Source organism: Micromys minutus (genome assembly GCF_963924665.1).
Source record: "Micromys minutus genome assembly, chromosome: 1".
Lineage (NCBI taxonomy): Eukaryota > Metazoa > Chordata > Mammalia > Rodentia > Muridae > Micromys > Micromys minutus.
In genome coordinates, this window is record NC_137969.1 from 93,246,960 (window position 1) to 93,307,907 (window position 60,948).

Sequence of the window (60,948 nt, forward strand, 5' to 3'; positions counted from 1 at the left end):
GCAACCTAAAACAGCAGAGATCTGGGGACACAGGCCTGGAGAGATCGCGCTGTGAGGAATTAAAGCACAGAGAAGGTAGGCAGAGCTCCCGGAGAAGGTTCCCCTTTAGCAAACAGTAGGACAGGCCTCTGGCAAAGGAACTCAGGATCCGCCCTGAAAGACTAAACACACAGGTCCACAGTAAGGCACAGGCCCTTGTCAGTGGGAACTGGGGTCTGCCCGAGAAAGGCAGTGCTTGAAGTTCAACTCTACAGACCCTCTTACACCTGATCCAGAGGAGAACCAGATGCATAGGCCCAGGAAGAGCATACTGGGAGTCCTCAGAGAGCATAAAGTACTCTGCTATCTAAAAAATGGTCTGTTTTGGACTAGAGAAAGAGCCACGTCCCTGCCAGTAGTACTTAGTACCTGTGAGCAGATGGCTGAGCTCCCAGAACAGCCTCACGAGAGCTCCCACACCTGAGCCCACAAAGACAGACCTGAATCACTGCCACTAGGATGCACTGTTTGCCCACAAAAAGCTGAACTCTCAGAAGCAATTTTCTTCTTGAGCCCACGGCCCCTCAGAGCCACAAGAGACATAGGTGCCAGTCACTGACCATAAGACCACATGTTATCACAGATAACAAGATGGCAAGAGGAAAACGAAAGAACTTAAGCAGTGGAAACCAAGGGAATCTTTCAACATCAGATCCCAGCTCTCCCACCACAGCAAGCAGTGGATTGCCAAACACTCCACAAAAAGAAGACACAGACTTGAAATCATACCTCACAATGATGATGGAGATCTTCAAGAAGTACACAAATAACTCCCTTAAAAAGCACAGGAAGACATACCTAAATAAATAGAAGCTTTTAAAGAGGAAACAAGAAAATCACTCGAAGATCTCAAAGAACTACAGGAAAACAACCAAAGAGATGAAGGAATTGCAACCTTAGTCAAAACACCAAGTGTTCAAAACAAAAAAGGAATACTAAAAGCAGTAAGGAAAAAAAGAGATGAAACATATAAAGGCCGACCAATCAGAATGACACCCGACTTCTCAACAGAGAGAATGAAAGTTAGAAGATCCTGGACAGACAGCATACAGACCCTAAGAGAACACAAATGTCAGCACAGGCTGCTATATCCAGCAAAACACTCAATCACCTTAGATGGAGAGACCAAGATATTCAAGGAGGAAACTAAATTTACATAATATCTGAAAATAAATCCAGGCCTACAAAGAATAATTAATGGAAACCCCAATACAAGGAGGGAAACTACATCCTAGAAAAAGCAAGAAAATAACCAATCAAGAAAACCAAAAGAAGAAAAACACACAGACATAATTCTACCTCTAAGAGCAAAAATAGCAGGAAACAGCAATCACTATTCCTTAATATCTGTTAACATAAATGGATTCAGTTCCCTAATAAAGAGACATAGACTATCAGACTGGATACATAAACAGAATCCAGCATTCTGCTGCATACAGAAAACTCATCTTGGAGACAACAACAGATACTATCTCAGAATAAAAGGCTGGGAAAAATCATTCCAAGCAAACAGCCCAAAGAACTAAACTGTAGTAGCCTTTTTAATATTGAATAAAGTAGATTTTCAATCAAAAGTTATTGAAAAGATAGCAAGGACACTTTTTACTCATTACACGGAAAATTTATCAGAATGAATTCTCAATCCTTAACATATATGCTCCAAATGCAAGAGCACCCATATTCATAAAAGAAACCCTACTAACGCTCAAAACATACAATGCACAACACACAATAATAGTGGGAGACTTCAATACCCAGCTATCATTAATGGACAGATCATGGAAGCAGAAACTGAACAAGGACACAGTGAAACTAGCAGAGGTTATGAACCAATTGGAATTAACAAACATCTACAGAACATTTCATCCTAAAACAAAAGAATACATATTTTTCTCAGCACCTCACAGCACCTTTTCCAAAACTGACCATGTAGTTGGTTACAAAATAAGCCTCAATAGATATAAGAAGATTGAAGTACTCCCATGCATCATATCCGATCACCATGAGTAAGGCTGGTCTTTAATAACAACAAAGACAAAAAAAAAAAAAAAACAAAAACAAAAACAAAAACAAAAACAAAACAAAAAAAAAAACACCCCAAAAAACCCACATACATGGAAACTGAACAATACTCTACTCAACAATAGCATGGGTAAAGAAGAAATAAAAAAATTAAGGATTTTCTAGAATTTAATAAAAATGAAAGCACAACATACCCAAACCTATGGGATGCAATGAAAGCAGTACTGAGAAGAAAACTCATAGCTCTGAGTGCCTCCAAAATGCAACTGGAGAGAGCATACACTAGCAACTTGACAGCACAGCTAAAAGCTCTAGAACAAAAAGAAGTAGATACACCCAAGAGGAGCATAAGGCAGGAAATAATCAAACTCAGAGCTGAAATCAACCATACAGAGACAAAAAGAACCATTCAAAGAATCAACAAAACCAAAAGCTGTTTTTTTTTTTTTTTTTCTGAGAAAAATCAACAAGATTGACAAATGCTTGGCCACACTAACTAGAGGGCAAAGAGAGAGTATCCAAATTAACAAAATCAGAAAAGAAAGCGGAGACATAACAACAGAAACTGAGGAAATTCAAGGAATCACCATATACTATTACAAAAGCTTATACTCAACAAAACTGGAAAATCTTGAGGAAATGGAAAAATTTCTAGACAGATACCAAAGTTAAATGAGAATCAGATAAATCATCTAAATAGTCTCATAACACCTAAAGGAACAGAAGCAGTTATCAAAAGCCTCCCAACCAAAAAGGGCCCAGAACCAGATGGGTTTAGTGCAGAATTCTATCAGACTTTTATCGAAGACCTAATACCTATACTTTCCAAACTATTCCACAAAATATGAAAAGAAGAAATCCTACCTAACTCGTTCTTCAAAGTCACAATTATGCTGGCCAGAACTTCCAGTACTATATTGAATAGGTAGGGGGGCAGTGGAATAACCAATACCCAAGAAACAATTCACAGACATTATGAAGCTCAAAAAGAAGTAAGTCCAAAATGGAAATGCCTCAGTTTTTCTTAGAAAAGAGAACAAAACTCTCATGGGAGGAAATGCAAGGTCAAATACAGGGACAGGGATTGAAGAAAAGATTACACTTAAGATGCCTCACCTGGGGATCCACTACATATGAAGTCACCAAATCCAAGCACTATAGCTGATCCCAAAAAGTACTTACTAGCAGGAACCAGATAGAGATGCCCCCTCAGGGACTATGCTAGAATCATATAGATACAGCTGAGCATGCTTGCAGCTAACCATCGGTCTGAACTCGGGGATCCCAATGAGGTTGCTAAAGAAAGGACCTAAGGAGCTTAAGGGTTACAACCTCATTGGAAGATAACAACATTATCAACCAACCAAACCTTTCAAAATTCCCATGGAGTAAAACACCAACCTTTGTGTGCACTTTGAGAGACCTATTGATCCAGTTGTGTATATAGCTGAAGACAGCAGTGTCTGGCATCAATGTGAGAAGAGGCTTTTGTTCCAGAGAGGGCACGTTTCTCCAATGTAGGGGAATGACAAGGCAATGGGGTGGAAAGGGGGATCAGAAGGGAATGCACCTTTGTGAAGGCAACTGGAGGGGGAGAGGGAATGGGAGCGGGCTGGTAAACAGATAACATGTCAAATGTAAATACAGTGTATCTAATAAAAAAATGGTCCCAGGAAATAAACTGGAGTTAAAATCCTAATATCCAATAATATGGACTTCCAACCAAAATTATCAAGAGTGATGAGGAAGAACACTTCATACTCATCAAAGGGAAAATCCACCCAGAGAAAGTCTCTATTCTCAACATCTATGCACCAAATGCAAGGCCACCCACATTCATAAAAGAAAGTTTACTAAGCTCAAAACACATCTTAAACACAACAATAGAAAGAGATTTCAACACCCACTCTGAACAATAAACAGGTCATTAAAGCGAAACAGAACAGAGGCACAGTGAACCTAAGAGAAGTTACAAACCAAATGGATTTAATCAATATCAACAGAACATTTCACCCTACAACCTGAAAACAGCTACAGTGTACTCACAAAAAATAAATGAATAAAACTTTAAAAAATCCATTAACATAATCAACTATATCAACAAACTCAAAGGAAAAAAAATAATGTGATCATCTCTTTAGATGCAGAAAAAGCATTTGTTAAAATACAACAACCCTTTATGTTAAAGGTACTGGAGAGATCAGGAACTCAGGGCCCATAGCTAAACATAACAAAAGCAACTCATGGCAAACCAACAGCCAGTATCATCTGAAATGGAGAGATACTCGATGCAGTCCCATTGAAATCAGGGACAAGAATGTCCACTCCCTACCTATTTATCCAATGCAGTACTGGAACTGCTAGCTAGAACAATAACACAACAAAAAGAGACCCAGGGGATACAGACTGGCAAAGAAGAAATAAAGGTATCACTATTTGCAGATGATATGACATCATACATGAGCAACGACAAAAATTCTGCCAGAGAAATTTTCCAGTTGATAAAAAACTACTGAAATGTGTTTGGATATAAATTTAACGGAAATAAATCAGTTGCCTTCCTTTGTACAAATGATGAACAAGTGGAGAAAGAAATTAGGGAACCAACTCCCTCGACAATAGCCACAAATAACATAAAATACCTTGGGCCAACACTAACCAAACAAGTGAAATGTGTGTACGACAATAACTGCACGTCTCAAGAAAGAAAATGAAGAAGATCTCAGGAAATGGAGAGATTCCCCATGGTCATGGATTGTCGGAATTCGTATAGTAAAAATATTTATACTATCAAAGGAGAGCTACAGATTCAATGCAAAATTCCAAAAAATTCATCAAAGAAATTAAAAAAGCATTTCACAAATTCATCTGAAAAGGCAAAAAAAAAAAAAAAAAAAAAAAAAAAAAACAAAAAAAAACAAAAAAAAAACCTCAAGAAAATAGAAAAAAATCCTAAGCTTTTTTTAAAAAAATTTTTTTAGCATCATGTGCTTGAGGCGTTGCCTTCCACTGCCGCCCTGAGTCACTGCCTGAGCAGCTCTGGTAGCGCCAGCTATGTGTCGGAGCCTCCTGGAACGATATTTGGAGTTCTTACAAGATGGCAGACATCGACAACAAAGAACAGTTTGAACTTGATCAAGATTTGGAAGATGTTGAAGAAGAAGAAGAAATGGGTAAAGAAACAAAAATAAAAGCATGTCAGCTAACTGTTCAGATGATGCAGAATCCTCAGATTCTTGCAGCTCTTCAGGAAAGACTTGATGGTCTGGTAGACACACCAACAGGATACATTGAAAGCTTGCCTAAGGTAGTCAAAAGACAAGTGAATGCTCTCAAGAATCTGCAAGTTAAGTGTGCACAGATAGAAGCCAAATTCTATGAGGAAGTTCATGATCTCGAAAGTATGCTGTTCTCTATCAGCCTTTATTTGATAAGTGATTTGAGATCATTAATGCAATTTATGAACCCACAGAAGGAGAATGTGAATGGAAACCAGGTGAGGAAGATGAAATTTCGGAGGAGCTGAAAGAAAAGGTCAAGATTGAAGATGAGAAAAAGGATGAAGAGAAAGAAGACCCTAAAGGAATTCCGGAATTTTGGTTGACAGTTTTTAAGAATGTTGATTTGCTCAGTGATATGGTTCAGGAACACGATGAACCGATTCTGAAGCACTTGAAAGATATTAAAATGAAGTTTTCGGATGCTGGCCAGCCTATGAGTTTTATCCTAGAAATTCACATTGAACCCAATGAACATTTCACAAATGAAGTGTTAACAAAGACTTACAGGATGAGGTCAGAACCGGATGATTCTGAGCCCTTTTCTTTTGATGGACCAGAAATTATGGGTTGTACAGGGTGCCAGATAGATAGGAAAAAAGGAAAGAATGGTGCTTTGAAAACCATTAAGGAGAAGCAGAAACACAAGGGACGTGGGACAGTTCGTTCTGTGACTAAAACAGTTTCCAATGATTCTTTCTTTAATTTTTTTTTGCTCCTCCTGAAGTTTCTGAGAATGGAGACCTGGATGATGATGCTGAGGCGATCCTGGCTGCAGACTTTGAAATTGGCCACTTTTTACGTGAACGTATAATCCCAAGATCAGTGTTATATTTCATCGGAGAAGCTATTGAGGATGACGATGATGATTATGATGAAGAAGGTGAAGAAGCTGACAAGGAAGGGGAAAAAGGAGATGAGGAAAACAATCCAGACTATGACCCAAAGAAGGACCAAAACCCAGCCGAGTGCAAGCAGCAGTGAGCAGCCAGGCCTTGAGGACGGCTGCCCTGCAATAGCCTAACATGACTCAGTTACTTACAGCCTGGTGGTTTCGTGTTTTCTTGGTAGAATCAGCAAGTTTTTAAGGGAAAGGAAATTGATATTTTAAAGACCAGTTTGTTCTACCGAGCATCCCAAGTCTAGCTCTGTCAGATACATTAATGCATACATCCTCTAATGCATGTTCATTTCTTACTGCAGTTTGGTTCTTCTGGATTATTTTCATCATGTAGCTATGAAGTACAACTATGAAAACCAACTGCTGAACATACTCGGAGAAGCTGTTTCTTTCCTAAAGAACCAAAGTTGTTTTCAGCTGGTAGAACAGGTTGAGGTCTGCCCGCATCGGCTGTGCTTTCCGCTATGTTTAGACGAATGCACAAGGCACAACATCATTTGAGAAAGGAAAACTGTGGTTAAGAATTTCCAGTAAGATCAAACTTAATAACTGAGATTATTAAGGTCTTTTGATGTGTTTGATGATATAACAAAAGTCAACTCATGCTTATAAAGCAAGGTGAACAAACCCTAGGTTCTCTTCAGATGTTAATTGATAGTATTTAATGTACTGTGAAAATTAACCTCCATTAATTAAATAGTTTCTTTGTGGTAGGGCCTACCTTCTGCTTTCCTGGAAAAGATGAATATACATCATTTGAACCTATTTTGAGTTTTTCTGTTGTTTGTTTGCCTTATTTTGTTTTTATAGCCTAGAATAAAAATATGACACAGTTTTAGCTCTTTCGGGATGCTGTCTCAGTTTGTACTGATTGAGGCTATTGTAGAGGGTTAGTTGGAATTCAGGGGTGCCTAGTTTTCTATATTGAACAACATTAGAGGAGGCAATACGCATGTGCTTTTAAAAAAGTGATGTGCTATTGTTTGAACAGAAAGGTAAAATTGCACTTGTTACAACTGAATACCTTTTGACTCTATTCTGTCCTCAGTGTTGAGGATGAGGAGTGTCATGAGCCCTGCTGTTTACTGTGCAGCACTAAGGTGGGTGGTACTGTTGGTTCAACTACCTCAGCTCTGTTAAGGCATATTGGGGCAAATCTCACAAACTCTTAAGTCTTACAAAATGCTCAAAAAATTGGGCCTCAAAAATTTCAAAATATTGAAAAGTGTGATATTCAGCATTATATTCACACCAAGCTTTGATGACTAAACTGGAGAATGAAGTTTAAACACTTCTATCTACCTCTGTGCATGTGGCTCCTATTTTAGTGGGGATGAATTAAAGTAGTATATGCTTTTAAGAGATCGAAGGGTTTGGGGTTTTTCGAGTTAGCTTTTTACTCCCCTTCAGATATTTCAAGTGACCACATTGTAATAAATCCCAAGGTGGTAATGAGGCAGGGGAGGGTGGCATTACGTTTTAGACCATTAGAGCCACATTTAAAATACCTCAGGCTAATTATTGTTCACTTTGAGGGAAGGAATAGTTCTTGACAGGGTATATTGATTAGAATTGTACTTGGAGAAAAGTTCCTGCTGTTATTAAAATTGACATTGAGGAAAAATTCTTTTTGAAGGTGATAGTTCTTTTTGTGAGATTTTAGTATTAAGCTCTTAGAATGTGAACACATTATATAGTGAAATCTTCCTGAGAATTTTTAACTACTAGAAATCCTTAACCAATTAATTATATTTTCTTTATCTTGAAAATGCTTTGGTTGCTCTTTCTTAGATGGTTTGTGCTATTTTCTGCAATCATAGTTCATTTAAACACAGCCTATTTTCTTGAACTTTGAAGTTTGTAACCTAAAGATAGAATAATCTCATTTTTAGTGACTTACAGACTAGCGCAGTCTTCCCTTCCTTCTTTAGGAGTAGCTGTTGCCAAAGTGAAGAGGTAGCTGGCTCTTGTATAATGGGAAAGTGCTGTGTGGAGCTTCAGGGATCAGTGTTTATTATGACATCTGTCAGTCCCCAAATGGTTCTATTCTCCTCTAAAAGTCTGAAATACGTAATCTGAAATTCTTAATAAAAAAAAAGTCTTAAAAATAAAAGAACGGCTGGGATCAGGATACATTGGGGAGTTAAAACAAATAAGGGATTAGGCAGTGTTTCTTTAAAAAATAAAATGTAAAAAGTATTGCCAACAATGGACTTTTGGGGAAAATGAATCGCACTGCAACAATTCATAGAGAAATCAACTGTTTAGAGTTAATATGTATTCCCAGGGAGGAAATTAACCAGGACACAACAAAAATATTAAATAAGAGAAAGAAATATCTGTAACAATAACACTCATCCAGCTCTGGCTAATGCTGAAAGAAGAATCAGGTCACAAGAGATTTTGAACTCCACATATGATGTCATCCTATGTCTAAAAAACTGATAGCCTAGGTGATACTGAGAACAATTTAAAGATGGTGTGGAGACTACTTGGATTAGCCATTGGTTGGGAGGTTCACATAGAAAACACATTTCATCAGTTATTCAACTGTGCTAATACCATGACGAGCAGGCCACTGCTCAGTGACACAGTCCTAAGTGGAGGGTCTCAGAGGATTCAATAGACAGAAAAGTAGAAGGTAGAAAGTATAAATGTTAGGGTAGTTGGGTAGAAGAGAAGGCTTATGCTAAGGCAGCTTCTGAAGGATACCAGCTTGTGCACTTCTACAGAGGGGAAATGGGAAGAATTGGGAGACTTCCATGAGGTCAGCAAAACTACCATATAATGGGACAAACTAAAGAGGCATCTAATCAAACAATGCTGCTCACTGAGTACAGGGTAATCTCATCAACACTGGTGACCATGCCTACTGATATCAGCCTCCACATGTGGTAAGAAATGTTGGAATCTCTGGATCAGAAATTCCCCTTTCTAAAGGACTTGGCCCCAGGCCATTAACAGTCCCTACAAGTATATAGCTCCTTCTAGAAAAGAGCTCCTTTTTTGTTTTGTTTTGTTTTTAATAAATACTTAGGGAAAGCCCCTAGGATATTATAGTCTCAGGCTATTATAGACTTTGCCAAGCATGTGGCTGGGTTTGAGAAGGAGCTATGTGATTCTCTAATCAGGAAGGCCTCAGAGAAAGCCTTGATTGATCAGGCCAGTCCTCACCACCACAGAGATTTCCCCTTTCAAACAATTTCCCTCACTGCCTTGCCCATGTAGCAGAACTATGCTGTTCTCAAGAACAAAAACTGTCCTTTAGGGACACCAGTCCTTAGTGGTGGTTGTGACTTGGAAATACTCCACTGAGTAGACTTTCAAAATACTGACCTTGATCTGGGGATGGGTCTAGTGCCTGTTAGTTAATCAGGGTTGTCTCCTTTGTTTTGATCTGGAGCAATGTTTCCCCAGATTTCTGGTGAAGAACCATGTGTATCCTAGCTTCCCAATCTCTGAGATTCCTGGTTACCAGGCTACTTACCTGTGGGTGTTGGAGAGGCAGTCCCTCCCTCAGATAAATTCTACTTGTGCATTGTTGCTTTAAACTCTCCAACCAAAACAAGCCCGTGCAAAGCAAACACAACTCAATTAATATGAATAAAAGCTGCACACGTCCTTTGGGAAGATCAAACATTGCACTACTCTATTCCCCAGATATAAGTTATATCCCTTATAACTTATGGTTTCTCCAAGCCCCGAGCTTCAGCTACATTTTCCTTCCACCTCCTTTTACTTCATTCTCCTCTTCCCTCTCCTCTCTCTATCTCCCTAAACCTTTTCAGCTCCACATTCCCTTCCTCTGCCCAATCACCTTCTTTAGCCTTTACTTTACAAGTTAAAATGAAGATAAGATTCCAATGAAGTCACCTGAGTTTGAGAAATGCTCCTCATCCTAGGCAGCCCCTCTTGGGAAGCAGAATTATCATCAAAATACAAAGAGCCCCAGAGCGATCCTCAGTGTATCTTACTATTTCCTAAGCATTGGACAATCCTTTATATCACAGATTCTACTCTTCTCATCACAACTTACATTTGGAGTGGACCCATCCAAGAGATTAGGTTTTTTTTTTTTTAGGTTTATTTTTACTTATGTATTTTATGTATATAGGTACTTGGTCTGTATGTCCATCTGTACACCAGAAGACAGCAGCAGATTGTAAGCCGCCATGTGGGTGCTGGGAATTGAACTCAGGACCTTTGGAAGAGCAGCAAGTGCTCTGAACCACCGAGCCATCTCTCCAGCCCCTAAAATGTTTTTTTTTTTTTTTTTTAGGTTTATTTTTACTTAGAGATTAGGTTTATATCCTCCACAAAATTAACTCCAAATGAAAGTTAAACGGCAAGAGCACATGTTCTAGAAGACACTAAGAAACTAGATCTCCGAATGTGGCATGCAACCAAGAATGTTCCTACACGAAATCCCCTGCCCCAAACGCTTTGTGCAGATGCAACTATCATAATAAAGTTATTCGTTTGCAACCCATGAAAATATCTATTGGCTAGGACCACAAGGAACCTCACTGGTGGATGCTAGTTTCTGCCACCACCTGACTTCATGATCTTCAGTTCAGTTAGAAAAACTTAGGGTCAGGGGTTACATGCTCACCATGATGAGACTTAGTAGCTCTCAGCTGGTACTCCTACAAGGCACTCAGCAGCAGAGGATAAAACACTTCACACCAAGATTCAAACCTTCTTAACAAGGGAGCTGAACCTGCAGAAATCAACAAAGCACCTGTAAGAACTCTCCTCAACATCTAATTGGTAGGTCTTTCTGGAAGCCCTGATTGGCCAGTGATTTTGAGTGACATGGACACCTCCCTCAGTGAAGACTGTGCTGAAGGCACACTGCAGCATAAGGTTTCCTGGCTCAGCATTCTAGTCCAGAAACTGATCCTTTTCAGATCTGCAAGATTTCTGTTTCTGTATCACTTTTGCATGTCCTCCAATAGTCTCCCTTTCTGTCTTCTAGCACTAAGTGAAATTTCATCTCCCTCCTTCTCCTCTTCCTCTTATTCAGGCTGCTGCTTCTCTTCCTATTCCTCCTCTTTTTCTAGTTGTTCTTGTTTTCTTTAAAATTTTTCTTTTTCTTCTTCCTCTTCTTTTCTACCTCCTCATCCTCCCCAACCGCCTTCTCTTCCTCTATTGCTAAAGCTCACAGAATAAACATGGACAGGTTTTACTGTTCATTATTCACGTTGGAGCAGAGTGAGCTATGTGATCCATCAGCAGAAGGGTTGCAAGGATACTAATAAGAGATTTTAGCATACAAAATATATTTGTTTCTGTGATTTCACCTTGACAGCTGGAGAACTGTAGCCAATATTCATTTTCTACATAATGTAAGGGTCTGAAATCTCTGAAGGAAATCCTAAGACTTGCTAATATGCAAAACAAAGATTGCTTACTGTCCTAGTCAAGGTTTCTATTCCTGCACAAAACATCATGACCAAGAAGCAAGTTGAGGAAGAAAGGGTTTATTCAGCTTACACTTCCATATTGCTGCTTATCACCAGAGGAAGTCAGATCTGGAACTCAAGCAGGTCAGGAAGCAGGAGCTGATGCAGAGGTCATGGAAGGATGTTGCTTATTGGCTTGCTTCCCATGGCTTCCTCAGCCTGCTTTCTTATAGAACCCAGGTCTACCAGCCCAGGGATGGCACCACCCACATTGGGATGGGCCCTCTCCCCTTGATCACTAGTTGAGAAAATGACTGACAGCTGAATCTCATGAAGGCATTTCCCCAAATGAGGCTCTTTTTTCTGTGATTAACTCCAGCTTGTGTCAAGTTGACACAAAACCAGCCAGTACACTTACTGCCCAGAAACAATCACCATATATGTGTCATAGCAACTTCTGACAAATGAACAAAAGCATTTTTGTAGGGAATCTAGGGTTATCTTTTTTTTTTTTGTATCCCTGGGCAGGTCTCTGGAGGTTGGGTTTATGATCTTGTTCCAGATTTTATGTTCTGTTCCTAGAGCTGGTATCCCATGACTCATGGTCTATTTCTGAAGCTGGTGTTTTATGGCTGTTTTTACAACAGGCCTGGTCCCTTAAATGGAGACAAATGGGTTCATTAAATGGAGATGTGTGGGGTTTATCTTTTCCTTTCAATATTAGACATATACCGGAATTACAAAGAAGGAGCCTCTACTGCTAGAAAAAGAAAATGTTCTAAAAAAAAAAAAAAAAAAGAAAGAATTGATATCTTCAATGTTTTTTTATAGATGCTGGCTCCCACCATAAACTGTTGCCCTGATAAAAGAGTTTTACTGTCAACTAAAAAGCTTCACAATAAAGAAGTTTTTTGATTTTTAAGATTTTTATTTATTTATTAAATAAGTACCTTGTAGCTATCTTCTGACACACCACAAGAGGGCATCAGATCACAATAAAGATGGTTGTGAGCCACCATGTGGTTGCTGAAATTTGAACTCAGGACTTCTGGAGAAGCAGTCAGGGTTCTTAACCACTGATCCCTCTCTCCAGTCCATGAAGATGGATTATCCCATGTTAAATATTCCAAATAATCAAAGCCCTCACAGTGTCCACCTGTTTCAGTATTGGGTAATTAACTACAGTTATTTGACCTGAAAAACATCATACCTCGTCCCGAATACTCTGTCTGAATGCTGTTACATCTGTGAAGAAGAATACTTAACATTTATTTTATGCATTAGTGTTTTCCTGACACTAGTTTAGTGCAGTTTCTTCTGTGGTCAGAAGAGGACATTAGGATTGCAGTTTTAACAGCAGGTTTAATGCTCATGGTTTTAGGGGATGCAACCTTTGTCCCCAGTTACAACCTGCAATAGTCATAACTACACCATCTCTGTCTTACTGTATTTTCATTTGAAATTGATTTTTTTAGACTTTATTTTAAAAAACAAAGATAAAAAAAATTTTAAACATTTTTGCATAAATGTATATAAATACAACTGTGTCAGAACTTGGCTTTTTTTTTTCTTTTTTGTTTTTACAATGAGTAAAAAGTACATGTAATAGAGGGTGTAACCCGGAATTTGTCAATGTGTTCTTGGTGTGTAAGGATTGAGCATGACTTTTTTTTTTTGTTTTCTTTTTTTCTTGGACTTCACACAGTCTGTGAGTTGTTTCTGGGGCAGTGCAAGCCTCTGGGGTTAGCATCCCACTATCAGTGACTGCATATTATGTCTGTTCTTTTGTGACTGGGTTATCTCACTCAGGATGATATTCTCTAGATGCAGCCATTTTCTTAAGAATTTGGTTAAGTCATTGTTTCTGGTGGCTGAGTAGTACTCCATTGTGTAAATGTACCACAATTTTTGTATCCATTCATCTACTGAAGAACATCTGGGTTCTTTCCAGCTTCTGGCTATTATAAATAGAGCTGCTATGAACATTGTGGTGCATGTATCTTTGCTGTATATTAAAGTGTCTCTGGGGTATATGCCCAGAAGTGGAATAGCTGGGTCTTCAGGTAGTACTATGTCCAATTTTCTGTGGTATCGCCAGACTGATTTCCAGAGTGGTTGTATCAGTTTACAACCCCACCAACAGTGGAGAAGTGTTCCTCTTTCTCTGCAACCTTGCCAGCATCTGCAGTCATCTGAGTTTTGGATCTTGGCCAATCTGACTGGTGTGAGGTGGAATCTCAGGGTTGTTTTGATTTGCATTTCCCTGATGGCTAAGGATGTCGAGCACTTCCTCAGATGTTTCTCAGCCATTCGATATTTCTCAATTGAGAACGTTTTGTTTAGCTCTGTACCCCATTTTTTAATAGGGTTGTTTGATTCTCTGGTGTCTAGCTTTTTGAGTTCTTTGTATACCTTGGATATTAGGCCTTTATGTGATGTGTAGTTGGTAAAGATCTATTCCCATTCTGTTGGCTGCCGTTTTGTTTTCTTGACAATGTCCTTAACCTTACAGAAACTTTGCAATCTCATTAAAGCCCATTTGTTAATCTTTGACCTTAGAGCTTGAGCCATTGGTGATTTGTACAGAAAATTTTCTCCTGTGCCTATGTGTTCTAAGGTTTTCCCTACTTTCTCATCTAATGGTTTCAGTGCATCTGGTTTAATGTGAAGATCTTTGATCCACTTACACTTGAGCTTTGTACAAGGAGATAAGAAAGGGTCTATTTTCATTCTTTTGCATGCTGAGTGCCAGTTGGACCAGCACCATTTGTTGAATAGGCTGTCCTTTTTCCATGGAATGTTTACGGCTCCTTTGTCAAAAATCAGGTGACCATATACATGAGGGCTCATTTCTGGATCTTCACGTGCCTATTTCTGTACCAGTACCATGCAGTTTTCAGCACAATTGCCTTGTAATATAGCTTGAGGTCAGAGATAGTGATTCCCGCAGATGTTTTCTTGTTGTTGAGGATGGATTTCACTATTCTAGGTCTTTTGTTATTCCATATGAAATTGCACATTGATCTTTCCAATTACATGAAGAACTGGGTTGGAATTTTGATGGTGATTGCATTGAATCTGTAGATTGCGTTTGGTAGAATGGCCATTTTTAAAATGTTGATATTTCCAATCCATGACCATGGTAGATCTTTACATTTTCTGAGATCCTCCTCAATTTCCTTCTTTAGAGGTTTGAAGTTCTTGTCGTACAGGTCCTTCACTTGCTTAGTTAGAGTCACACCAAGGTATTTCATAGTTTGTGTGACGATTGTGAAGGGTACCTTTTCCCTAATTTCTTTCTCCACATGTTTGTCCTTTGAGTATAAAAAGGCTAATGGTTTGTTTGAGTTAATTTTGTATCCAGCCACTTTGCTGAACTTGTTTATCAGCTGTAGGAGTTCTCTGGTGGAATTTTTGGGGTCACTTAAGTACACTATCATGTCATCTGCAAAGAGTGATGTTTTTACCTCTTCCTTTCCAATTTGTATCCCCTTAATCTCCTTTTGCTGTCTATTTGCTTCAGCCAGGACTTCCAGTACTATGTTGAATAGGTAGGGGGAGAGTGGGCAGCCTTGTCGAGTCCCTGATTTTAGTGGGATTGCTTCAAGTTTCCCACCATTAAGTTTGATGTTGGCTGTTGGTTTGTTGTATATTGCTTTTATTATGTTTAGGTATGGGACTTGGATTCCTGTTCTTTCCAGGACTTTTAACATGAAGGGGTGTTGAATTTTGTCAAATGCTTTTGCAGCATCTAGTGAGATGACCATGTGATTTTGTTGAGTTTGTTTATATGGTGGATTACATTGATGGATTTCCTTATATTAAACCATCCCTGCATCCCAGGGATGAAGCCTACTTGGTCATGGTGAATGATCGTTTTGATGTGTTCTTGGATTCAGTTTTCAAGTATTTTGTTGAGTATTTTTGCATCAATGTTCATAAGTGAGATTGGTCTGAAGTTCTTTTTCCTTGTAGGGTCTTTGTGTGGTTTAGGAACGAGGGTTATTGTAGCCTCAAAAAATGAGTTAGGTAGTATTCCATCTGATTCTATCTTGTGGAATAGTTTGGAGAGTATTGGTGTTATGTCTGCAATAAATGTCTGATAAAATTCTGCACTGAACCCACCTGGACCTGGGCTTTTTTTGGTTGGAATGCTTTTGATGACTTCTATTTCTTTAGGTGTTATGGGATTATTTAGATGGTTTACTTGGTCCTGGTTTAACTTTAGGGTCTTGCATCTGTCTAGGAATTCATCCATTTCTTCCAGATTTTCCAACTTTGTGGAGTATAGGTTTTTGTAGTAGGATCTTATGATTTCTTGAATTTCCTCAGTTTCAGTTGTTATGTCACCACTTTCCTTTCTGGTTTTGTTAATTTGTTTACTCTCTCTTTGCCCTCTAGTTAGTATGGCTAGGGGTTTATCAATCTTGTTGATTTTCTCAAAGAACCAGTTCTTGGTTTTGTTGATTTTTTTAATGGTTCTTTTTGTTTCTATTTGGTCTATTTCTGCCCTAGTTTTGATTATTTCTTGCCATCTACTCTTCTTGGGTGTATCTGCTTCTTTTTGTTCTAGGGCTTTTAGCTGTGCTGTCAAGTTGCTGATGTATGCTCTCTCCAGTTTCTTTTTGGAAGCACTTAGGGCTGTAACTTTTCCTCTCAGTACTGCTTTCATTGCATCCCATAGGTTTGGGTATGTTGTTTTTTCGTTTTATTGAATTCTAGAAAATCCTTAATTTCTTTCTTTATTTCTTCTTTGATCTTGCTATTGTTTAACAGAGCGTTGTCTAGTTTCCATGTGTATGTGTGCTTTTTGTTGTCTTTGTTGTTGTTAAAAACCATCCGTAGACATGGTGTTCTGAAAGAATGCATGGGAGTATTTCAATCTTCTTATATCGATTGAAGCTCGTTCTGTGTCCAATTATGTGGTCAATTTTCGAGAAGGTGCCATGGGGTGCTGAGAAGAAGGTGTATTCTTTTACTTTAGGATGATATGTTCTGTAGATATCTATTAATTCAAAGTCTCTGCTAGTTTTACAGTGTCCTTGTTCAGTTTCTGTTTCCATGATCTGTCCATTGGAGAGAGTGGGGTATTAAAGTCTCCCACTATTATTGTGTGGGGTGAAATGTATTTTTTGACTTTAACTAGGGTTTCTTTTATGAATGTGGGTGCTTTTTTATTTGGAGCCTATATGTTAAGGATTGAGAGTTCCTCCTGAGAGATTTCCCCGGTAATGAGTAAAAAGTGTCCTTCCTTATCTTTTTTGATAACTTTTGGTTGGAAATTTACTTTATTCGATATTAGAATAGCCTCTCCAGCTTGCTTCTTGGCGCTGTTTTCTTGGAAGTTTTTTCCCCACCCTTTTACTCTGAGAAAGTGTCTGTCTTTGTCTCTGAGATGAGTTTCCTGTATGCAGCAAAATGCTGGATTTTGTTTACATATCCTGTCTGATAGCCTATGTATCTTTATTGGGGAGTTAAGTCCATTTATGTTAATAGATATGAAGGAATAGTGGTTTCTGTTTCCTGCTATTATTGCCTTTGTAGGTTGAGTTGTGTCTGTGTCTTTTTCTTCTTTTGGTTTTCTTGCTTAGGAGTTTTCTTGTTTTTACTAGGATGTAGTTCCCCTCATTGTATTGGGTTTTCCACCTATAATTCGTTGTAGTGCTGGGTTTGTGGTCAGATATTGTGTAAATTTAGATTTGTCTTGAAATATCTTCATCTCTCCATCGATGGTGATTGATAGTTTTGCTGGGTATAGCAGCTTGGGCTGGCACTGGTGCTCTCTTAGGGTGTGCATGATGTCTGTCCTAGCTCTTCTAGCTTTCATAGTCTCTGTTGAGAAATCGGGTGTGATTCTGATTGGTCTGCCTTTATATGTTACCTGACCTTTTTCCCTTACTTCTTTTAGTATTCTTTCTTTGCTTTGGGCACTTGGTGTTTTGACTATTATGTGTCGGGAGGTATTTCTTTTCTGGTCCAACCTATTTGGAGTTCTGAAGGCTTCTTCTATGCTCGTGGTCATCTCATTCTTAAGGGTAGGGAAGTTTTCTTCTACGATTTTGTTGAAGATATTTACTGTGCCTCTTAGTGGATATTCTTCTACCTCTTCTATTCCTATTATCCTTAGGTTCAGTCTTCTCATTGTGTCCTGGATCTCCTGGACATTTTGGGTTAGGAGCTTTTTGTTTTTTGCATCTTCTCTGGCTGTTTTGTCTATGTTTACCATGTTGTCTTCTGCCCCCGGAGTTTCTCTCTTCCATCTTTTGTAGTCTATTGGAAATGCTTGCTTCTGTGACTCCTGATTTCTTTTTTAGGTGTTCTACCTCTAGGGTTATCTCTTTTAGTGTTTTCTTTATTGTGTCAATTTCTGTTTTAAATTCCCTCTTCCATTCCTTCATCTCTTTGGTTCTGTTTTCCTCTAGTTCTTTGAGTTCTTTGAGTGTTTTTCTTGCTTCCTCTTTAAAAGCTTCTGATTCTTTTTGCTTTTCCTCCCGTTCTTGTTTAAGTATCTCTATCAGCGTCTCTAGGTATGATTTCAGGTCTGCGTCTTCTTTTTCTGGAGTGTTTGGCAATCCAATGTTTGCTGTTATGGGAGAGCTGGGTTCTGGTGTTACCAGGTTGTCTTGGTTTCCTTGGGATACACTCTTTCGCTTTCCTCTTGCCATCTTGTTGTCAGTGATATGATCTTGCCTTTCCCTTGTATCTGGTCTGTGTCCCTGGATCTTCACTGGTCCAGGTGGCAGATGGGCTGAGCCCTGTTCTTTGCCCCAAAGTTGCCGGGTAGAAACCGAGGTTTTAATGCTGTGTTCCTGGTCCCTGGATCAGGCAGGGCAGGGGTGTGCTTTCCGTGCGCACTTGGCAGAGATCTCTCTGCTCCCTGGCTGCCCAGATCCCCTCCTCACCAGTCTTTAAACCTTTAGGAGCTGCTGGTCCGGGTGGCAGATGGGCACAGCCCTGTTCTGCACCTCAAAGTCGCCGGGTGGAAGCAGAGGTTCCAATGCTGTGTTCCTGGTCCTTGGATTAGTCAGGGTAGGGGCGCTCTTTCCGTGCGCACTCGGCAGAGATCTCTCTGCTCCCTGGCTGCCCAGATCCCCTACTCACCAGTCTTTAAAACTTTAGGAACTGGTGGTCCGGGTGGCAGATGGGACGAGCCCTGTTCTGCCTTAAATTGATTTTTAAAGATTTAAAATATACCACTTTCTTCAGCCTTTAACTGTCTTACATTTCTCTAATATATAATCACTCATGACAAATGAGGTAGGAGGTTTGGTAAAAACATACTAGCCTAGTAAGCTGAGTGCATTTTCATAGATGTATGCAAAATATGTATTTAAAAGCTTGAATGTACAACTAAAGTGCTAGATGCTCAGAAATCTCCTTCATCTTTGCTCACTTACCTAGATGGTCCTCCTTTCTTGAGCTGCTCAAAAGCACTGTGGGCTCCTTTGCTCTTTTTCCTCAAATCCTGTTTCATCTGTGGTCTGTAGTCCTTACACCTCTGCCTCCATGGTGCTATTCTAAGCCAAGAGATAGAAATAGATTTTAAAGAAAGTGCTCACCAGGAGAGTTCTCAGATGTCTAATTGTTCTAAAACAAGGCTCTATCTTCCTCACTACACACTTGGCAGGCCGAAGAAGGTCAGTATAAGGGGGTGGTGGTGGAGGATCCAAGCCAGTTCAGAAAGGAGCCAAATCTTTTCACTTTTACTGAGGAGCAACTCAAAAGCCATTCAGTTGACTTTGCCTGAAGTCATCCAACAAAGAGCACAAGACCCTCCCAAGCAATTAGCTTTGCAATAGGCAGCAACTTTCTATTCTTTAGCATTCTCTTCTCCTGAGGCTTTGGTTTTTAGTGGCACACCACACTACCACTCTTCAGGAGACACTTAGGTGTATCTGAACAAAACTATTAGTTACAAAACTAGGTTAGGGGCCTTGGGACAATCCCCAGTGACCACAATATTAGACCAAATAATCAGGGGTTTGCTAGTGCAGCATCTTCCACTGCCCTTGTTATACTGCTGTGTGTAGAGAAAATTACAAAAATAAAAGGCCCAAATACATTCAAGTCTTTATCAAAAGCCATAAGGAATCTCATCCAAAATGAATTAGAATATCAACAATGTTAACTATGGTTATATATGTTTAGGAGAAAAATAGACTCACAATTCCCAGAAAAAAAATAACTCAACAAGACCCCTAAGCTGTTATATTTCTGCACCTCCACTTATTCCTGATCATTCTCACAGACAGAGAGGTCCCATTCTCTAGAGCTCTCTCTGAAAACAGAAGTGAGCAGAAAGGTGGGCTATGGCTTTATAACCACTCCTGGACCCTAGGGGTCACAGTCAAACCCAACCATTCTGATGCCCACACAGAAAACAAAGTTGAAGAATAATTTAATGTCTGCTTCCTGTCACATGAATTATGGCACAGATGTAGAATCTGCCCTATCCACAGCACAACACCATGAGAGATCTAATACCTGCGTATCACAGAAACTCTCTTTGAACCATGGAAGTGAATTTGCCTGAATCATGCCAACTTTCTGCTAGTAGCATAAACTTGTAAGAATTCTAATCAGGAAAGGCCAGCAGAGGAAAAGCACCTCCATTCACCAGTTCCCAAACTATTGTTGAAATATATACAATGAAACGGACCTGTGGAATAAAACATTTAGAACGTCTACAAACCAACGTTTCCCTACATGTCCTCATACTGCACATCAAAAGCCTCTGTGTGCACACTGGGTAGTGAGAGTATCAGCCCCACAGCTTACCATGGCAATAACTGCAGAGCCTACCCCTGAGGAGTCCACTCAGGGAAGAAAGAAAGCCAACTGCCTCTACCCAGATCAACACAGGTACCAAGAGAACAGTATGGCTCACAGTTCACGCTACTTCCAGCAGGTTAGACTCTGATGCTCCACCAACGTGCATGCTCTTCCTGGTCTGGAGTCAGTTGTCCCTATACTGGCCATGGCAGTAATGTGGTCTCCCTCAGAGTTACAAATGACTGTGTCTGAGGAAAATCCTAGAAGAAACTGCATGCTATCTCCCACTGGTGCTTCTGACGGCTAGGCCTGCACATTTCCCTCATTAGCTTGGACCACACACCTAGGACTCAGGAACTTAGCTTTCTACTTACTTAGCTTTATCAGTAAACCTATTGGAGGTTTACCGATAAATAAATCAGGTCTTCTGAGATCCACACTTCCATATGATGCTGTCAGTGAAGTCAGTTCTTACAAAGGTTCCTCTTTATTTGTCTTTACCCCCAAAAGGACAGAGACCTCAGAACACACCTGTGCACTGGTCTTTTTCCCTTCCCATTGACCAGTCATGGTACATCCCAGAGGGTGTTGCAGGACAGTCTTTCAAGAACTGGGTGGAATAGTCAAGATTGAGTGCTCACAGAACTTCTCAATTATATAGCATAAGTCAAGCCTGAGGTGCAGATGGTACTGCTATGAATAGGGACAAATGAAGCAATTGAAAATATCAGTGACTGGGAAGCATTAAAGAATATATACAAGATATTAGGCCGTTTGTCCTTACAAATGATAATTTAAAAGTATGCCAATAATACTCTTTTGGGTAAAATGTATATACCAACATCACATAGGTATATTTACTATGAAATATAGAGCAGGCCATTTTATCGCAGAGGCAATGGCATTAGTAAAATACTTTTGGATCTTGTCCCTGAGTCCCTAAATGGCCACAGCACACTGTCTAGAAGACACCACCCAAAGGAAGGCTCTCTGAATTTGGCATCCTGTTAAGGATGATTCTACATGCAAGCCCTTGCTCCAAATGATTTTTGCTGATGCAGCTCGCGTACCCAAGTTAAGATGCTACCACTGAGCACATCTAGTGGCTAAGAACACATGGAACCTAACGAGTGTCTGGTAGTTTCCACCCAAGCCAAGTGAGGGCCCATCACCCACACTCCCACTTCTTAGACCACCTATCCTCCAGGTTAGGGGCAGTGGTCACATGCTCACTATATTGTGATTTAGTAGCTCAGCCAGCCAGCCCTCCTATAAGCAACACACCAGCACAGTTCAAAGTACTCACCAACCCCTAAAGGTTGCTCAGAAATGTAGCTGAAACTGCATCAAGCAGCAAAACTCCCAGAAGCACTCTGCTCTTCTGATTGAGAAGTCTTTTTAGGACCCTGATTGACCAGGGCATCTTGACTGACAGGAGCACCTCCCTTAGGCTTAGATTGTGCTGAACCCGCCCCTGGGAGGAAACACCTGGAAGAACCTCCCTCTTCTTCTGATTGGAAACTCTTCAAGGCCCTGATTGGCTGGGGAATCTTGAGTGACATGGGCACCTCCCTCAGAGTTAGAGTGTGCGGAAGGCTCAGTAAAGGGTTTCTTGCCCCAGGATTTAGTGCAAGAGCTGATCCTTTTTAGATTTGCAGGGATTTTATTTCATTATCACTTGTGCTTGGCCTCCAATAACCAATCGTTCTGTCTTCCACACCTCTGCAGAAATTTCTTCTTTCTCATCCTGGTTTGCTACTGCTGCTCCTTCTGTTTCCTTTCTTCTTCCTCCTCACCCCCTCCTCCCCTTCATCTCCTCCTTGAATCAGATAGCTGGCTTTCACAGTTCTTTATACAGCTTTGAGCACAGGGAACTTCATGAAGAGCAGGCAGAAGGGCTCCAAGGATATTAACTTAAATAAAATTAACTCAAATAAATCACTAGCCTTCCTTTGTACAAATGATGAACAAGCTGAGAAAGAAATTGGGAAATCAACTTCCTTGATAATAACACAAAAAATATAAAATATCTTGGGCCAACACTAACCAAACAAGTGAAATGTGTGTACGACAATAACTGCACATCTCTCAAGAAAGAAAATGAAGAAGGTCTCAGGAAACGGAGAGATTTCACATGGTCTAGGATTGTCGGAATTCATATAGTAAAAATATTTATACTATCAAAGGAGAGCTACAGATTCAATGCAATCCCCACCAAAACCCCAACAAATTTTTAAAGAAATTAAAAAAGCATTTCACAAATACATCTGGAAAGGAAAAAAAAAAAAAAAAACCAAGAAAATAAAAAAAAGTCTTTCAATAAAAGAACAGCTGGGATAAAGATACATTGGGGAATTAAAACAAATAAGGGATTAGGCAGTGTTTCTTTAAAAAATAAAATGTAAAAAGTATTGCCAACAATGGACTTTTGGGGAAAATGAATCGCACTGCAACAATTCATAGAGAAATCAACTGTTTAGAGTTAATATGTATTCCCAGGGAGGAAATTAACCAGGACACAACAAAAATATTAAATAAGAGAAAGAAATATCTGTAACAATAACACTCATCCAGCTCTGGCTGATGCTGAAAGAAGAATCAGGTCACAAGAGATTTTGAACTCCACATATGATGTCATCCTATGTCTAAAAAACTGATAGCCTAGGTGATACTGAGAACAATTTAAAGATGGCGTGGAGACTACTTGGATTAGCCACTGGTTGGGAGGTTCACATAGAAAACACATTTCATCAGTTATTCAACTGTGCTAATACCATGATGAGCAGGCCACTGCTCAGTGACACAGTCCTAAGTGGAGGGTCTCAGAGGATTCAATAGATGGAAAAGTAGAAGGTAGAAAGTATAAATGTTAGGGTAGTTGGGTAGAAGAGAAGGCTTATGCTAAGGCAGCTTCTGAAGGATACCAGCTTGTGCACTTCCTCGGGGGGGTGGGGAGGAATGGGAAGAATTGGGAGACTTCCATGAGGTCAGCAAAACTACCATATAATGGGACAAACTAAAGAGGCATCTAATCAAACAATGCTGCTCACTGAGTACAGGGTAATCTCATCAACACTGGTGACCATGCCTACTGATATCAGCCTCCACATGTGGTAAGAAATGTTGGAATCTCTGGATCAGAAATTCTCATTTCTAAAGGACTTGGCCCCAGGCCATTAACAGCCCCCAAAAGTACATAGCTCCTTCTAGAAAAAGAGCTTTTTTGGGTTTTGTTTTTAATAAATACCTCAAGAGCTTAGGGAAAGTCCCCAGGCCCTAGTCCCCAGGATATTATAGACTTTGCCAAGCATGTGGCTGGGCTTGAGAAGGAGCTATGTAATTCTCTATCCACGAAGGCCTCAGAGAAAGCCTTGCTTGATCAGGCCAGTCCTCACCACCACAGAGACTTCCCCTTTCAAACAATTTCCCTCACTGCCTTGCCCATGTAGCAGAACTATGCTGTTCTCAAGAACAAAAACTGTCCTTTAGGGACACCAGGCCTCAGTGGTGGTTGTGACTTGGAAATACTCCACTGAGCAGACTTTCAAAATACTGAATTTGATCTGGGGATGGGTCTAGTGCCTGTTAGTTAATCAGGGTTGTCTCCTTTGTTTTGATCTGGCGCCATATTTCCCCAGATTTCTGGTGAAGAACCATGTGTATCCTAGCTTCCCAATCTCTGAGATTCCTGGTTACCAGGCTACTTACCTGTGGGTGTTGGACAGGCAGTCCCTCCCTCAGATAAATTCTACTTGTGCATTGTTGCTTTAAACTCTCCAACTCAAACAAACTTGTGCAAAAAAACAAAACAAAACAAAACAACAACAACAACAAAAAACCCCCCAAAACCCCCCCAAAAACCAAACAAACAAAAAAACCCCACCACAATTCAATTAATATAAATTAAAGCTGCACACCTCGATTGGGTAGATCAAACACTGCACTACTCTATTCCCCAGCTATGAGATCCAGGCCATGTGCTTCAACTCCATTTTCCTTCCACCTTCTCTTCTTTTATTCTCTTTCCTCTTTTCTTTTTGTCTCCCTAAACCTTTTCAGCTCCACATTCCCTTCCCCTGCCCAATCACCTGCTCTAGCCTTTAGTTTACAAGTTAAAATGGGGAGAAGATTCCAGTTAAGTCACCTGAGTATGTGAAACACTCCTCATCCTAGGCAGCCCCTCTTGGGAAGCAGAATTATCATCAAAATACAAAGAGCTCCATAGCGATCCTCAGTGCATCTTACTATTTCCTAAGCATTGGACAATCCTTTACATCACAGATTCTACTCTTCTCAACACAGCTTACATTTGGAGCGGACCCATCCAAAAGATTAGGTTTATATCCCCCACAAAATTAACTCCAAAAGCATCTTAAATGGCAAGGACACACATTCTACAAGACACTGAGAAACTACATCTCCAAATTTGGCATCCAGCCAAGGATGTAACTACATGATATCTCCTGCTCCAAATGCTTTGTGCTGATGCAGGTATCATTAACGACTTTATTTATTTGCAACCCATGAGAATAACTAGTAGCTCGGACCACAAGGAACCTCACCAGTGGATGCTAGTTTCGACCCAGCCCATAGGAGGGCCACCACACGGGTTCACAACACTCAGTCCAGGGCTAATAAGTTTAGGAGTAGTAGTCAATGCTCACCACGATGAGACTTAGTAGCTGTCAGCCGGCACTCCAGTAAGGGACTCAGCAGCAGAGTACAAAGCACTTCACACCAAGATTCAAACCTTCCCGGCAATGAAGTCGAACCTGCTGAAAGAAACAAAGAACCAGGAAGCACCCTCCTCAACCTCTGATTGAAAGGTTTTCCTATAGCCCTGATTGGCCAGTGATTTTGAGTGACATGACCCTCCGGGTAGACTATCCTGAAGGCACACAGCAGGTTAAAGGTTTCCTGGCCCAGTATTCTAGTCCTGGAGCTGGCCCTTTTCAGATCTACAAGATTTCTGTTTCAGTATCACTTTTGCCTGTCTCCAATAGCCTTCTTTTCTGTCTTCCAGCACTAAGTGAAATTTCTTCCCCCTCCTTCTTTAACTCCTTCTTCTCTTCCTTCTCCTCAGGCTGCTGCTCCTCCTTCTCTTGTTGCTTCTCCTCTTTCTGTTCTATTCTTTCTCCTCCCTCTTCCTCCTCATCTTTTCTTTTTGTTCCTTTTCCTTTTTCCTCTTCTACATCCTCTTCTTCTTTTTTACCTTCTTCTCCTCACCCTCCTTATCTTCCTCTCATGCTAATCCTCACAGAATTAACATGGACAGCTTTAACTGTTCATTATTCACGTTGGAGCAGAGTGAACTATGTGATCCGTTGGCAGAACAGTTCCAAGGATACTGACAATTAAAGACAGATTTTAGGGTACAAAAAGTATTTGTTTCTGTGCTTTCACACTGACACCATGAAAACTGAAGCCAATATTCATCCTCTAAATTATGTAAGGGTCTGAAATCTCTGAAAGAAGTCCCAAGTATCAGAATGCAAAAAAAAAAAAAAAAAAAAAAAAAAAAAAAAAAAAAAAAAAAAAAAAATTAAAAAAAAAAGAGTATCTATTTCACAATCATCATATATGGGTAAACCATCCTTTGAAATAGCAACTTCTGACAAAGGTACAAAAGCTTTTTATAAGGAACCAAGGAAACCTGCTAGAATAATCATAAATTCCATTGCTGTGTGCTAGCAGATAACAGGTTGTCAGTGGTCTGCATGCCTGTATCATAAACTTCTAACCATAGGCTGAAATAGGGCTGCCCAGTGCAGATGGCCCATTCTGAGATAAAATATTCCTCCTTTTTGTTTGTGGTATCCCTGGGCTAGTCTCTGGAGGTTGGGGTTTATGCTCTTGTACTGGACTTTATATTCTGTTCATAGAGTTGAAGTCCCATGACCTAATTTCTTGGATTTATAGCCTATTCCGGAAGCTGATGTTTTATGGTTGTTTTTACAATCAGACCTGGTCCTCCCAATAGAGAAAAAAAAGGTACTTAATTGGAGATGTCTGTGGTTTATATTTCCCTTTCAGTATGAGACTCCAGACAACCCTGAGGAAAAAAAAACAGGAAATGGATGCCGATCACTGTGGAGCATTACTGTTAGCCAGCACATCTTCCTCAGTGGGAAGGGGAGAAATCATATGTGTTTAGTAACTGTTTTCCAGATGAACAGAACTCATAGCATGGATCTCTTGATATATGCAGAAAGTGGATATAAAAGAATGGTCCACAGAATGTGGTCCAACTGGTAAACCAAAGACTGTGTGCCAAGGGCAAGTTAAAGAATACAATAGTGGCTGTGTCTCATCTGGTCTTCAGCATATACCGGAATTCAAAAGGAGGAACCTCAAATGCCAGAAAAATAAAGTGGTCTCTCTTGCCAGATAATGTCCAACCAAAAATAGAATGAGTTACTATCTTTAATATTCTTCATAGATGTTGGCTGCTACCAGAAGCTGTGACCTAGATAAAAGATTTTTTCCTATCAACTCAAAAGCTCCAGAATAAACAAGGTTCTTTTTCCCTTATTAAATATTCCAAATAATTAAAACCCTCACAGTGTCCACCTGTTTCAGTATTGGGTAATTAACTACAGTTATCTGACCTGAAAAGCATCATACCTTGTCCCGAATACTCTCTGTTTGAAGGCTGTTACATCTGTGAAGAAGACTTCATTTTTTATACTTAACATTTATTTTATGCATTAGTGTTTTTCCTGGCACTTGTTTCTGTGCAGTACCTGCTGTGGTCAGAAGAGGGCATTAAATCCCTTGGGATTGCAGTTATAGCAGCTGGATTAATGCCTGTGGTTTTAGGGAATGAAACCTGTACCATCATCAACAACGTAAAGTGCTCATAAGTAAGAAAACTTTTTACATAAAATATTTTTCTTTTAATATGAATTTTATATATTTGAGTTAAAACATAATATATAATTTTCTATAACCTTTAACTATTTACATTTTTCTAATATGTATTTTTAATAATGGCAAATGAGGTGGGCGGTTTGGTAAGAACATACTAGCCAACTGAGATAAGCTCATTTTCTTAATTATGTGCAAAATAGGTATTTACAGGCTTGAGTGTACTGCTCAGAAATCTTCATCTATGCTCACTTACGTAGGTGGTCCTCTTTTCTCTTGAGCTGCTCAAAGGTCTTGTGGGCTCCTTTGCTCTTTCTTCAAATCTTGTTTCATCTGTGGCCTGTACAACTTTGCTTCCAAGAGACAGAAATAAAATCAAAGAGAATGTCCACCAGGAGAGTTTTCAGATGTCTAATTGTTCTAAGAGATGCTCCATCTCTCTCACTACACCCTTGGCAGGCTGAAGCATGCCAGTACGTGGGGGTGGTAGTGGGATGATCCCAGTCAGGTCAGTAAGGAGCCAAATCTTTTCACCTTTCCTAAGAAACACCCCAAAAGCCACCCAGCAGACTTTGCCTCAAGTCATCCAACAAAGAGCACAAGACCCTCCCAAGCAATTAGCTTTACAATAGGCAGGAACTTTCCATTCTTTAGCATTCTATTCTCCTGAGGCTTTGGCTTTCAGAGGCACACCGAAACTACTTCTTTTCAGGACTAGCCTAGCTGCATCTGAAAGGTAATATCTTCCTAAACTTGGGTATTGTACAACCAATTAGGTTTTTTTATTATCCATAATCAAATATCTTTCACAATTTACCCCCTTACTTCTCCCATTTCCAAACAAACTTCTTCCAATTTCTTGTAATGTTTGTGTGACTATGAGCCCTCAAATACATAAGCAAAACTTGCGACCTGCATTTTTATTTGTTGTGTGTACAAGGTTGAAAAACTGGCCTTGTTGCATTGATTAACCTAGTAGGGAACTTATTGCCGGGGGGGTTAATTCTCCTACTTGAGGGAGAATTCCACCCTTTAATGTTCGATAGGACTTGGGGATCACAAAGCATCCACAGATAACTAGGAAAGTATAGAAGGGGCCTCACTGCTGTGAACGATATAAAAGTACCTTCATTGAGTCCCAAAGATGCACGTGGATAGTTTTTTAAATTTTATTAACCTAGTGAGTTCTTTGCTATTTGTGGTGGCAGACCTCCCTTACCTTTGGTATAGAGGTAGATGTCACCCAAATTTCCCAGAGTGATTATCCCAGATGTTTTCTCTTCATAATTGTTACCTAACATTAAGGAAAATGTGGCATGTATATTATGGCCTGAAGACCTAGTTATCAAGGGGAGAGGGCCCAGCCCATTGTGGGTGGTGCCATCCCTGGGCTGGTAGACCTGGGTTCTATAAGAAAGTAGGCTGAGCAAGCCAGGGGAAGCAAGCCAGTAAGCAGCATCCCTCCCTGGCCTGTGCATCAGCTTCTGCCTCCTGACCTGCTTGAGTTCCAGTCCTGACTTCCTTTGGTAATGAACAGCAATGTGGAAATGTAAGCTGAATAAATCCTTTCCTTCCCAACTTGCTTCCTGGTCCTGACGCTTTGTGCAGGAATAGAAACCCTGACAAAGACAAGTTCCTTCACTGTTTTTTTTCTTCTTCTATATTTAGGAACAGATTGCTTAAGTTCAGGTGTAGGTTATAAGGTTGACAGGTAACATATATTGCTTTCCTGATCTATGGAAGCAGAAAATGCCACAGCCAATACACAAACAGAATATGAAATTTTTATGTGTGCTGGTTTGCATTTAAATTAACCTCATAGTCTCACAGAAAATCGAATTATTAGGAGGTGTAGCCTTGTAGGAATAGGTCTGACTTTTTTTAGGGGTTCTTCTTTTGAGGTCTCAGATGCTCAAGCCAAACCCATGTGGCACTCTTTTCCTGTGGATCAAAATCTAGAACTGTCTGGTCTTTCTCCCACCATGTCTGCTTGCATGTCACTGTGAGAGCAATGGACTAAAATGAACTTTAAAATTATAAGCAAGTCTCATTTAAATGTTTTCCTTTATAAGAACGGGGATGGTCATGTTTTTTCTTTATAGCAATAGAACCCCTAACTAAGATACAATATAATAGAAAATTATAAAACCTTATTAAAAGATGTTATTTTGACAGTATTTACTGGGGACTAACTTTTTTTCCAAGTGGTCCACATTCAACACTAGTACAGAGGATACTATTTTCAATATGGTGACGGTAAGACTAATTCCTAAACAGGGAAATTAATGTGAGGGGTCCTGTGGTTGAGGGCGTGGGTCATAGGATTATTGTTTAAGAAGTCCAGAGTTTCTCTAAAGAGAGTATATCTTCCAGAGAGCTGATTGTTGATGTTTCACAGCAATGTTGTTGTCCCTAAGGTCACAAGATGTATATATACATAGTAAAAATGAAAACTTTCAGGTGATTTATGTGCTACCCAGTGAAAAGATTGACATTTTGTCATTCTTTTCAATAGGTCCTCCATCTAAATTGATGTAAAGAAGAGCCAGACAGTTTTAGGAGATTCTGAGAGCAAGGAAATTCACCTTGCCTCTTAGGTTTTAGTCTTAAATGTTGTTGTCTTGTTTGAGAATCAACTTCCCCTAATGATTCCTACAAAGTCATGCCTCTTACACCTTGAGGGTAGAAAAAAGTCATTCCAGTGTTTGTGTTCTCATGGGATCTCATTCTAGTTGTGGATTAAACAGGGAATGTGGTACTGGTTTCTGAAGAAAACCATTTTTTTTTTCTTGCAAAATGTCATGTATGAAGTGATTGACTGTAGAAAGGCTATCTGGGCCACAGCCATTCCTTCAGGACAAGTCTGATAAGATCTAGTTATAGCCTAGTGTTTGGAGTCTTGGAGGCTGTCAGTCTTCAGCCTGAAGGCCAATCATATCACTGTACAGCAAAGCAGAAGGCGGCCAAGGTTGCAGAGTGGGACTGACTAGCCAGAGACTTGAGGTTTAAAGCGTGAATAAAGTGTTGTTGGCCCAGATCCGGGGAACTCAGTAACCACTGGAAAGCTGTGAAGTACACCAACGCAGCAGCAGTCACCACAGGTGAGGTACTGCATCCACAAGAGCAGAAAAGTAAACGTCCATGAGAGAGAGAGAGCCATGACTGACTCCATGGATTCTCAACCAGTAGCCCAGTAAAGAGAATATTTTTTTTACCTCAGTAGCCCTGCTGTGTGAAGGTAGAGAAGGGTGGGGAAGCTATAGAGCAAGGAAACCTGACATCTCCTATGCTCAGGTTTGTTTAGGTTCCTATTACCTAAAAGTCTGGTTCTGTCTGGAGAGAGTGACATCTGATACCATATAGAGCAGGGACACGTTCATCTCATTCTGAGCCTACAGAGATAATTTTCTTGCATATCACCATTGGATAAAAGCCGCTTTTCATGGTTGGCATGAGAAGACGTAGTAGCAGGTGGTATGCCTCTAGACAAGAGCTATAGAGGAATGGCTGAAGAGACTCAAATATCTTGATCTGAACTCCCAGCAGTGGCTTTCTCTTATACCATGTCTTCACTGGTGTCTCTGTTTCACAATGACTCTTCTGTGTAACTCTTTCCCCACTGAGGTAATATGTGTTATTCCAAAAATCTAAGGGTGGGACAGATGGATTAAAAGTTGTAGAACTTCTCCAAATTTGTAAGGAAATGTCAAGAAGTAATGTTAAGTAATCCCATCTACTGATTATGTCAGGCAGGAATATGATGTTGTGTGGCCCCAATTCAAGAGGAAACCTTGTGGTATATAAGAGAAGCTTTGCTTTATTACAAATTCTAGGTTACCTATGTCACAAGTCCATAGTTGCATAAGTTTTGAACTTTGTTATCTTGATGAATTTCTAGTAGATATGCAGTTTGCAATCCTAGAATTGTTGCCATATGATGCATCTCTCACCCTCTTTCTTTATCTATCTATCTATCTATCTATCTATCTATCTATCTATCTATCTATGTATCTATCATCTATCTATCTATCTATCTATCTATCTATCATCTATCTATCTATCTATCTATCTATCTATCTATCATCTATTATCTATCTACCTATCTACCTATCTACCTGCCTATCTATCTGTCATCTATCTATCTATCTATCTATCTATCTATCTATCTATCTATCTATGTATCTATCATCTATCTATCTATCTATCTATCATCTATCTATCTATCTATCTATCTATCTATCTATCTATCTACCTACCTATCTACCTGCCTATCTATCTATCTATCATCCATCTATCCATCTATCTATCTATCTATCTATCTATCTATCTATCTATCTATCTATCCCTCTATCATCTATCTATCTATCATCTATCTATTATCTATCTACCTATCTACCTATCTATCTATCTATCTATCTATCTATCATCTATCATCTATCTACCTACCTACCTACCTATCTATCTATCTATCTATCTATCTATCTATCTATCTATCTATCTATATATCATCCATCTATCCATCTATCTATCTATCTATCTATCTATCTATCTATCTATCTATCTATCTATCTATCCTTCTATCATCTATCTATCTATCATCTATCTATTATCTATCTACCTATCTACCTATCTACCTGCCTATCTATCTATCTATCTATCTATCTATCTATCTATCTATCTATCTATCTATCTATCATCTATCTATCTATCATCTATCATCTATCTACCTACCTACCTACCTATCTACCTATTTATCTATCTATCTATCTATCTATCTATCTATCTATCTATCTATCTATCATCTGCCTACCTATTATGTATATTCCTTTAATTTGTCCAGATGCTGTACTTCTTTATGGACAAATTGTCATTCATTGAGCCTTTAGTCCAAATATATATCTATCCATTTTCAAAATATTTGGTTAAATATTTGGAAGAATAGCTCAAATAATTTTATCTACCATGGATGTTTTTGTTTCTCAGGAAGGAGTAAGAAGTCATTTTAGAAGTGTTGGTGTAGTCACGCCTTCATTTCTCTTCTTTCTCTGCATTCTTAAGATATGACTCCTGCTGTCTTCCTGGCCATCCTGTGCTTGAGAATGGCCTCATCTTCACCAGCACCTGATCCCATTTTGGATGCTGAATGGCAGAAGTGGAAAATGAAATATGAAAAAACATACAGTCTGGTTGGTAATTTTGGATCTGTACAGAGGGAACCCAGAGAACTTGCAGATGGGGTAATGGGCATAATAGAGGTCATAGAGACTGCCTTTTCTCTGAAGAATTGCATAAACTCAGGAGAGCATAGGGTCATTAGGATCTTTGTTCCTAGACATGATGTAAATGGTTTTCTTCAGTGTCCTGAGGTCTCTCTCTGGCGTTTCTTCAGCTATAGCTGCAAGTGCTTGGTCAGCGTCTGCAGTGGTTATAAACAAGTTATCCATTATTTTCATTTCCAGAAGGAAGAAGGACAGAAGAGAGCAGTATGGGAAGAAAACCTGAACAAGATCAAACTGCACAATGGGGAAAATGGCCAGGGGAAGCACGGTTTCACCATGGAAATGAATGCCTTTGGTGACATGGTAACTGTGACACACACAGCATCACAATGCGTTTTTCTCCTCAGTTCATTGGCGTCCTTTGCTTTTCAATGATTTATGTATTATTTTTTTCCTTAAAGACAATTGAAGAATTCAGAAAATTGATGATCAAAATCCCAATTCCAACTGACAAGAAAGAGAAAAGTGTACAGAAACGTCTGGCTACTAAAATACCTGAGTTTGTAAATTGGAGAAAGAGAGGCTATGTCACCCTTGTGCGGAGACAGGTATTACTAAGTCACATGCCCATCTTCCTCAGTTGCTGAGGAAATGGGGAAGGGGCATGTCTGTGTAGATGGATTGAGTTCATGTTTATGAAAATTTTATTTTTCTTGCGCTTTTATACAAGGCATATCAACCATTTCCACCCATCATTCTCTTAGCATTACATCTCCCCGTTTGTCCCCCATCCTATCTTTAGACTTCATGTCATCTTTCATTACTATTTGTAACCTGCCCTTACGCATGTGGATGAGCACTTTGGCATGAGCAAACCACCAGGAGACACATCGCCAAAGAAGACAGGCCTTCCCTTGACAGGCTTCGAGCAGCTGTCAGTTGTTCATTTTCTGACACAGTATTCAGCTCTCTGATTTGGAGTTGCTTTTTTTTTTTTTTTTTTTTTTTTTTTTTGTGAATAATTGTTTCTTGTTGTGTTTAGGGAAGATGTAATTCTTGTTGGGCTTTTTCTGTGGCTGGTGCCATAGAAGGACAGATGTTTCGGAAAACAGGTCAATTGATCCCTCTGAGTGTTCAGAACCTAGTGGACTGCTCTAAACCTCAAGGCAACATGGGCTGTTATTTAGGCGATACACACCTTGCATTTCAGTATGTGAAGGAAAATGGAGGTCTGGAATCTGAGGCAACCTATCCATATGAAGAAAGGGTAAGTGGATTTTTATGCTATTTTCATGTCAGGGATGTCATTGCAGTATTGTCTTTGCAGGCTTGCCTGTTGATATGGTTTCCATGTACCTGAACCTACTTCTACACACATGGAGAACACGTGAAACCTTTATATGAAATATACATTCACTATGGAAATTTCTTATTGACAGTGAGACAGAAATGGCTGTCACTGATAACATAATTTTTAGTTCTAAATTTCTCAGTAGCTTTTCATTTCTTGGCATGATTTTTTTTCTTTATTATTATTTTATTTTTATTTTATAAAATACTATTATAGCTCACAAAATTTGTTACATAATAATATATGATGAATATGCAATTTTGTCTTTTTTTTTCCAAGAAGGACTAAGACTTCCACATTTTGGGCTTCCTTCTTTCTGAGCTTCATATGGTCTGTGAATTGTTTTTTGTGTATTCAGAGATTTCTGGGGTTAGTATCCAATTATCGGTGGTTGCATATCTGTGTGTTCCTTTTTGACTGGGGGATCTCACTCAAGATGACATTCTCTAGGTCCATCCATTTGCCTAGGAATTTCATAAAGTCATTGTTTCTAATAGCTGACTAGTACTCCACTGTGTAAATGTAACACACTTTCTGTATTCATTTCTCTGGTGAAGGACATCTGGGTTCTTTCCAACTTCTGGCTATTATAAAAGCCCAGATGTGGAGAGGCTCAAATGCAAGTATGAGTTGGATTGTGGTTCTGACTCTTGCTCCACAGGGCCCAGAGAAAAGTAACCTGATCTTTTAACTCTTTACATTCTCAAGGAAGGATCCTGCAGGTACAATCCAGATAATTCTACTGCCAGTATCACAGACATTGAGTTTGTCCCAAAGAATGAGGTTGCCTTAATGAATGCCGTGGCAACTATTGGGCCCATTTCTGTTGCAATCGATGCAAGGCACGAATCTTTCCTGTTCTATAAAAATGGTAAGCATGTGTCCTTTTAGATATTAGTTGAAAAATCTGTGATGTCCCATGGCAGTTTTGTTCAACAGAACATTTTTTTTCAAAATATAAAACATGATGTATTCATGTGGGTTTGCATATATTACTGCTATCCCTTCAATAATCTTGTGTCTCATTTGGACTTGATATGACTTCCCCCTGGCATGTGAGCAATGCATAATCCTTAAAATTCACTGTTTTAACTCCATTTCTCATTTTGTGGTATGGGTTCAGACTTTTAGTAAAATGGAATTTCTAGAATAATGTGATGAGAGTCTTGAACTAAGTAATTTATGGTCAGGTGTGCTTGCTTGCAAAGGGGTTCTATCAGTGAAAACATAAAATGTGAATGAATCATATTCGAGGCACATTCATGATTACTTGAATTTCTCTGGAGTCTAATGAGGACCCATATCAGGATTCCTGTCAATGACCGATCCTATGGTTACTGGAATTTCTGTCACATCAGTGAAATCAGAAAACATCTCACTTATTGTTGGTGACCACTGTCCTAATCAGGTTCCCACATCTCTCACTGCTTTATGGATTTTATATTTCAGGAATATATCACGAGCCAAACTGTAGTAGTTCTGTTGTTACACATTCTATGTTACTGGTTGGCTATGGCTTTATAGGAAGAGAATCAGATGGCAGAAAGTACTGGCTGGTCAAGAACAGGTATGAACTGCTAAGTGTTTATATTTGGAGCTGGAAAGAGATACTTGTCAGTTTCCAGTGAGAGTTTGCAGAAGTCCTAGAAAATGTTGTTCCACTTAAGTTAAACAGAAACACTTTCTTTTACTTTCTCTTCTGTATGTAAATGGTATGTGTGCATATGGAGCCATGGGACTGTGTGCTTGTGTGTGTGTGTGTGTGTGTGTGTGTGTGTGTGTACATAATGTTTATAGATGCTTGTCTATGTGTTTGTTTATATAAAGGCCATAAATTCATATCAGTTGTCTTCCCAAGTTGTCCCCCACTTATCAGTAGAGGCAGGGAATCCTGATGATCCCAGAGGTCACTCTCCTGGTTAGTAGGTCTGCCCTTTGTACCCCGGTTATGTCCTGCCTTTGGGAATTTAGACAGGGTGTTAAGGCTACCTGGCATTTGATAACATTTTATTACTTTTATTTATATAAAAGTTTGTATGAATGAATGCTTTAAAGTTGGCAAATGCCCATGGAGACCTATAAATGTTACAATATTATCTGAAACTCCAGTAAGAGGGGGTGTGATCTAAATGCTATTGGTGCTGGTTAGGAGTCCTTGTCCTCATATTCTTAAGCACTGAGCCATCTCCAGTCCTCATATTGGCTTTCAAAGGGATCCTGGATTTGAATTTCAGTCTTTCTTTTTTGTATGGCAGAGCATGACCCTCTATGGTTTCTCGACAGCTAGAACAACAAATTCATACTGCAAGATCTCAATGTTCACCCACTAGTTTCCTTGGGTGCTAATATCCTGTTTGTGTCATTGCTTCTCTAAAATATGACACAATCATTATTTCTGAACCACCCACGAGCAGAGAGTTGCCTTATTATTTTCTCGCTGCTATTTTCATGGTCGTGTGTGAGATAATTCTTGGTTCCGAGGAGTTCACCCTCTGCTTTCTATTAAGTTGGCTTCTGGCTCAATGCCCAAAAGAGGAGTTAGTATAGCAATCCACTGTGCTGTGTAATTTCCTTCACTGAATGGAAAAAAATGATTTCTTTTTAGCATGGGAAACAGATGGGGCAACAGAGGCTATATGAAGATTGCCAGAGACCAGGGAAACCACTGTGGAATTGCGACATATGCCCTTTACCCCAGAGTGTGAATTGCCTGGTGGTGACAATGGATGAATAAGCAGAAGGCAACATGCAGAGAAGAGGCACTTCCACTTTAGAACAACTGGCCATCGCTGTGCACATAAGACACTGCAGTCACTGAAAAGACACTTGTGATGTGAATTTTGTGACGTATTTACTCTCTTAAGACATGACCCCTACTGTAACTGATTTGTATTTGTTTTCCATACAATGTTATTTTTATTTTCCTGTAACAAATTAAGTCTTTAAAAATAAAGTTTTTTTTTTTCAAATATTGCTCAGCCAATTGGGTTTTCTCTAGATTGAGAATCTTCTGTTTAGATCTGTACTCCATTTTTAACTTGGATGACTTTTGGTATTTAATTTCTTGAGTTCTTTATGTATTTGGAGTATTAGTCCTCTATCAGATGTGGAGCTGGTAAAAATCTTTTCCCTTTCTGTTAGGGTTCAGCCTGGCATCCAGCTTGGGTATCAGGGGAAGGCAGGGAAGGGTGGCATTGGTGAGAACAGGGACAAAAGCTGATGACTTTTGGGGATTAATCTCTTTTACTCTTTGCTATTCTGTGCTTAAATGCTTCTGGCAATTAGCTCCTGCTTATAGCAGTAGCGAATTCAGAAGGAAAGTTTAGCTGCTTTGGCTCCTTTCCCTTTGACTCCTGATCCCCCCCACACTAATTAGATAAGTGGCTCAAGAGTTTGTTAACTCTTTTTGAAGCATAGGGAAGGAAAAAGAAAGAAAGGCACACAGAACAAACACACACACACTTTGGGTGAAGTGGAGAAAGAAAAGCTGCAACAATCCTGTATTGTTGTTTTCAGTTTTTATACTTCCTGTAAAAATGTACCTCATATAACTATCAGGTAGAACTGGTATAGCAGGACAACTGATTACATGATCTTCTAAACACTTTTTCATTCATAAGTTCATAATAAGTTTAAGGTCATAGATCAGTAAGGTTTAACGACTTTCAACAGAATTGTTTACATGTCTTTTCATTGGACTACTGTCTGACTAAATATTCATCATCTATCTTCTAGATTCATTGCTTTAACATGAGTTTATTTATTTATTTAATGATTATGAGTACACTGTAGCTGTCTTCAGAAGCACTAGAGGAGGGCATCAGATCCCTTACACATTATTGTTAGAAACCATGTGGTTGCTGGGAATTGGAATCAGGACCACTGAAAAAGCAGTCAGTTCATTATAATTTCAAAGAAATAATTTTTATGTCACAAGTTAGTACTGTCTTGTCAAGAGACAAGTCATTTGCCTTGTGTCTTATTATTTTGTAGTTATGTATAGATAAACTGGTCAGTATTTTATTTCCTGTCCTTGTACTTGCAGTGAATTGTCCATTTCCAGTATATGATCTTCAGTTACCAGATCATGGTCTCATATCTAATCTAGAAGGAATGTTTTACTTGATTGTGAATTTGTTCCAAGCTTGCTTTCTTTTCCTAGTACAATTACCCTGTCACACGTGAAAATTTACAGAACTCTCTTTACAGCTTTTATTCTATAGATGGCTTTAAATTACTTGTATTGGTTAAAAGAGTTCTATAAAATTATAATCCACTCTTTGTCCCTGTATTTCCTCCTGTGAGTATTTTTTTTCTCCCTTCTAAGAAGGATTAAAGCTTCCACATTTTGGTCTTTTTTCTTTTTGAGTTACATATGGTCTGTGAATTGTTTCTTGGGTATTCTGAGCTTTGGGGCTTATCAGTGAGTGTATACCACGTGTGTTCTTTTGTAACTGGGGTACCTCACTCAGGATAATATTTTTTTAGTTTCATTCAAAATTTCATGAAGTCACTGTTTTGTTAGTTTTTTTAAATAGTGTAGAATAGAGTTTATTTAGGTCACGAAGGAGTTAAGAGGGTAGTAGAGGCAGAGAGAGAGAAGGGAGGGATAGAGGAGTAAAAGAGTAGAGGTCGGTCATGAGCATGTGGAGAGAGAGGGGGGAAGGGAAGGAGAAGAGCAGGGATAAGGGAGCAACAGAGAGAAAGAGAGAGAGGGGGGGAGGGAGGGAGGGAGGGAGGGAGGGAGGGAGGAGGAGAGAACAAGAGCAGAAGTCACTGTTTTTAATAGCTGAGTTGTACTCCATTGTGTAAATGTACCACATTTTCTGCATCCATTCCTCTGTTGAAGGACATATGGGTTCTTTCCAGCTTTTGGCTATTATAAATAAGGTTGCTATAAACATAGTGGAACATGTTTAAGCTCAAGAAGAAGGAAAACCAAAATGTGGATGCTTCAGTCCTTCTTAGAAGGGAGAACAAAATTATTCATAAGAGAAAATCATATCAGTTTTTATGCCAACACCAGTCATTTTTATTACTACAGTTGTATATATAGTTTGAAATAATAAACAGTGAGACTTAGGGTTACTTATTTAGCACTCTTTTGTTTATGTGGATTTTTGGTTTTCCATATAAAGTTGAGAATTGCTCTTTCAATGTCTGTGAAGAATTGTGTGGGATTTTGATGAGGAGTGTACCAGATCTCTACATTGCTTTTGGTGAGGTGGCTTTTACTGTGTTAATTCTATTGATCCATAAACATGGAGGATTTTTTTTATCATCTTCTGACATCCTCTTCATTTTATTCTTTTATGTTATTAATGATGTTGCTTATATACTTTGCATGCCAGACCCAGTTTTCCATCAATTCTCTCCTCCCAGTGCCTTCATTTTTCCTCCTCCACCATTCCTCTATCCATTCTTCTCAGAAAAGGTGAGGACTCCCATAAATTCTATCCAGCCTTGGCATATTCTGTTGCAGTAAAACTTGGTGCATCTTCTTCTATTGAGATTAGACAAGACAGCCCAGTTAGGAGAAAGGTATCCAAAGGCAGCCAGTGCAGTCACAGACCGACCCTACTCCTGCTTTTGAAGCCCCATATGAAGATTCAGCTGGACAACTGTTACTAATGTGCAAAGGTCCTATGTCCACCCTATGCATGCTCTCTGTTTGACAGTTCAGTATTCATGAGCTTCTATTGGCCTTGGTTAGCTGATTCTGTTGGTTTTCTTGAAGTGTCCTTGACCCCTCTGGCTACTTTAATTGTTCCTCCCCCTATTCCCCAAGATTCCCTGTGCTACACTTAATGTTTAGCGCTGGGTCTTTACTTCCACTCCTATCAGTTTCATCAGGGTAATCCCGCCCTGATGTCTGTTATGGTAGGCTCCTGTTTGCAAGCAGAGGAGAGGGTTACCTCTCATGGCATGAGTCTTAAGCTAGATCAGTCATTTGTTGGTCATTCTTTCCAAAACTGCTCCATCTTTGTAGGCAGGGAAAATTGTAGATTTAAGGTTTATGGTTGAGTTGCTATCCCAATCCCCCCAGTGGAAGACTTGCCTGGTTATAGGAGATGGCTGTTTCAGGCTCCATATTCCCCATTGCTAGTAGTCTTAAGTAAGGTCACTCTGGTAGATTCCTAGGAGTTTCCATTGTCCTAAGTTTCCAGCTTGTTCCAGACATATCCTGTACTGAATCTAGTTGTCTCTGTCAGTACTTGTTCCCTCCACCTTCTCCACACATTATATTTCCTTCTCCCATCTCCACAGCCTCCCCTAACAAGTCCCCTCCCTCCATCCACCCCTGATGTCTAATCTATTTCCTCTTCTCATTGAGATACAAGCATTTCCCTTTGGGCTGTTTTTCTTACTTAGCATCTGTGGATTTTTGATTTGTAGCACAATTATCCTGTACTTTATGGATAATATATACTTATAAGTGAGTGCATACCATGTTTTTTATTCTGAGATGAATTACCTCATTCAATATTATTTTTCTACCCATTACCCTGCAGATTTCATGATGTCCTTGTTTCTAATGGCCTAGCAATATTTTATAGTGTACCATGTTTTTTTTATCCATTCAGTTATCAATATTCAAATTGATCCAGTGGCAGCTGACCTGCATTCCCACCCCAATGCTCTGGGTTTCCAAAAGAAAGGAACACACACACACACACACACACACACACACACACACACACACACACACACACATACACACACAGGCTGTATTTTAATATGCTTTAAACAGTTCAATGTCTGGGTCACTTAGAAATCTCTCTATGACTAACACACTCACCTTTGATATTCCTGTGTTATTGCTTACTAAAATCTATGTTTTTGCTGCCTTTTCACTAGTTAGCGGAGCCCCTTGAGGATGTTCTTCCCTAGCTCTTACATGTTTACCAACATGTCTCTCTGTCCTGCACTTCTCAGGTGTGGTAGCTACTCCTCTCTGATAAAGGAAGCTCTCTCCCTTCTGCTCAGGAAGTCTCAAGTCCTGCCTCTGTCTTCCTGACCAGCCATTGGCCACCAGAAAATTTATTTACCATTCATAACCAAATAGGAGGGGCAGGGACCCTCAGCATCTTAAGCATGGATTTTTCTGCAGTTTTGGAGACTCAATTAGCCTAACCCATGTAGCATTAGATCAAATATACAGCAAGATATTTTATATACTTTGTGTTCACTGAAATCAACCTAGTCTGGTTTCTAATACAATATTTCTATAAGGACTTTATGAAATAATTCTGTTGCCCTTTCATAGATAGATATCAGAGTTGTGAATTATGTCAACAAATAAACAAACAAACATCTTTCTTGTTAGAGAGATGAAAAAAATCAAATGATTAGCCTGGATATAGATCAGTCTCCTTTGGAAGGGTGTCTCTCATTATTTTTCTTTCTTCTTTTTAATTGAACAACTTTATTTTAAAAAACAAAGATAAATGTACAGAATTTAAGCATTTTTGCATAAAAGTATACAAATACATTTTTGTCAGTATTTGGTTTTCTTAAAGGTTTGATAGTGTGCATTAAGATCTTACTAGTTACAATGAGCATAAAGTACATGCAAAACAAGATGTAACCTGGAATTAGTCAAAGTTTTCTTGGTGTGTAAAGATTAAGCATAATGGTTTTTCATTATCTTTTTCTCCCTTTTTTTTTTTCTTGAACTTTATATAGTCTGTGAGTTGTTTCTGGGGTGTTTAGAGCTTTCTGAGGTTAGTATCCAATTATCAGTGACTGCATATTATGTCTGTTCTTTTGTGACTGGGTTATCTCACTCAGGATGATATTCTCTAGATGCATACATTTTCTTAAGAATTTCATAAAGTCATTGTTTCTGATAGCTGAGTAGTACTCCATTGTGTAAATATACCATAATTTTTGTATCCATTCATCTACTGAAGGACATCTGGGTTCTTTCCAGCTTCTGGCTATCATAAATAGAGCTGCTATGAACATTGTGGTGCATGTGTCTTTGCTGTATGTTAGAGCTTCTCTGGGGTATATGCCCAGAAGTGGAATAACAGGGTCTTCGGGTAGTACTATGTCCAATTTTCTGAGGAATCGCCAGACTAATTTCCAGAGTGGTTGTGATAGTTTACAACCCCACCAGGAGTGAAGAAGTGTTTCTCTTTCTCCGCATCCTCGCCAGCATCTGCGGTCATCTGAATTTTTGATCTTAGCCATTCTGACTGGTGTAAGGTGGAATCTCAGGGTTGTTTTGATTTGCATTTCCGTGATGGCTACTGATGTCGAGCACTTCCTTAGATGCTTTTCAGCCATTCAATATTCTTCAATTGAGAACTTTTTGTTTGCCTCTGTACCCCATTTTTTAAGAGGGTTGTTTGAGTCTCTGGTGTCTAGCTTCTTGAGTTCTTTGTATACCTTAGATATTAGGCCTCTGTCAGATATGGGGTTGGTAAGATCTTTTCCCATTCTGTTGACTGCTGTTTTGTGTTCTTGACAGTGTCCTTAGCCTAACAGAAATTTTGCAATCTCAATAAGTCCCATTTGTCAACATTTGACCTTATAGCACGAGCCATTGGTGTTCTGTTTAGGAAATTTTCTCCTGTGCTTATGTGTTCTAAGGTTTTCCCTACTTTTTCTTCTAATAATTTCAGTGTACCTGGTTTAATGTGAAGATCTTTGATCCACTTGCACTTGAACTTTGTACAAGGAGATAAGAAAGGGTCTATTTTCATTCTTCTGCATGCTCAGTGTCAGTTGGACCAACACCATTTGTTGAATAGGCTGTCTTTTTTTCTATCGAATGTTTGCAGTTCCTTTGTCAAAAATCAAGAGACCATATATGTGAGGGCTCATTTCTGGATCTTCTATTCTATTCCATTATCCATGTACCTATCTCTGTACTAGTACCATGCAGTTTTTAGCAAAATTGTGATATAGCCTGAGGTCAGGAATGGTGATTCCTGCAGATGTTTTCTTGTTGTTGAGGATGGATTTTGATATTCTAGGTCTTTTGTTATTCCAGATGAAATTGTACATTGCTCTTTCCAACTCTATTTTCGCCGCTGTCTCTGACCCACAGAAAAGGAGCGACAATACATCTTTCTTCTCAAAGTGGTTTATTCAGGAACCTTACAGCATGCTCATGAAAATCTTTCTCTCCCTTGTCTGTCTCTCTTTCTGTCTATCTAGTTTCTCTTTCTGTTTCTCTTTTTGCTCCCCTTTCGGTTTCTCTTTCTCCTTCCCCTGCCCCCAAGCACAGTCCTGAGCTTGAGTCATGAGTGTACCTGCGCAGCTTGCATGGTGGGAGTGGCTAATCTCGGGGCGAGGATAAAGTCAGGTGCTAGTGCTGGAGTCCCCAGCATCATCTTGGGACTGCCGCCATACACCCGCTCTCCACATCTCCCCCTTCTTTATAATTTTGGCCGAGACAATGTCTACCTTAGGTTGCCCCCTGTGGCAGTGCCCCTTACCCGTCACTGGGAGAATGAACTGCATTGGTTCAATCCCTGTCTTAGGTTGGTGACACGCTCAGGGAGTCTTACCTGTCACTGACTACTTCTCTAGCATGCCAAGCCACACTTGTGGAGACTGCCCAGTCTCCACCGCTGCAAAAGCCTGTATCATTAAGGCTTGAGTTCTGCATTGTTGAAATTGTATACGGCACATGCACCAGAACTCCAGGACACTTATGAGGACCAAGCAAAGGGCTAATCCAGCTAGTCTAGCCCATTGTTTTAGCCTTGAGGTGGTGGTAGTGATACAAAATCCCTATTAGGCCTGAATAAGGTTATAGCTGAGGGGGCCTGTACAGGCCAGGGAACAAACTGAGAAACAGAGGTCTCAAATCCCACAGTCCCATTCCAATGAAAGCTTGCATAACCCCAACCCCCTCTGAAATAGCATACTTAAAGCAGATAAATCTGTGCAGCTACCATTAACACCACATAGCAACCATACATTAAAGGGATTGCTGGCAATTGCCTGAGCAGGACTTTCGTATGTCCAATTATATCCTGAAAATGATAATCATCTGAAAACATAACAATCTTGGAAACACTGATAGGTGATCACAGATCTTCAGTTTTCACCACCGGGAGCTTCAGCAGCTTCCGGCTCATCCACAGGGTTGTTGCTCTGCTCATCCTGGACCATTCTGGTCAACCTCTCTGGGACTCACAGTGGATGTCAATGTTCCTGAGGAAACACAAAAACAGACCCTCTCGCCCAAACCAAAACTGGATCAGGACCCTGCCATTTGCCACTCAGGACATCTTTCCACATAACCAGGCCTTTGGGAGAAACATCAGGATTGGCATGAAGCTCAGCAGCAACCCACCCATGCTTGTCTTCATTTAAAAAATTTAAGGCATAAAGAGCAATAGCCAGTCTCTCCCTAGGGGAAGAACCTGTGGAGGCAATTTCCCCCTTTTGTTTAACTAGACACTCTTTGAGGGTGCGGTGAGCACGCTCAATGATTCCTTGTCCTTGAGGATTATAGGGCAGTCTGTGAGTTACTTGAACGACCATCATTTTGCAGAAGGACACAAAAGAAGCAGAAGTATAGGCAGGCCCATTATCTGTTTTTAATTCTTTGGGCTGCCCCCAGGCGCTCCATGCTTCAAAACAATGTGCAATTACACGACAGTGCCTTTTCTCCTGTATGTAGAGATGCAAAAATGATCCCAGAGGCTGAATCAATAGAAACATGGAGATACTTTAATTTTTCAAATTCAAGGAAATGAGTGACATCCATTTGCCAGAGGTGTAGAGGGCGCAACCCACGTGGGTTATCCCCAAACCCAATCTGGGGTAGCATAGGGGCACACTTCTGACACTCTTTTACAATATCCTGTGCCTCATCACGCGTGATCTTAAAGTGTGAGGACAGGGTCTTGGAATTAACATGGAACTGTGAATGAAATTCTTGAGCCAATGAAATAGGTGATGTATCGAAAAAAATCAAGCAAGCCCTGGTGGCTTTATCTGCTAGGCGACCAGGTAAGTTAGTATGGGCACAGATATGCTATATAAGAAAGGGTGAAGTTCTTTTTAAAATCAAGTCAGGTAAGGTGACAACAAGATGTCCAATAGTAGATTTTGAATTAATTTTACCCACTACTTCCAAGCAGAGCAACATGTTAACAACATACTATCAGAAATCAAATTAAATGGACTTGGAAACAACTCAAATACCTTAATCACAATTTGCAATTCAGTAACTTGGGGTGATGCAGGGGGAAATTGTATGGTAACCAGAGAGGAACTTGCCACCACATATGTTCCTTGTCCTGTCTTGGAACCATCTGTAAAGATAAGGGGGGCATCTGGCAAAGGATCCTTTGAAGTGATGCGAGGGAAAACTACAGGATGAGTGGTAATCAGCTGTAGGATAGGATGCTTAGGGAAATGATTAACAAAGTTACCTTGAAAACTGCATCTCAGAATAGCCCAGTCATCTATAGTAGATGACAATACTTCTAGTTGTCTCACATTATAAGGGATTATACGATCCTTAGGTGGGTTGCCAAAATACTGTATGCATTGTTGAATGCCTTGCAAAGCCAATTGTGCCACTGAAGTGGGATAATGCACAAGTGTCTTGGCCGGGGAAATCTTGGGATGTATGCAAAGCAAAGGAGCTCCTTGCCATAGAACTCCTGTATGCTGTGCCTCTGTGGGCAGAATACACAGCAAAATAGGTTGTAACTCATCCTGGCATTTTAAGGCCGCAGTCTGGATGCCCTGCTCTACCAGTTGTTATGCACCTCGGGCAGCATCAGTGAGTTGTCTGGGAGAATCAAGAGCAGAATCACCTGGCAGAATATCATAGAGTGGTTGCAGCTGTCTATTGGTCAGAGATAAATAGGGTCAAACCCATTGAATATCTTCTAATAATTTTTGAAAATAATTTAGCATTTTTAACTTATCAGTACAAATTTGGATTTTTTGGGGGAGTCACTGAACCCATAGTTATCTGATGATTTTTGAAAAGTAAATTATCTTTATGAACTTTCTGTGCCACAATCTGGCTAGGAAGACTGATAACCCAATTATTTGGCAAGTAAACATTGAGGGTTTTAAGTTTCAGCTTCCTGACATTGAGGCAGTAGTAAAATAATAAAAGACCATCAGCCATTCTCTGAGGCAAAGGTTTTCAAAGACACCAATTGTCTCAAGGAGCTCTTCAAAACCACAAGCAGACAAGCCAGATGCAAAGGAATAATATGGAAATGATCTTTGAAAATCTATAATAACTCTTTGGAATGGCAACTGAAGCAATAAACCAGGCTGTAAATTTCACAGTCTCAACCCTTCACAAAGCTGAAGCAATTCTTACCTGTTTGATTCTTACTTAATGTGGCCAGCTTGCAATTGCTCCTGTACTAGGTATTGAGTGGCCAGATTTTTTTCTGAAGCTGATTAATCCATATAGGGATATCACATTTTAAAATAATTTCATCTGAATGGTGTGCAGGCTTGCCAATTAAAAATATTTTAGATCAGTTTTTCCTTTTCTAGGGGTAACTGCAGCGGGCTCTAATTTAGTCTTGATTTTGCTTTTCCAAACTTTTTATTAGGCAGGTAACCACAGTTAAACATTTGTTGTGTAACATAGTTACCTAGTCTATATAAAAGGACTCCTGTAAGGCTAACTCAGATCTTTCAGCTTTTATAGCTTGCACCCAATATAAGCATCTGAAGGGCCAAATCTTTTTCCATTAGGAAGAGCCTGCATCCCCATTTTTACCAAAAGAATTTTAACATTAGCAGCTCTGAACACTTTTTCAGACATTTTAATTAGCCTATCAACGAACTCTTGAAAAAGTTTAGAAAGCAAAACTTAACCTCTAAACAATCTAGTCTCTCCAAAATCAACACATAGTGTGCGTCAGAGTACATTAGCTTCATGCTATGAAGTCTGGCTGCTAGTTTCCTGCACACAAACACACTACAGTGCAGCAATACTGTCTTAAATCTTATTTTTTTACATATATTATAATCCAATTTACAGGTATTTTAAAAACTTGTTTCCCTGGGTTGGTTTATGTCATGTGTTGTTGTTTAGAGTGACTTTAACCAAGTTACTAGTTTTAAACAAATTTTTTGTTACTAATATTACAATTTTTGAATCATACCCAATTACTTCTAAGCAAATAATTTACCACCAAGACATGCAGAGAATGTTTATACCTTTTAAAACCAGTCTAAAGCAGACATGAAGTAACCACATTTCTTATATATATTTAAACTAGATAAATTTTTACTTTTTTTAGCTGTAATTTTAAGAGATGGGAACTTTGTCACCTGTTGAGCTCCACAAACACATATTTTTCTAGGAGAAGCAATGGAACAGCTCCAAGTGAGTAAGTTGCCTGCACCCTTTTCTAGGAGCAGCCTAAAAATCAGCTTCCAGCATGTCTTCAACTGATCTAAACTACTAACATTAGGTGCAGGGCCCTAAATGCCTGTTTTTTTTTTTTTGTTTTTTTGTTTTTTTGTTTTATCTTTGATTTTATCCTCTTAGACTCAAGTTAAAGCTGAATCAAGAGACAAACACCTAATGTATTCTTTTGAACATGAAACACGAGTAACATTTAAACAAAGAAAACATGGACATAAATTGACACGTGGACGGACAGACAGCTTGGTGCACCAAGAGACAAACACACAAGAGAAGAGAACTACATGTGTCAAAGGGACCCTGATATTCTAAGGGACCCAGAATCAGAACTAGACATTTCTCCAGTGACAACTAGGAAACTAGGACGTCTCCTGACTTTCAACTTCCCACTTGAAGAACTCAGAAACAGTTAACTTTTTTTTTTTTTTTTTTTTTTTGTTAAGGTGATAAACAAGGGCCAGCTAGGGCAGACTGGCAGGACTAGCACTGCATGAATCTCTGAGCACCAGCAGTTTCTCCAAACTGTCAGCTATGCTCTCTAAATCATCTTCCAACATTTTTCCATCACTAAACACTTCCCCTGCCTCTAAATACTGGGAGCACTCTTCCCTAACTTGATTCAGAGCCTCATTTCCCTTCTCCAGCTCTGTACTACACTGTTCCTCATCTCCTATATAGTTTCTACCAATTTCAATACTGGAAGCACTCTTTTAGCTAGTACCCCTTGCTCTTTCACTGCTTTTAAAAAATTCTTTACAGTCTCCTGTTTTAGCCCAATTCCTTTCACTTTTAGCAAATCCTTCAGAGCTTGGCGAACTGTCTGAACTGATGTTGTGTTTCCCATAGTGCTGGGTGAAACTTGTCCCTGTACTGGGGAACTTTATTATCTCAAACATAGAGCTTTCATCGTCCCACTTTCCTGGGAACTTACTGGTGGATTGTGTTGATGGATTTCCATATATTAAATCATCCTTGCATCCCAGGGAGGAAGCCTACTTGATCATGGTGAATGATCATTTTGATGTGTTCTTGGATTCGGTTTGCAAGGATTTTGTTGAGTATTTTTGCATCAATGTTCATAAGTGAGATTGGTCTGAAGTTCTCTTTCCTTGTAGGGTATTTGTGCAGTTTAGGAACAAGAGTTATTGTAGCCTCAAAAAAAGAGTTAGGTAGTGTCCCATCTGATTCTATTTTGTGGAATAGTTTGGAGAGTATTGGTATTATGTTGTCAATAAATGTCTGATAAAATTCTGCATTGAACCCATCTGGACCTGGACTTATTTTTGGTTTGGAGGCTTTTGATGACTGCTTCTATTTCTTTAGGTGTTATGGAATTATTTAGATGGTTTATCTAGTCCTGATTTAAGTTTAGTATCTGGTATCTGTCTAGGAATTCATCCATTTCCTCCAGATTTTCCAGTTTTGTTGAATATAGGATTTTGTAGTAGAATCTGATGATTTCTTGAATTTCCTCAGTTTCAGTTTTTATGTCTCCACTTTCATTTCAGATTTTGTTAATTTGGATACTCTCTCTTTGCCCTCTAGTTAGTCTGGCTAAGGTTTATCAATCTTGTTAATTTTCTCAAAGAACCAGCTCTTGGTTTTGTTGATTTTTTGAATAGTTCTTTTTGTTTCTATTTGGTTAATTTCTGCTCTGAGTTTGATTATTTCTTGCCATCTACTACTCTTGGGTGTATCTGCTTCCTTTTGTTCTAGAGCTTTCAACTGTGCTGTCAAGTTGCTAGTGTACGCCCTCTCCAGTTTCTTTTTTGGAAGCACTCAGAGCTGTGAGTTTTCCTCTGAGTACTTCTTTCATTGTATCCCATAGGTTTGGGGATGCTGTGTTTTCATTTTCATTAAATTTTAGAAAATTCTTAATTTCTTTTTTTATTTCTCCTCTGATCCTGCTATTATTTAATAGAGCATTGTTTACTTTCCATGTGTATATGGGCTTTTTCTTGTCTTTGTTGTTATTAAAGACCAGCCTTAGACCATGGTGATCTGATAGGATCCATGGGAGTATTTCAATCTCCTTATATCTATTGAGGCTTGTTTTGTGACCAATTACATGGTCAATTTTGGAGAAGGTTCTGTGAGATGCTGAGAAGAAGGTGTATTCTTTTGTTTTAGGATGTTATGTTCTGTAGATATTTATTAATTCCAATTGACTCATAACCTCTGCTAGTTTTTCTGTGTCCTTGTTTTGTTTCTGTTTCCATGATCTGTCCATTGGTGAGAGTGCAGTGTTGAGGTTTCCCACTATTATTGTGTGGGGTTCAATGTATTTTTTGAGCTTTAGTAGGGTTTCTTTTATGAATATGGGTGCTCTTGTTTTTGGAACATATATGTTAAGGATTGAGAGGTCCTCCTGACAATTTTTCCCTGTAATGAGTAAAAAGTGTCCTTCCTTATCTTTTTTGATAACTTTTATTTGAAAAATCTATGTTATTTGATATTAGAATGGCCACTCTGGCTTGCTTCTTAAGGCCATTTGCTTGGAAGGTTTTTTTTTTTTTTCCACCCTTTTACTCTGAGATAGTGTCTGTCTTTTTCTCTGAGATGAAGTTCCTGTATGCAGCAAAATGCTACATATTGTTTGTGTATCCAGTCTGATAGCCTATATCTTTTTATTCGGGAATTGAGTCCATTTATGTTAACAGATATTAGGGAATAGTGGTTGCTGTTTCCTGCTACTTTTGCTTTTGGAGGTAGAATTGTGCCTCTGTGTCTTTCTTCTTTTGGTTTTCTTTCTTACGTATTTTCTTGTTTTTTTCTAGGATGTTATTTTCCTCATTGTATTGGGTTTTCCAGCTATATTTTGTTGTAGTGCTGGGTTTGTGGTCAGATATTGTGTAAATTTAGTTTTGTCTTGGAATATCTTGGTCTCTCCATCTATGGTGATTGAGAGGTTTGCTGGGTATAGCAGCTTGGGCTGACACTTGTGCTCTCTTAGGGTCTGCATGATGTCTGTCCAGGATCTTCTAGTTTTCATAATCTCTGTTGAGAAATCGGGTGTAATTCTGATTGGTCTGCCTTTATAAGTTACATGACCTTTTTTCCTTACTGCTTTTAGTATTCTTTCTTTGCTTTGGGCACTTGGCGTTTGACTATTATGTGTTGGGAGCAATTTCTTTTCTTGTCCACTCTATTTGGAGTTCTGCAGGCTTCTTTTATGCTCATGGTCATCTCATTCTTAATGGTAGGGAAGTTTTTTCTACAATTTTGTTGAAGATATTTATTGTGCCTCTTGGTTGATATTCTTTGCCCTCTTCTATTCCTATTATCCTTAGGTTTGGTCTTCTCATTGTGTCCTGGATCTCCTGGATATTTTGGGTTAGGAGCTTTTTGGTTTTTGCATCTTCTCTGACTGTTTTGTCTATGTTTTCAATGTTGTCTTCGACCCCCGATATTCTCTCTTCCATCTCTTGTAGTCTGTTGGAGATGCTTGCATCTTTGACTCCTAATTTCTTTTTTAGGTTTTTTTACATTCTCTTTTAGTGTTTTCTTTATTGCTTCCATTTCTGTTTTAAATTCCTTCTTCCATTCCTTCATCTCTTTGATTCTGTTTTCCTCTAGTTCTTTGAGTTCTTTGAGTGTTTTTCTTGTTTTCTCTTTAAATGCTTCTATTTATTTATGCTTTTCCTCCCGTTCTTGTTTAAGGATCTCTATCATCATCTTGAGGTATGATTTTGGGTCTGAGCCTTTTTTTTCTGGAGTGTTTGCCATTTCACTGTTTGCTGTGATGGGAGAGCTGTGTTCTTGTATTGCAAGGTTGTTTTGGTTTCCCTGGGGTATGTTATTTTGCTTTCCTTTTGCCATCTTGTATTTGATTATAAGTCATCTTGTCAGATGTCAGATGGCCTGAGTGCCTGTTCTGCACGCAGGGGCCACCAGCTGGAAAGAGATACCCTAAGGCAGGGTTCCTGATCCCCTGAACCAACAGGAGGGCATTTTCTTGCGCGCTCAGTATAGACCTCTCTGTTCCCCAGCTACTCGGAGCACTGTCTCACGAGGCCAGTGTCCCTGGATCTCTGCTGTTCCTGGTGGCCGCTTCTCCCATTTTCAAGAGAGGACAGTAAATATCCATTCTGTCAAGTCTCTCTCCATTTTGTGTCTAGGACAATCTTCCAAAATAGTGCTTGCAAAATGAATCTATCCTGTCAATGAAGAGGCAGCTTCAAAATTTGTTATAAGATAAAAAAATTATCTTTGAAAAATCATCAGAGGAGATTATAGTAAATACAATATAAAGAGGGTGTTTACATTTGTAACACACAAGTAAATGGTTAATGCACCCTCAGAATAGAAACATCCAGCTGAGAAATGAAACTCATAGTGAACCCTAGACAGCAGAATTCATGTGTCACACCCAAGACCAAAAGTAAATCAAAGATGAAACATTTCTGTAGTATTTAAAATATAATTTTCCCCTTTCGGGCAAGATCATAAAGAACAGGGAGGACTTCTAGAGTAAGGAGAGGTGTTGTCCTTTGTGTACAGCTTCCTGTCTTTTGTCTGTGTGTAGCTAAATAAAAGAAATAAAAGTAAGAAACCAATCAATCAATCAATCAATATGTTCAGGAAAAAACTGAAATGAACTTGGTTTTACCTTTCATAATATGAGTCCATTTTGGTGCCTGAGCATTTTTAGTGCCAAAAATAGTGGGCCTTTCTTTTGCAATGGCTCTTGGTATCCAGGGCTTCACATCAAGAGATGCATCCAGGGCAGTGAGGTGCCTATGAATCTTTGTCATGGTTTTAGAATATAGAGGATGTTTCTTGTGACTTATTCCTGAACAATTCTTATATTCAGGACATTTCTTTGTTGTTTGATTGTATAGGTCAGTTTATGTCACTGAGGAAGAGCATAGTTGTGAATGTATGTAGGGAGTTTGTACAGCAGACAGATGTTCGATGTAAACTTTCTGAAAATCTCAACTCTGTGTGAGAACATCTGCATGACTCTGAATCATCAGGGCAGCTGTGACCTTTGCTTCAGGGCTGCTCTTCCTGTTCATAACCATTTTCCTGTTGACTGTGTCTATGACATAGAGCCCGGAAATTGTCTCACCTCAGGGGCCCAGATCACCCATCATTTGATCTAAGAGTGATGGAAGTTCTACTGTTCCCATTGGTCCTTTTACCGCAGCTCATATGTGCCACTATGCTGGTTATTGGTTACATTTGTTTGGTGTTGAAGAATGTGTATCCATACTGAACAGAAAAACACAGTACAGAAGTCTATATTAGAGAGAACTGAGACTAGAATATTAATTCATCCCTATGTTTGTAGGCAGACAAATGCCAAGCTTTACGATGCACATCCTCTTGAAGTATATAGGACAGGAGTTTGTGTTGCTAGCACATGCTCAGTGATCCCACTCTCATGCCATGGAAGTCTTTAAGGTTGCAACAGAAGTAGAGTGCCCATTGATAGTCTCTTATCAATTTCTTACAAACACCTTGCTCGGAGTCTTCAGTGGTGTTAAACATAGTTAAACCTTACAAGATCTAAGAGACAGAGATCAGGTAGAAACATCCTTCCACCCTATATTTCCAGGTTCTTAAGAGCACATGAGAAACAAGTATGAAAAAAGAAGCAAAATATATCTAATCCTTTAATGTGCCAAGGTGGAGATTGAGATGTGTGGACCTGTTTTTCTTTAACAGCAGCTCAGCTTGATGACTGCTGATCCCATATCAGACACTATATGATTTTAGGCTGTAACTTTATCTTTCACATTTTCACCTCTTCCTATTTCCTGGCCAAACTCCTATGCTAGAACCAGCACCAGCGAACTCTCATGTCTTCTCTCTAGATAGTCTATCAACTTGTTTATTATGGGACTGAGGTTTCATCATTTTCTTTTTCTTAATTGCCAGCTGCTGTTGGATTTTAGCGAGGTCTCTTTTGCCTGGACTAAGAGAATCACTAGTGTCCATTATATGGAGCTTTAGTCAACAGCATCATTGTATTTATGTATGTATGTATGTATGTATGTATGTATGTATGTATGTATGTATGCATGTATGTATTTAATGTGTGTGCTTAGAGGAGCCATGAGGATTTCCTGAAGATAAGGACTAGGATTAGTGAACACAAAGCCTCTTGCTGAAGTGGAAAACATTATCCTTTTAGGGGAATACATAGGCTCAAAGGTTGTCATTCAAAACTGTTCATCACGGCTGACTTGCTCAGGGACCACCTGTCAGCATCATTCTCAAGCTCATATCTGATTATCATTGTTAGTGCTCAAAGCATGATGCTGATTCTGTATCTGGCATTTGATGGTATATAAGTAAGAAAAAGGATCTTCAGGTAAGGTAGCCTTTGGAGCCTGTCATTTGAACAAGAAAAAGACCAGTAACTGTGAGTTCAAGCACCTCCCCACCTCCAGCCTCCATAATGCTTTGAAAAATGAACTGAACAATATTCACCATTAGAATTTCCAGTGGTTACTTGATTTGAATCACAAGACAAAAAATGTGGCTTTCCTAAGGTAATAAATAACAAGAAGGATTTAGTGTCTCTTTGGCAAATTCCAATTTAAATCTAGAAACCCTTTGTTAATCAAAGCATTTCAGTAACTGAAGCTCCTTTGCATTGTTTTGTTAGTGATTAACTGGGTTTTAAAATTTTAAGGAATTAGAGCTGGAGAGAGGCTCAGAGTTTAAGAGCACTGGCTGCTCTTCCAAAGGTCCTAAGTTCATTTCCCAGAAACCACATGGTGGTACACAACCACCTGAAATGGGATCTGAAGCCCTCTTCTGGTGCATCTGAAGACAGCAACAGTGTAATCACATGTGTATAAAATAAATAAGTCTTTAAAAATGTTTAAGGAATTGGCAGATTTCAGAGATGACTCCATGGGATTCAGATACAGAAAACTTGGAGAGTTAAATAATGGAACAACATATCTAAGATATGTCTTTTTAAGATATAATGTTACTGTTTTTAGTAATGGATATTAAGTGTTTTTAAAGGCCTGCACAGGGAACTATAGTTATTTTGTCAGTATGTATGGAGCAAATTCCACAAGGCCAGATTAAGAGACGAAGGCAATCAATGGCTACTGAGGTGGAGGAGCAGTTTCTTCAGGAACATTCTAGGGTGATTATTTAGTCCCAAGTATTCATTCTCAAATACAGATGCATATGATCATCAAATTCAACTAGCTATGTGATGTGGTATGTATTTGTGTGCTTGTGTGTATATGTGTGTTTGTATTTTTACATATGTAGCAATAATAATTAAGGAAGAGGTCATGGATTTGAGTAGAAGTGGGATGCATGTAAGGGTTGCAGGGAGAAAATGAAAGGTACAATGATATAAATACAATACTCATGTATGAACTTTTGAGAAAAATATAAAGTTAAAAAATGTACTAGCTTGTAAACATTGAGAAAATGGACATTTTTAATCACTACATTTCAGCTGCCCTTTATTTTTCTTTCTGGAAGTTGTTCCATTTCTAGGAGTTGACTTATTACATTATTTTCTCATTACTCTAAATTATATGAGCTATGACATTTATTATAATATTGTTTTGAAAATATTAACAAAATGTTACAGGTGTCTGCCAATATACTCAAAGTTGATTGCCATATATAAGACAAGGGATTAGTAATGCATTAAAATAAAGGATTCCATAGAACAATAGTGAATATGAAATCAGAGCGTTTGCATGTCTTGAGGTTTCTTAATATCCTGGATGTAAGACATGCAAAGAACATTCATTTTTTAATGCATAGAATCAATCGAGAGAGAGAGAGAGAGAGAGAGAGAGAGAGAGAGAGAGAGAGAGAGGATAAAACAGTTATTGTATAATGGTGGAACAGTGCTACTATAGGTCACTGGAGGCTAACAAATAAAACATTCAGTATCAGTAAGAAGTACCCTCCATAGGATTGAGTTATTGAGGTCCCATATAGCCATCAGAATACAGGTTATAGCAAATCCTTTTGGTTACCTGTTAGTGAACAGATCATAGAATGCATACCAATATACTACTAAATGGAGTTAGTATTAAGTGTATGTCTAATGATTTATCATTATACCCATAGGTTACTGCATCCCTCACCCCTTTTATAGATATAACTATTTGCAGTAGATGATGATTAACACTAATATTTACAACCTATCCAAATGCATAGAACAAGAAACAGGCAGAATATTGAGGCCTAAATGAAAAATATTTATTTCACACTCTTCTCCAACAGCTGAGGGATCGGTGTTGAAGAGCAGATGGGAAGAGAGTAAGAGCCCAAGGCAGTCGATGGTAAGAAGGAAGTGTCTTTGTGACACAGCAGCACAGCTGCATAGATGAAATTACTGATTGCAACATCCTGTAGTAGACATGTGTAAACTCAGGTAGAACCAAACCAGTGTGGAGAAGTAGACAGAGAACTTACTGACATGTTGCTTTACTTGTAAGTGTTCAGAGCATTTTTCTTTCAATGATATCCTCTTACTTTTAGACCATTTACTTAAAGATCCCCAGCCTCTGAACCATGTTTTTGTCATATAAATGTGTCCTTTCAGGAGTTTTATGACATCTTAAAGAATCCTATCTTTCTCTAAATACAGGGTGACCTAGGAAGGCAAAAGAAAAAAAGCACTGGCCATCACTTATGTCCTTTGCCTTCTGAACTAAGCTTCAAGTATATATCCTGAGCACATATAAGACCCTACACATTTTAAGTACAGTTGCTGGAATGGTGAGTTTGTGTTTCTGTTTTGTATAGCTTAAGGTAAATGTTGGCCATGCAGTAAATTAAAATGATCTGAATGCATAGTTTAGTTTGGTATCTTTGGGGTTAAACATATAATTAATTCCAGAGTTAATGAACAAGTTAAAACAAACATGTTCTAAGAGATATTAATAAAATGAAATGAAATAAAAATAAGGGAGATCCATGGATGCAGGCCTGGTGAAACTGTGCTGCGAGTAGCCGGGGCGCAGAGAGGTCTAGACTGAGTGCGCACAGAAAGCGAGAAACCCCGATTGGTTCAGGGGAGCAGGAACTCTGCTGTAGTGACTCGGTTTCCACCTGGAAGGCCCTTGCATGTGAACCAAATGCTCAGGCCATTTGCCAACAAGAAAAGTGGACATCCAGGGATGCAGGCCTGGTGAGACTGCACTGCGAGGTGCCGGGGTGCAGAGAGGTCAGGGCTGAGCGTATGGAAAGCACTCCCATCGCCCACTGGTTTAGGGGAGTAGGAACTCTGACGTAGGGACTCAGTTTCCACCCAGAAAGCCCTGGCGTGCAAACCAAAGGCTCAGGCCATTTGACATCGGAAAAAGTGGACATCCACGGACGCAGGCCTGGTGAGACTGGGCTGCGAGTACCCAGGGCACAGAGAGGACTGGGCTGAGGACACGGAAAGCACAGGCTCCCCCAACTGGTTCAGGGGAACAGGAACTCTGCTGTAGGGACTCAGTTTCCACCCAGAAGGCCCTTGCATGCAGACCAAATGCTCAGGACATTTGCCACCAGGAACAGCAGAGATCCAGGGACGCAGGCCTAATGAAACTGTGCTGCGAGTAGCCGGGGCACAGAGGGGTCTGGGCTGAGCACACAGAAAGTACGGCCTGCAGATTGATTCAGGACAGCAGGAACTCTGCCATAGGGAATCTGTTTCCACCTAGAAGGCCCTTATGTGCGGACCAAAAGCTCAAGCCATTTGCCACCAAAAACAGCCGAGATACAGGGACACAGGCCAGGTTAACGGGAGAGACGGGAGCCAATCACTGATAACAAGAACACATATAATCACAACAACAAGATGGCACAAGGAAAGTGAAAGAACTTACCCAATGGAAACCAGACAACCTGGCAACAGCAGAAACCAGCTCTACTATCACACCAAAGAACGAAATGCCAAACACTGCAGAAAAGGAGACTCAGACCTGAACTCCTACCTCAAGATGATGATGGAGATCTTTAAACAAGAACGGGAAGAAAAGCATAAATAAATAGAAGCTTTTAAAGAGGAAACATGAAAAACACTAGAGAAAACAAAGAACTAGAAAAAAACTACCAAAGAAATTAAGAAATTGAGGAAGGATTTTAAAATGGAAATGGAAAAAATAAAGAAGACACTAAAAGAGACAACCCTGGAGGTAGACAACTTAAAAAAGAAATCAGTAGTCATAGATGCAAGAATCTCAAACAGACTACAAGTGATGGAAGAGAAAATCTCAGGGGCCGAAGACAACATGGAAAACATAGACAAAACAGTCAGAGAATATGCAAAATCCAAAAAGCTCTTAATCCTAAATGTCCAGGAGATCCAGGACACAATGAAAAAAACCAAACCTAAGGATAATAGGAATAGAGGAGGGCAAATAATATCAACTAAGAGGCACAATAAATATCTTCAACAAAATCATAGAAGAAAACTTCCCTACCCTTAAAAATGAAATGACCATGAGCATAAAAGAAGCCTACAGAATTCAAAATAGAGTGTACCAGAAAAGAAATTGCTCCCGAATCATAATAGACAAACCACCAAGTGTCCAAAGCAAAGAAAGAATAATAGAAACAGTAAGGGAAAAAAGTTATGTAACATATAAAGGCAGACCAATCAGAATCACACCCTACTTCTCAACAGAGACTATGAAAGCTAGAAGATCCTGGACAGATATCATGCAGACCCTAAGAAACACAAGTCTCAGCCCAAGTTGCTATGCTCAGCAAACCTCTCAGTCACCATAGATGGAGAGACCAAGATATTCCAAGACAAAATTAAATTTATACAATATCTGACTACAAACCCAGCACTACAACAAATTATAGGTGGAAAACCCAACACAATGAGGAAAACTACATCCTAGTAAAAACAAGAAAATACTTAAGCAAGAAAACCAAAAGAAGAAAGACACACAGGCACAATTCTACCTCCAAAAGCAAAAATAGCAGGAAACAGCAACCAATATTGCATAATATCTGTTAACATAAATGGACTCAATTCTCTAATAAAAAGATATAAGCTATCAGACTGGATGCATAAACAGAATCTAGCATTTTGCTACATAGAGGAAACACATCTCAGAAACAAAGACAGACACTATCTAAGAGTAAAAGGTTGAGAAAAAACATTCCAAGGAAATGGCCCTAAGAAACAAGCTGGAGTAGCCATTCTAATATTGAATAAAGTAGATTTTCAACCAAAAGGTATCAAAAAAAAAAATGAAGGACACTTTTTACTCATTACAGAAAAAATTGTTAGGAGGAACTCTCAATTGTTAACATATATGCTCCAAATACAAGAGCACTCATATTCATAAAAGAAACCCTACAAAAGTTCAAAAAGTACATTTCCACCTGCACAGTAATAGTGGGAGACCTTAACACCACACTCTCATCAATAGACAAATCATGGAAACAGAAACTGAACAAGGATGCAGCGAAACTAGCAGCGGTTATTAACCAATTGGAATTAATAGACATCTACAGAACATTTCATCCTAAATCAAAAGAATACACCTTCTTCTGAGTACCTCATGGCACCTTCTCGAAAATTGACCATATAATTGGTCACAAAACAAGCCTCAATAGAAATAAGAAGATTGAAATAGTCCAATGCATCCTATTAGATCACCATGGATTAAAGCTGTTTTTTATTAACAACAAAAAGCCCATATACACATGGAAACTAAAAAATGCTCTACGAAATGATAGAATGGTCAAAGAAGAAATAAAGAAAGAAAGAAATTAAGGATTTTCTAAAATTTAATGAAAATGAAAGTACAACATACCCAGACCTATGGGATGCAAAAAAAGCAGCTCTGAGAGGAAAACTCATAGCTCTGAGTGCTTTCAAAAAGAAACTGGAGAGAGCATACACTAGCAACCTGACAGCACAGTTTAAAGCTCTACAACAAAAGGAAGCAGATACAACCAAGAGTAGTAGATGGCAAGAAATAATCAAACTTAGAGCAGAAATTGACCAAATAGAAACAAAAAGAACCATTGAAAAAAATCAACAAAACCAAGAGCTGGTTCTTTGAGAAAGTTAACAAGATTGATAAACCCTTATCCAGACTAACTAGAGGGCAAAGAGAGAGTATCCAAATTAACAAAATCAGAGAGGAAAGTGGAGAAATAACAACTGAAACTGAGAAATTCAAGAAATCATCAGATCCTACTACAAAAACCTATACTCAACAAAACTAGAAAATCTGGAGGAAATGGATGAATTTCTAGAAATATACCAGATACTAAAGTTAAACCAGGATCAGGTCAACCATCTAAATAATCCCATAACACCTGAAGAAATAGAAGCAGTCATCAAAATCCTCCAAACCAAAAAAATGCCCAGGTCCAGATGGGTTCAGTGCAGAATTTTATTAGACATATATTTATGACCTAATACCAATAATCTCCAAACTATTCCACAAAATAGAATCTGTTGGAACATTCCCTAACTCCTTATTTGAGGCCACAATTACTCTTGTTCCTAAACCATATAAAGACCCTACAAGAAAAGAGAATTTCAGACCTGTCTCACTTTTGAACATTGATGCAAAAATACTCAACAAAATCCTTGCAAACCAAGATCACATCAAAATGATCATTCAACATGATCAAGTAGGCTTCATCTCTGGGATGCAGGGATGGTTTAATATATGAAAATCCATCAATGTAATCCACCATATAAACAAACTCAAAGAAAAAAACCACATGGTCATTTCACCAGAATCTGAGAAAGCATTTGAGAAAATACAACACCCCTCACATTAAAAGTCTTGGAAAGAACAGGAATACAAGGCCCATACTTAAACATAAGAAAAGCAATATACAGCAAACCAACAACCAACATCATACTTAATGTTGGGAAACTTGAAGCAATCCCACTAAAATCAGGGACTCAACAAGGCTGCCCACTCTCCCTCTATCTAATCAACATATTACTGGAAGTCCTGGCTGGAGCAATTAGACAGCAGAAGAAAGTCAAAGGGACACAAATTGGAAAGGAAGATGTAAAAACATCACTGTTTGCAGATGACATAATAGTGTACAAAGGGAACCCAAAAATTCCACCAGAGAACTCCTACAGCTGATAAACAAGTTCAGCTAAGTGTCTGGATATAAAATTAACCCAAACAAATCAGTAGCCTTTCTCTACTAAAAGGAAAATATGTGGAGAAAGAAATTAGGGAAAAGATACCCTTTACAATAGTCACAAAAATATGAAATACCTTGGTGTGACTCTTATTCTTATTAAGCAAGTGAAGGACTTGTATGAAAGAGCTTCAACTCTCTGAAAAAGGAAATCTAGAAAGACCTCAGAAAATGGAAATATCTCCCATGCTCATGGATTGGGAGGATCAACGTTGTAGAAATGGCCCTCTTACCAAAAGCAATCTACAGATTCAATGCAATTCCCATCACATTTCATCCCAATTCTTCATAGAGTTGGAAAGAGCCATGTGCATTTTCATCTGGAATAACAAAAAAAAATTAGAATAGCTAAATCTAACCTCAACTAAAAGAAAACATCTGTGAGAATCACCATCCCTGACCTCAAGCTATATTACAATTTTGCTAAAAACTGCATGGTATTGGTACAGAAATAGGCACGTGGATCAGTGGAATAGAATAGAAGATCCAGAAATGAGCCCTCACTTATATGGTAACCTGATGTTTGACAAAGGAGCTGTAAACATTCAGTGGAAAAACACAGCCTCTTCAACAAATGGTGTTGGT

The 60,948-nt window shown here is 39.1% G+C and overlaps 1 protein-coding gene and 1 pseudogene across 2 annotated transcripts; both read left to right on the forward strand.

The window, feature by feature from the left end:
• The first annotated feature begins 5,158 nt into the window (after window positions 1-5,158).
• LOC308419812 (nucleosome assembly protein 1-like 1) lies at window positions 5,159-6,323 on the forward strand (annotated as a pseudogene). The gene has a single exon. The product of its transcript is annotated as a nucleosome assembly protein 1-like 1 (transcript).
• A 26,021-nt stretch (window positions 6,324-32,344) lies between these two features.
• LOC308438973 (cathepsin M-like) lies at window positions 32,345-36,559 on the forward strand (the record flags this gene model as incomplete). Its single annotated transcript, XM_080940537.1, has 7 exons — window positions 32,345-32,470; window positions 32,744-32,866; window positions 32,965-33,111; window positions 33,546-33,770; window positions 34,563-34,725; window positions 35,304-35,421; window positions 36,460-36,559. 7 exons carry the CDS (start codon window positions 32,345-32,347, stop codon window positions 36,557-36,559), a joined length of 1,002 nt encoding a protein of 333 aa, XP_080796663.1.
• Between the last annotated feature and the right edge of the window lie 24,389 nt (window positions 36,560-60,948).